The sequence below is a fragment of the Eurytemora carolleeae genome, unplaced genomic scaffold (assembly GCF_000591075.1).
Source record: "Eurytemora carolleeae unplaced genomic scaffold, Eaff_2.0 scaffold170, whole genome shotgun sequence".
In the NCBI taxonomy this organism is placed as follows: Eukaryota; Metazoa; Arthropoda; class Copepoda; order Calanoida; family Temoridae; genus Eurytemora; species Eurytemora carolleeae.
Window position 1 is genome coordinate 801 of NW_019396067.1, and position 72,089 is coordinate 72,889.

General features: G+C 33.9%; 2 protein-coding genes across 6 annotated transcripts in view; both read right to left on the reverse strand.

Annotated features, from left to right (window-relative positions):
• Positions 1–12,164: 12,164 nt before the first annotated feature.
• LOC111710303 (myosin phosphatase Rho-interacting protein) lies at positions 12,165–38,917 on the reverse strand. The gene is made up of 7 exons (XM_023484362.1): positions 38,551–38,917; positions 34,367–34,457; positions 32,534–32,697; positions 27,830–28,217; positions 26,974–27,226; positions 26,170–26,420; positions 12,165–16,786 (listed from the first exon to the last, which is right to left on the reverse strand). The coding sequence occupies exons 1-7, from the start codon at positions 38,736–38,738 to the stop codon at positions 12,650–12,652; spliced, it is 5,472 nt and encodes a 1,823-aa protein (XP_023340130.1). The 5' UTR covers positions 38,739–38,917; the 3' UTR covers positions 12,165–12,649.
• A 25,168-nt stretch (positions 38,918–64,085) lies between these two features.
• The window catches only part of LOC111710282 (uncharacterized), a 26,442-nt gene continuing 18,438 nt past the window's right edge, over positions 64,086–72,089 (reverse strand). Inside the window, exons 5-6 of one of the 5 annotated variants that reach the window (XR_002767026.1) lie at positions 65,334–70,253; positions 64,086–65,125 (exon numbers count right to left, since the gene is read on the reverse strand). Coding sequence is in view for 1 of the 5 variants with exons in the window: in XM_023484337.1 (XP_023340105.1) it covers positions 65,444–70,253 (4,810 nt within the window). In the remaining 4 variants the exon portion in view is untranslated. Of the gene's footprint in view, positions 70,254–72,089 lie in introns of all 5 variants that reach the window. The other 4 variants (XR_002767027.1, XR_002767031.1, XR_002767028.1 and 1 more) reach the window with 4 other exon arrangements.

A 72,089-nucleotide genomic window follows, 5' to 3' on the forward strand; every position in this document is an offset into this window, starting at 1 on the left:
AAACAGTTATTATATTTGAAATTTAGACCTAAAAGAAGACGACATTTGATTTTTGCCATCTTTAGCGAGTTGGGCTTTGAAAAATGCAGAATATGATCAATAATTAAAACTTTCATCGCCCGTGAAATACCTCAACTTGTAAACAAAAAAATCCGTCTATATTAAGATTCATAGAAGTTGCATTATTTCACAAGATTGATTAGATATCATCGTCCAATTCAACAGTTTTATGTAGTTCCAGTAGTATTACCAGTAGTGGGAAAATCAACTTATATTACATGTATTGGATTTGTTTCGACAGCACAAGCTGCAGTCTTTCATGTTTATTGAATCCCACTGTATGGCATAAAACGTAGAGATTTACTTATTTAGGGAATCAGAGCTGAAAACTTAAGATTGTGATATCTTTAATCCCGATTGGTTAATTAATCTTGAGATTAATAATAAAAGGAGAACAAGCATTATTTAATCTTGAGATTAAGAAAAAGAGTGGATCAAGCATTAATCCCGATATCCACTATTCTAAAGTTCCAAGCTCAGGACAGATTTAAAGAATCATGTGTTTCTACTTATATACAGTCTAGTGCGCACAGTTTTCCGAAATAAGACAATTGCAAATTTAAAACACGTGTAGTACTTAAGAACAAAAGAGGAAAGGGGTTGGACTGTGAAATAAGAAAAGGAAGACTTTCAACATTTTATAAATTTCCCCGATGTCGTGCATCAATTCTTTCCAACCCCCCCCCCTCCCCTGAAAATTTCCGTTTATATTTAAATTTACTAACAATGTTAGTTTATGAAGTTATGAACGCAGTTAAAAATAAAAATGAATTAATTCTAGCAATACACTCTGATAATCTAATCCCTTTGTCTTCACACTCCAACGTCGTAAACCTTTGATATTTCAATCTATGAAGTATCAAAAGTACACATTATCAGGTTGCAAAGATTATAAATTTATAATCTGTGGCAAATACTTAATTCCTTTGCATTAAATTATAAAATGTATTATTTGGGTTGGGGGGAGGAACACAACTCGAGGCAATTGATAATTTGTAATGCCGTTTTTTAATTGAAATACAGGGTTAGACACAAAGATAAGGCTTTATTGACGACCCATGAAATGTCAAGAATTCTGTAGATCGGAAGGTTTTTTTTGTCTTTGGTCTTTACTAGCTGCAGCTTAATGAATAGACAAACAATGTAAAAACAGCTGGCAGAATTCCGTACAGTCGTCTACGAAGTCTTATTCTTAATGGATTAACCTGTATACAATCATAACAGTGTGCAGAGAAATGATTAATTCTTGAACAAACATCGTGTTGGGTTGAAAACCGGTTTGGTTCGTTTCTTAAAAACTTATTTTAAAACTTCCAACATCATTTCAAAACTGTATTCTGTTAAACTTTACTTTTTGCAAACTTCGCAATATTTTTATTCTAAAGAAAAAAGAGAAAACAAACCAAAAAACTATAGTTTTTTAATACATGTCAAAATTTGGTAAGGTGTAAGAAAAGCAATTGTTTAAAGTAAACAATTTTGAAATTTGTGAAACTAATTCTCAGATTGTTGTGAAACCTTTTAAAATTCTCAAACCTATTGAAAATAAACTAACTAGTTGCACATCACTTTAGAATATATGTAGATGCACTATAGGCACTCTTGTGAACCATACCCCATAATCTACTCTGTTGTAAGGTCGTCTTTGACAAATTGTACCTCCGCTGGACGGAGCAAACAATAGCCTCATGCAGTTAATAAAACTTAAAGTTCATTGAAAAACAGTTTTAAACATAATTCCAGTGAATCATTTGCAAAAAAAACAGTGAAATTCCTTTAACCAAATGAATATTTATTTCAGAAGATTAAAAAATTGCTTTAGACTTCAATTCAAACAATTATTCCCATGCCATGCAACTCTAGATCGTAAGTTTCATATTTATCAATTCACAACAGTACCTTTTAAACCTTTTATTTATCGATTCACAACAGTAATAAAATATAATCCACAAAACCTGCAAAACCTAGAGTTTCCAATACCTTTTAAGCCTTTATTCAATTCTCAATGGTACATGTTTCTAAACCAATTGTTCGATTCACAACAACGCCCATTTATTGTTAATTACCCTTAACTGTTTAATCTTTATTAACAGTCATTATTTATACACATGTACGTCAATAACAATTTGTATTTTGTTGTAGGAAACCTCGTTACTGAAATATATTTTAAACAAGAAGTTATCGTCTATGCGTGCATGAAGAGTAGAGTGTTTATACCAGGGCCAGACCCTTAATCAATCTACCCATTCGGGGCAACTATACCCCTATTCGCCCATTTCGAGCCATATTCCTTTTGATCGGTTTACAACTATAGGCATAAATATATCAAGCTAGTTGTACATCACTTTAGAATATATACATGTGCATTATAGGCACCATAGGCATAAATATATCAAGCTAGTTGTACATCACTTTAGAATATATGCAGATGCACTATAGGCACCATAGGCATAAATATATCAAGCTAGTTGTCCATCACTTTAGAATATATGCATGTGAACTAAAATGGTTTACTGTATGTAAATACTACCCTATAGGCATAAAGATATCAAGCTAGTTGTACAGTGAAAACCAGATATATCTGTGGAATAGTAACTTATCAAAACAATGAAATAGGTTGGTTTACACAGCACAATTTCTGTGTCTCCTGTTAGCTAGACTCTGGTTGTTTTTAGAAACAATCTCAAGAACTGACAAGGGTAAACCCAGACCGAAATATATTTTCAATAAATGTGGAACTAACATCTACTTTTTTTACTCTACCAGAGGTTTGGTCCATCACCATCACCGAATTTTAAATGTTTGTACCTCTTAACCGATTTGACTTTAATAGAACCACAGGAATGTTCTTAGCTAGGCTTAAAATTTCTTAGTTGAATATGTTGACTCTGTTTGACAAAACTTTTTTTTCCAGACAAAGCTGGGTTCCCAAGCTAGATATTTAACAATATGTTTACTCTTCACAATATCCAAGTCTTATTTTCATAAGACTAGTCATAACTTGAGCCTAAATATCTATATATATGTACTTTGCTTGGGTGGGTGTTTGTTTTGGTGTTTGTTTGTTTGTGTCCAATAAACGTCAAAACGGCTGAACCTATTAGGACCAAAATGTGTATGGGACCTCACATGACCCCAAAGAAGGTTTATAAATGATCAAAATTGCAAAAATTAGTCTCCAACAAAATTCGAATTTTAATAAATTCCTAGATAAATTATCTAGGATTTTTTTTTATAACATCCGCGAACTTTTTTGTTTTGTTTTTGTTTTACAACGTATACAAAGAGAAAATGCTCACAATTGAAATAGAAGATGGGTGCGAAGCGCCCTGAAAGCCTGATGACTGTAGAAAGCAATTGTTCATTCCTTGATTTAATATGGCTCGTTAAATCATTTGACAATATGGCGCAAATTATGAAACTTTGTAATTGAAAAATCTAATTTTAATTACTTTCTCAAAATTCATAAATTAAACTTGTTTTTTTTACTGTACAAACGATACAATACACATTCCAGATAAAACAGCCAAATAAAACGTTGATTTACAGGAACTGTAAGCGTAATTTAAATTGACCCTCCAAAGAAAGATGGCAACATTTGATAAACAACGATTCACAACCTTTATCACATCAATAACGTGAAATATATTGTCGTTTTTCAAGAGTTAAACGTGTTTAATTCTGATAATTCCTTTATGTTTCCCTGAAAATAATTGGATTAGATATCATAATAGAAGTATTAGACATTCATACTTTGTCAGACAAAGTTGTTAAGGATGCAGTTGTAAATCAGGCATTGGCATCTTTGCATTGAAGGTCACTTGAACTAACGCATACAGTTGAAATTCCATGCTTGCTTATAAAATTCAAAACGGTTTGCTCGTGATTTTTAGGATATTTTGGTATAGGAAAACAAATTAAAAATTTTGTAGTTTATTTGTATAAATTCCCCTAGCCCTTGCACTTTCAAAATCTTGGCTATACTTTATTTGTGTGCTTCAATAACTGTAAATGATCATAAATGATTTTGAATAACTAAAATGATCTTAAACGATCATGAATGATCATAAAATATCTTGAATGAACATAAATAATCAAAGATGATCATGAACTATCATAAAAGATCTTGAATAATCTTGAATGATTATAAATGATCATGAATGATCATGAAAGATCTTGAATGAACTTGAATGATCATAATTTCACAAATGATCATGAATTTCTAGGATGATCTAGAATAATCCTGAATATTAATAATTGATCTTAAAAAATCTCAATTGTATCCCTATGTCCTGTTTAATACCATCAAGTACCAAGGCTAGCCTCAACTTTTAAATTAAAAGTTAAACTTTGTTTCTTGACTGAAAACTCCAGCAGAAGATCTTAGATTCAAATTAAACTTTTTATCTTAAAGGATTAAGGGAAAGTTTAAGTATAGTTTAGATTATAGGGGTAGAAGGAGGAGATAGGTTAAATAGATAAAAGAGATCGAGTTGAAAGAAATCAAGAAAAGGAATTAGGGAGTTAAATCTAAACTCCACCATAACATCATCAGATATTTAGCTCTTTTTCTACTTGAAGGGAGAGTCACAAGATTTTTGTTAGCCTATATTTTGTCGAGGGGAGAAAAGGAAGATGGTAGCTGCACCGAGAGTGCGGTATAGTAGAGAAATTTTTCAGCATTTATTTAAGACCTATATAAGACGTTTTTACGGTGTTTAATTGCTGCAGAACGACTGCAAAAATGTAAGAAAATTCTACAGTAAACTAATAACAGGCAAAAGAACATATTTTTCAAAAGAAATTATTGATGAAAGCTATGATATAATCGGTTTGTTAAGTTTATCAATCATTAAATAATTTCTAAATTAAAATCAATTATCAAAATCAACCCTCAAGAATTTCAATCTGATATTATGATTTTCCAGTACGTACCGAAAGTTTTATTAAGTGAGATGTTTTCTCTAATCTAAAAATCCTTGAAAAATCCCTTAAAAGAAGGATATGCCGATAGGAGAGGAAGAAAAAGGGATATCTGATTAAGTTTAAGTAAGAACTAAAAGAATTAAGAAAAGTTAAAAAAGTTATTTATAAGTAAAACAAACAGTTGGAGAGGATTTAGGAGAAAGAGAGGGTGATAGGCAAGATCAATTCCCCCCCCCCTCTGACCTTTCAAAGGGATGCTGCCACCCCGCCCTACCCCATCCCCCAGGATTGGAAAAGTTAAAATTTCAGGTCAAAACACCAACAAATGACAATATTCTACCTTAGAAGAAAAACTCAAAATTACAGAATCTTATTTAAAAGAAAATTTGGCAGATGAAAGGTTAAAGTGGTAAGTATCCTTAGGAGATTTAATTCAAATTATTTACAACCAACTACTTTACAGTGAAGTTAAGGGAACTTCACTTTATTTACTAAGGGTTCCCAATACCAATTTTGTTTACGTAATATCCAGAGCTCAGAGAGCGATGTTTTGTAGAGACAAAATTGATCGAGGGAACCCGTGGTTAAGTAAAATGTTTAATTTCCCGAAAAATTAGTTTTAACAATTTTATCGTCTTTTGAGATATGAAAATGCGCGAATTTTTTCCCGAAAACTTCGCATTACGGGTTATTTTACATAACTGTCCCAAGGTACGTAAAGTAACCTAACCTCTCTCTGTTGGGGGAGTCATAGGTCGGTATTGTTGGTCAAAAAACGGTAAAATCAGTCACACAGCTAATAAACTGACGTTGTGCTATAATTTTTTTTAATTCTATACAAAATACGATAAATTAGAATTTTATCAGAATGGATGAAAAAATAATATTAAGCGTAGCATTGCAGCTCTGTTAACAGAGATCACAAAATGTTAATATCTCAGAAAATAATGATATTTTTAGAAAAAGGGTAGATTTCATTAATGAATTTTCAGATTCTAATATTTGTTTATAATTTCTCACTAAAAAATCTTACCGTCAATTCGGATGGCTCTAAATACACAAAGGTACGTGATAATATACACAAAGGTACGTGATAACATAAACAAGGGTACGTGATAATATACACAAAGGTACGTGATAACATAAACAAGGGTGCGTGATAATATACACAAAGGTACGTAATAACATAAACAAGGGTACGTGATAATATAAACAAGGGTACGTGATAATATAAACAAGGGTGCGTGATAATATAAACAAGGGTGCGTGATAATATAAACAAGGGTACGTGATAATAAAAACAAGGGTGCGTGATAATATAAACAAGGGTACGTAATAATATAAGCAAGGGTACGTGATAATATAAACAAGGGTGTGTGATAATATAAACAAGGGTGCGTGATAATATAAACAAGGGTACGTGATAATATAAACAAAGGTGCGTGATAATATAAACAAGGGTACGTGATAATAAAAACAAGGTACGTGATAATGTAAACAAGGGTGCGTGATAATATAAACAAGGTACGTGATAAACCTTATAATGCTAATGACAAAAAAAAACCTTCTTATTATCTGATAGTCCCTGAATTCTGCGGAAAGAAAGTGTAGAGAAGAGTGTATAAATTTGATACTTTATTTGTCCCAAGGGGGAGGGACCCCCCCCCCCCCGTCTTCTTTCCCCAACCGAACTCAATCAAACTATATGGTTACATACCACAAAACTTTACTCTTACACTGAAACCATTTTGTAAAACTTTTTCCTTTTTCTTAACTTTTCTGCTAACATTATTAATAAAATTACCATATTTAATAAACTTTAATTTTGATAACCATTTTTATGTAAATTTGATTTTTCTATTAAAGAATACATCTTTTCCGTGAACACAGCACAATGAGAACCAGAGAACTGTGGAATAGGAAGACGACATTAAAGCAATAGTTCAGTTTGTATATTGTTGTTTCATAGCAAATAATTTAATTCTACTGATATCAAGTTTCATTTTCAACGGCATGCCCGATTAACAACATTATCCCTTGTACTTTTCTTTTATCAATAATATAGAAGATGTTATCAATGTTTTTTAGCTTCAAAATTGTTAAATTCTGACAATATTCACCTTTGTTTGAAAAAGCAGAAATGCGCGAATCGTTCACATAAAGAAACCGCACTGATAAATTATCAATGATGGACATCTCATGTATTTATTATAAGACACAGTTTTTAAGGTTGTATTAAATTGGACATTTCAAATATATAAATATTATATATATGCCAAAAAATATATATTTAAACATCTAAAATGTATATTTAAACTGAAATAAGTTGAAAATACAATATATTCCAAATATATATTTATGGTTACTGGTTAGTCACTTCAAGTCATATCAAATATATATTTTATGATCTGAGCTAAAAACTTTAGAATAGTGGATATCGAGATCAATGCTTGATCTCCCCTTTTTCTTAATCTCCAGATTAATTAAACGATCGGGATCAAGGATATCCCATTTAAAAGTCCCAGCTCAGATTACATATTGTCCAGGTGTTTGGTTGAGAGTAGAGAGGGATTCTGCGTGAATGAATGAATGAAGGTTTACTATATCCCTGTACTATGGTTATACCTTGAGTAACTGTTAAAACCAGTATTGGAGAAGAGAAGGTGCCAAGATCCTTCCACTGAAGGAAGCAACAAATACGGGATCAGGGGATGTATTCAGATCAATAAAAAATCCATTTCCGAAAATTTGAAAATAAAAAATATTTAATTTTTACAATTTGTTCATTATGTACCCCCCCCCCCTCAACCACCCCTCCACCCTTCCAATATTAGAATTTGTATGATTCATGCCTGTTTTAGGTTGTGGTCTAGCTAGCTATAGGCCTAGCCCATAACCTAGGCCTGACCCCTTCTTTATGTAATACTGGAAGTATTTTGGGGTAAAATCCACCAATATTTAATTAAATCACCTTCAAGCTTGTAAACCTACTCGGATGCAGTGACGGCTTTAGAGATCCATTAAATTTCTTTCTAGATTACTGCAGAAACAGTTGAAATAGGCGTATTTAAGATTTGGGTATTTATAGAATTACCAATAACGTAGTTAGGCTATCTCCACACATGTTTATAAGTTTAATGTACGTATTAAAAAGGGTTTAAGCAAACGATGCTACATATTCAATTGAAACACAGTTAAATGAATAATGGGTTTTATGTAAAAGTTTTCAAACATAGATAGATAATAATGTATGTACAATGTACTGCAAGTTTACAGAATATCATGTAACCCGATATTTATTACAAATACATGTATCAATAAATTTGTTTTATAAAATCTAGAGAAAAATAAATTGTTAAAAACTTCCAAGCTTGCATATTTTTTGGCTTCTTAAACATAGGTTTAGATTAAGGTTATACATTAAATAATAGTTGGTTTATTAAATATGTCGGTATTGCCCCCAGTCTGCTTTATTCTTTTCAGACCAATGCTTTGTCTGTTCATCCTAGTACGGTCCTATTTAACCATCAGATTATCCTAACCTAGCTAACTCTAGAATATATCTAACTTAATGAAATATAGACAAGTCTAAAAGTTAGTCATCAAATTTTTAGACAGCCTCGAATTTATCGCCACGCTTTGGTCTTTAATTTTATCTCTTCGACTCATTTATACTTTTTTGTAGCCCTAGGTATATTCTTTGTAAAAATGCAACGCACATATTTTTGGGTGAAGTTTAGGAGGAGAAGTTGGCAAAATACTGCTTTATTTTTGCGTGAGCGTGTGAACATCTTGGTTTGCAGTGTTAAATATAGATATATCCAAGGTACTAATGCAAGGAAAGTTATTTCAGAGGTGTACGCATTTTTTGTACTGCAGTGTACTGTCTTTGGGCGGAAAAGTAAACACAAGACAGATTCCACAGCCTGACATGGAATACATTTTCACAAAAATAATCTATGAAATATTCTGGTCATAGGAAACTATTATGTGAATTATAAAAACTATCAAAATTGAATGCTTTTATCCTCCTCGGATTCTAAACGAACACTGATGCATCTATTCTTGTTTACATATTCCGCCCAGAGAGAACTGGTTTCAATATGTACGCAGAGTATAAACAAACGCAAATAACTTTCCCTTCAATTAGTACCATGGATATATTTAACTCTAGATATATCTTACTCTAGAAATATCTAACTCTCAATAAACCTAACTCTAAATAAATCTTACTCCAGAAATATCTAACTCTAGATATATCTTACTTTAGATATATATGATTCTAGATATACCTAACTCTAGATATATCTTACTTTAGATATATATAACTCTAGATATACCTAACTCTAGATATATCTTACTCTAGAAATATATACCTAACTCTAGATATACCTAACTCTAGAATATTATTATTCTTTTTTACATGAGATGATGAGAAAACAGTTGCTTTTAATTTTCTGATCCACCGCATCTCATTTTAGATTCCATCTTTTGTAGAGTTAAAATGTACAGGGAATAAAGATGTCATATATCATATCTCTTCGTCTTTTGCAGCCTCTTAAAGTTACTATAAGCGTAATTTCAAGTGACCCTCAATTTAAAGATGGCAATTCTTGAATTAGAAAGTTTTCCTGAACAGCTTTGTCTGATCAAGGATGAATTAATGTTTATAATATTGAAAACTGATTATTTTCCTGAACAGCTTTGTCTGATAAAGGATAAATTAATTTTCATAATATTGAAAACTGATTATTTTCCTGAACAGCTTTGTCTGATCAAGGATGAATTAATTTTCATAATATTGAAAACTGATTATTTTCCTGAACAGCTTTGTCTGATCAAGGATAAATTAATGTTTATAATATTGAAAACTGATTATTTTTAATGATGGTTTCTACAAAAGTGACCTACGCATTTCTACAGAAGGAAAAATTATATGAAATATCAGAATTAAAACATTTTAACTCGAGAAAAACGACGATTTCTTCCACATTAATGATAAGAAAAGGGTTTCACGAGCATCGTTATGAATCAGGCATTTGAGAGTTACTTGAAATTACGCTTACAGTCCCTTTAAAAGTAAAAACCATTGAATATTAAAAACGATGCTCATATCTAAATACATGTCAATATTCCATTTATATTCTTCTACATTCGGAGATATTAATTTCCGGTTTTCATCATATTCCTGCACTTCCTAAACACAATTCCAGGAATTCCAGGGGCAGTTGCAGCTAGGAATTCCAGAGACAGTGGCTAGGAATTTCAGAGGCAGTTTTAGGAATTCCAGGAGCAGTTGCTAGGAATTTCAGGGGCAGTTGTCATGTATTCTAGGAGAAGTTGCTAGGAATTCAAGGGGCAGTTGCTGGGGTAAAGGTAATGTTCATATAGATCCACAGACTGGTTTTAAAAAGTTGCAATACTTTGACTTTGAAGTGTCGCAACGCGTTGGTCTTTCATTGTACTTACTCACATATACTTTCTTGTAGCCCTGGACATGTTCATTTTAAACCTACGAAGAAATCCTTATAAACTTTAGATTTTAAAAAGAAATCGGAAAAATTTTCGTAAATTTTTGCATGAGAGCTTGAAATTCTAGTAATGCAGAGATGTTAACGCCTGATTCACAACGGATCCCTTGAAACCATTATCTGATCATTCAGGGGGAAGATATTGTCGTTTTCCTACAGTCACTTTTGTAGAGAACCCACAATTGAAAAATAAACAGTTTTCAAAATTATAAACATTGATATCTAATTCATTCTTGATTAGACAAAGTTTTTTAGGGTATCGTTGTGAATCGGGCATTGTCATCTTTGCATTAAAGGTGGGCTACTTACGTCGACTTTAAACATATTTATGAATTTATACTTTTCAGATGAAAAAGTTCTCATTTTCTTCTGCATATGGTTTTCTACAGGGTGTCCCAAAAAACATGGGAATTCAGTGATGAATTCGATATCGTCTTTGTTATGAATTAGCATTGTAATACCTAATTTCAAAAGCCATAATATTATTATTTCTGCTAAAGTTTATTTTATGAAAAGGGCAAAAGACTGTAAAGGTGTGTCTATAATGTCTCCGCAAGATGAATAGTAAAGACGGACAAGCTTACTCTGTTTGACTATTGTAATTTTCTTGTTTTATTAACCGTATGCAGTCAAAACATAAACAAACAAAATGTGAACATAGCAGATGAAACTCTTACAGATTACAGCTTTCTCGGTAGGTATCACTATACTAAATCAAAGAATTATTTGAAAAGACGATATCTAATTCGTCACTGAATTCCCATGTTTATTGGGACACCCTGTATATCCTATAAAGTATCTCGAGTTTCCCCAGCTCTAATTCTTTGCTTTCTCTGAATAAAAAGTAACATTTTCTGATTATATTTATATTCAACAAAATAAAATGGTCTAGGACGGATGGAAGACAAGTGTCTCGAACACTAAATATAAATAAATATATAAATATCCGTCTTGAACACACATTACAGGATCTCAGCTACAGGGGGGGCTGAAAAAAAAGTCTGAAAAGGGTATTGAAATAGTTGTAATGTTTTGTTACAATATTTGGGATGATATTTTAAAATTCTAAGTTGCTGACTTAAAAAAAAACTTCAATACATAGAAGAGACTTTGTTCAGAGACACCCTGTATATATTCTTGCTCAAATATTATCTGGATTTGTTCAGAGACACCCTGTATATATTCTTGCTCAAATATTATCTGGATTTTTTATAAATCCTAAATCAATATCAACTCTGCAAGGTTTAAAGAAAAGGTCACGGAAAAAAATATTTTTAAATCCTGTTAAATACTGTAGACGTATTTTAAAGTGACTCTCCAATTAGTTGTGGAGTGGGAATGTCCGATTGGCGTTGGAACCCTGAAAACAACTTTTTCTGATCAAGAAAGAATAAGAGTTTTATGATTTCCATTTAAAAAAATTATTTTTAATTGTAGTTCCTCAATAAAGTGACATGAAGAATTCTTGCTACAGAAACAATGGAGGAAATTGTCAGAATAAAACATGTTAGATAAAGATTTTTATGGTACTGTTGTGAAAGTCCCTTTAATTCCCTGAAGATAAGATACAACTGAACAGTCCCTTTAATTCCCTGAACATAAGATACAACTGAACAATATATTTATCCTTGAATCTAATGAGCAGTCTTTACATCTTTAAAATCTATATTTAAGTTTTCAACCATTAATATATCACATTCCTTAAGTTTTTTTTTGTAAAGGGAGAATTCGCGAAAGTGAAAGAGGGTATGAACAAAAATAAATCATAATTCACTTTACTTTACTTTACCCTTTTTGGAATTTACATGAACGCTCCCCTAAAACCAAATATTATCTTAAACCGAGTGTATTTGGAATTAAAGAGGGAGAAATATTCTACTTTTTGTTAAAAGTAAGTTCTCTCTTTTCAGGTTTCTTCATATAAAATGTATGAAAATGTCACATTCAATGAAAATGAATATTTTCCCGTGGGATTATAGAATAAAATACTCTGTAAATTTCAGGATATTTTACATACATTTACATAATAAATACCTCCCCCCCCCCTCCCACGGTTTTCTTTTTTCGTCTTCATCAATGTTTACATATAAATCTTATTGTTATAGTATCTATTGCACCCTGAGTAGAGTTAATCAATATTCAGTTTCAAAAACTCGTTTTCTGTTCGCCACCATTCCTGTTAGAGGAGATTTTAATGGTTCCTCGCTCTCACAAGGTTTAGGAGTAGAGAAGGATCGGGTTGAGTAGAGTCTGGGACAGCTCGGAGATCTTGTTAATCTTGGTGCTCTGGTCTCCTCGTCCTGCCAACCGTCTCCTCCGGTAACCGAGAGGATCTCACGTTTAATTTCGTCCCGGTCCTCCTGATACTCAGACTGTAGAGCTCCGATACATTCCTTATTTCGGAGCTCGGAGAGAAATTCTTTTTTAAACTTCTCAACCTCTTTCTGTACCTCAGATTCATGAGCTTTACGCATAGCGTCAAGGGCGGAGAGAGTTGCTTTTGTTTCCTCTGCTAGTGCTTGTTCTTTCTCTTTCTTTAACGAATCCTTCTCTTTAAGATGCTGCTGCTGTAAATCACCAAGAAGGTTCTCGTAAGATTTCTCCATGGCCGTCATCGACTTTTCACACCAAACCCTCAAGTCCTGATATTTATCATCCTGACTGGATTCTGTTTTCTTTTCCGAGAGCGCAGCGCTCAACCTTGCCTTCTTGTTTTCGTTTTCTCTCCTGATAGATCTAAGGTTTGACTCGAGTGTGTTTCCAGACTGTCCGGTGAGACTAAGCCTGGGCTTGGCTCCTCTAGGTCTACTCTGAGTCTGACGATATGTGTTGAGAACCAGCATAAACTCGTTACATTCTTTATTCATGCTCATCGGATCAAACAGTGCAAAATCTTCCAAGGACTCCGGTTCCCCGTCTTCAGACATGTCTCCTTCATCCTTCTCCTCCAGTCCTAGGATTGTATTCAGTATTGTTATCTGAGCTTCGGTCACACATTTTTGCGCAATCATGCTTGCAACCTTAAACATGCACGTGTTCAAATCCTCTGCATCACTGGGCACTAGACTGTCAACTCCGGTATCCCCTTCCTCAATCTTATGATGCAGAGCAGCGGAGAAATCCTGTATTTCTTGATCTATGAGTATTCTAGTCACTTCGGTTTGTGACTGCAGTGCCTCTTCTCGGTTAGCCATAAGATTAACCCGCTCCGGGTTGTTATCCGACTCCGTGTCCGAACAGATTAGATAGATATTAACCAAACTAGTTTGAAACTCTCTCATGCGTTCGTCTTCCTCAATCATATTGTACACCTCGCTCCTAATCCCGTCTAGGATAATATCCTTCTCTATAGCCTGGGATGATATTGAATCCAGGAAACTATAAAGGAGCTGGTTGGTGGCTGCACCTATCCTGGAGAACAATACCTGCGCTTCACGTTTTAATCTTCTAAACATGGCAGTCAAAGCGTCGGAACTCAATGAAACGGATGACAGAGCTTTCAGTTTCTTGCACGTGTAGGATGACAATGGAACAAACTGTTTGGATTCCAGGACCTTTAGGAGAAGACTTTTTGTAACATCATTGTAGTCTTTCAGGGTCTGTTCCCTATTGCCTGCAAAAACTCTGGTTTGAATGGTTGATATTTGCTGCTGAAGATCCATAAGAAGATAAGCCTGAAGACTTGTTTCCTGTGTCTTAATAATCTGTGCCACCTCAGCACCATTACTGAACCCTGCTCCGATATCAAAGAACGAAGAAATCTTGGTTCCTGCTATTTCAGTTCCAGAGAACTCTTTTCTCAACTCGTATGCGTCCTCAACACTACGATATAGGAAGGACATCACGGTGTCGAAGTGACTAGAAATAGAATCAGAGTTTGGAAATCCTGGTTCATCTCCGTATATACCCGGGAGCTCAGATCCAGTGATCACGGACTCCAGGGTATTGAGGAGATCCTTGAGCTCAACTGGGAGAGAGTTATCATCCTCCATCTCCTCCCTGGTCCTGGAGATAATGGAGATCATCTGCTTCCTCAGGTTCTCCAGGTATAGATGACTGTTGTCTCCATGCGTGGATAATCTTCTGTTAACTTCTGTCAGAGTCTTTTCAGTTCGTTTTAACCGCTCGACGAACGATATTTCCATATTTTCACAACTTCTCCGTCTTGCTCTGGAAGCTTTTGTAGATGTTTCATAACTTTTCTTCTTATTGTCTCTGATTATCTCTTTGCCTTTCATAAATCCATCTATACAGTTCAAACTTAATTCAATATCGTCCAATAGATATTCAGCTTCACGGTGGACGATCAATTCGTCCGGACGTACCCCGGTAGACGATCGTCGTCTTTCCTTTCCTTCCGGTCCTTTCAGCTTAAGTTTTAGATTTCTTACTTGTCGCTCCGAGGAGAGATATTTTGAGGTTAAATCCTCGATTTTGTTACTTAACATCTTCATTTCTTCGCCATACTGGATTTCTTTATTTTTCAGGTTCTGGCTAATTTGGAGGTTTTTAATTTCCGCGGCATCTGTGTTACTCTGGGCTTGCTTCACACTGGCCTTAAGAGCCTTGATTTCAGATATAGCTTTGTTGAATCTATTTACAACATCATTGTAGCAAATCACGAGTTTATCGTGCTCCATGTTCGAGATCTGGCTCACGTCGCTTAGAGGAGCCATCAGCTCTGTAAGAGAATCCATTCGAACCATCCGCAACTGTTTCTTATTAAGGTTGTCTCTGGAGGAGCACAAACTTCGACTTCGTTCTGCATCTTTCTCAGTCGCTTCGTTGAATCCGATCAGTTTAGTGGTTAGGATCTCAACCTCACCTCTGGTTCTTGCAAGTTCACTTTCAAGTTCAGCCTTTTCCAGTTCAACCTTACTTCTCTCCGATATCTCTTGTCGGAGTCGAACTATTTCAGCATCTTTATTCTTCTCCTCTTTGCACTTGTCTACATCTGTTTTATCAATATATTCCTCAAGTTCCTTTATATTCTCCTTCATTCTGTGGATCTCATTTTCATATTCTTTCGCCAAGGTTTTGTTTTCTCTCATAAGAGTATCATTTTGACATACTAGTTGATTTATCCTGGTTTCACTCTCTTGCAGCTGATGGGACAGGTCAGAGATAAGATGACCCTTCTGCTCAGCCTCACTGTTTGTCTCCACCAGGTTTTGCAGCTCGTGCTCCATCTCCTTCAACTTGTTCCCCCAGAGAACACGCTCCTTCTGGTGCTGAGTTTGAAGGCTGTCATATAAGGTTTTCCAATTTGGTCCGGAGTTAATCCGTTCTATCTTTTCCATCTTCTGTCTTAGGGTTTTATTCTCCGCGACCTGAGCTTTGTATTGACTACTCAGATCACTGAACTCTCGAACCTTCTCGTTTAAACTTGTAATCTCTTTAGATTGTTCTCGAAGAGACTTCTCCGCATTTGTTGACTTGATTTGCAGCAAAGAGTTTTCCTGTTCCAAATCCTGAACCTTCTTTCCTAGCTCCGTGTTCCGAACCTGCTCTGTGTTCAGGTTCTTCAAGGTTGCGTCCATGTCAGCGTTCATATTGTCCAACTTGGTTCGTAAGTTATTGATCTCTATGGTTTGGCGGGCCAGGAGTAGGTTTGTATCCCGCAGGGCTGGTTGAATATTTCTAGATTCAGATTCAGGTTCGACATTGCTCTGATTGGTAGGATCCTTCAAAAAGAAATCTGTCTGGGCAGATTCCAGGTTTTTAGAGATAGAGTTGCCAAGAATGGGAGAGTCCCTCAAACCCTGCAGGTCCTCGGTCGGTTTAATATTTGAAATATCTCGTTCCGGGATCATTTTTAGATCTTCGTCACTTAACATGTTTCTATTTTCCTTATCAGCCGAGCTACTGGAGATAGGGCTCATGGAGTGCATGTTCTTCAAAGACATGGTTCGTCCCGTCCTGCTTTTCTCTTTCTTCAACCTCGAGGTCGGGGTTCGATTTAACGGAGGAGATATCGGAGCACCATGTTCGGGTTTAATCCGTCCCGTCCCCTCGGACGGAGGAGGGGTGGATAAAGAAATACTATCCGCTGTATTTCTCCGAGATATTTTTATATCTGTCTCGAGGATATCACGTCGCAGAACCTTGGGCGTATCCGACTCCGGGAGCGTGTTAAGATTGGACGCAGTCTTGAGGGCGTTTATCCAGTTGTTCCGTATACCATGAGTAACTGCTGAGAGGATGTAATCTCTATCGTCTAGGGTAGAGATAACAAAACCATAGTTTCTCTGCACATCCCGCTCTTCCACCTGGAAAACAAAAGACAACTGAATAGGAGCAGCGTATATAATTCGTGGGAATATTTACTATTATACCGTAAACCCGGAGAAATCTTAAAACAGGTGGTTCACCCNCCATATTTAGAGGGTTACTTAGCTCAGTAAAACATGAAAATATGCTACGCAACTAAAACACGAGAAAATAATGAAAGATTTAATTTTCAAGGTTAATAAAAACCTTTGTGTGTAAATTTTATTTTATTAGCATCTAAAACGTAATTTTATCACCAGAGCATATAACCGATCAAATCCAGAATATAACACTAGGAATTACTCATGTGATTTATTACATCGTGAAATTAAAGGGTCTGTGTTGACATAATTTCATATTCACAACGATACTCTTTAAACCTGCCTCATGGCTAAATTAGGGCAAATAGCCTTGTTTTTCTATTTTAAGATTCAATTCAAGTTCCTAAGAATGTTAGATATCTCTAGATTTTGAGTAAAGTATTTAATTATGGTATAAGTCCCTTTAAGACTAAGAATGTTGGATATCTCTGAATACTGAGTAAAGTATTTAATTATGGTATACGTCCCTTTAAGACTTAGAATGTTGGACATCTCTGAATATTGAGTAAAGGATTTAATTATGGTATAAGTCCCTTTAAGACTAAGAATGGATATCTCTGAATACTGAGTAAAGTATTTAATTATGGTATACGTCCCTTTAAGACTTAGAATGTTGGACATCTCTGAATATTGAGTAAAGGATTTAATTATGGTATAAGTCCCTTTAAGACTAAGAATGTTGGATATCTCAAGATATTAAGTGAAGTATATAATTATGGTATAAGTCCTTTTAAGACTAAGAATTTTGGATATCTCAAGATATTGAGTAAAGTATATAATTATGGTTTCAGTCCCTTTAAAACTAAGAATTTTGGATATTTCTAGATGTTGAGTAAAAAATTCAATTATAAAAAGTCCCTTTAAGACAAAGAATGTTGGATATTTCTAGATTTTGAGTAAAGTGTTTAATTATGGTATAAGTCCCTTTAAGACAAAGAATGTTAGAATCTCTAGATTTTGAGTAAAGTATATAATTATGGTATAAGTCCCTTTAAGACAAAGAATGTTGGATATCTCTAGATATTAAGTAAAGTGTTTAATTATGGTATAAGTCCCTTTAAGACTAAGAATGTTGGATATCTCAAGATATTAAGTAAAGTGTTTAATTATGGTATAAGTCCCTTTAAGACTAAGAATGTTGGATATCTCAAGATATTGAGTAAAGGATTGAATTATAGTATAAGTCCCTTTAAGACTAAGAATTTTGGATATTTCTAGAAATTGAGTAAAGGATTTAATTATGGTATAAGTCCCTTTAAGACTAAGAATGTTGGATATCTCAAGATATTGAGTAAAGGATTGAATTATAGTATAAGTCCCTTTAAGACTAAGAATTTTGGATATTTCTAGATATTAAGTAAAGTGTTTAATTATGGTATAAGTCCCTTTAAGACTAAGAATGTTGGATATTTCTAGATGTTAAGTAAAGATTATAAATAAACAACTTGATATTACACAACTGCACGTAATTACCAGAAGGTATAGGGTATCAATGATACTGAGCTATATATACAGGGTGTCCTAAAAACCTGACATCTTTTGAAAACAAAACAAAAACAACATATTTTCCTAATTCTGGGATTTACAAAATCTTCTATCAGAAAATTAAGCGCGAAATATTTGTAAGGCACAGTTGTAGGTATCCTATATTTTCAGATTTTTTTGGACACCCTGTACTTATATTTTATATAATTTTTTTATATTATTTTATATATATTTTCAGTGTAAGTTATTGCAGAGTGTACTATAACATATATAATATATATAAAATATGTAATATATAATATCTATATAGACGTGTCTTCAGAGCCTATGTTTCTTACTACAAGGAAATCATAATACACAATATATAAATACAGTTTAGAACATTTTCTTCGTCAAACATTATTTTTAAAAACTTCACAGATTTTCACGGTTTAATTTGTTCATTTTCAAATTTTCAAAATCTAGATTTCACGTGTTATTAATTAGGTTTTTAAAAACGCCTGATTAAAATACAGTTTGATTTACTTTAAGGCACTGAGTTGGAAAATTCGATTGTTTACATTTTTTCGTTAAACAACGTGCAATGGACCTTTTATATCTTAAACATTTTTAAAGTCTAAAATAGAAACTACGAAAACTCTAAATTTTATGGAGGGAAATGGGATTGATTGTGAAGGCTTTCTAAACCTAGACATTTGAATCACCGTGAAACATATAAGAGGACAACATTTTTATTCATAAATTTCTCAGTTGAATTCGGAAAAACATATGTTGTTAAAGGGACTATTTTAAGGTAAGGGACCCTCCCTTTATAAAGAGTGTAATATCCGATTCACAATGGTACCCTTTAAAACTACGGAGATATTCTTATTTTTCTAGCTGAAAACGGAAACTTTGTCATTGAGTGTACATCCGTTATAATGTGTTATACTGTACACTCGAGTTTCCTTGCAATCAATTTTAAGCTTGAAAAACAAGGCTTTCTCTGTCGACGATGTTCAGTCAAATGTTTAGAGGGTACTGGGTACTGTTGTGAATCGAACCACTCGTTAAATGGAAAGTCACTTTACCAATAACGTGTACAGTCTCTTTAAGTGTGTATACAATATACCAAAGTTTACCTAAATTACACAAACATTTTCCCGCTCAACAAATATGGCAACATTAATTCACAAAGAACAAACAGACACCATGCATAGGACACCATGCATAGGACAACATTTAATAAGGTTTACAGGAACTTTTACATTAATCTTACAGAACCCGATTCACAACGATATCTTTACGTCTTTGTATAATTTCCAGATTTTATGATTTTAAGTTCTAGATGTTTAAGATTTCTTGCTTGAGATTGGTTTAAATAATATTTAAAGCTGAGAAACCTCGAGTTTAGACGGTTTAAATACTAAAATAATGTCAGCTAGCAAGAAATCTACCAAATAAGTTGATATCTTTCGGAATAAAAGTTGAAAGTTTTAAAATCCACCACATCTTTGTCAAGAAATCCGCAGATTTTATCGTGTTACAGCGAGTCCAGGGTTAATATTATTCATTTATGAGAAGCTCAATTCTCATCTTAAACATTAAGATTTATAACCCTGTCCGATAACTGTTCTTGTCCCCCCCCCCTTCTCCTCTTCCCTCCTCCATACAACCTATTTCATCTGAGCTCCACCCCCTACCCACCCTATGCCCAAATGTAAGTATTATTAGAACCCAGATTTAGAGCTAACACCGTCCAGATGTATTATCACAAATCTAATATTAGTCAGGAGCTTCAAATCTGACAAGGGAGGTTTAAAGTCAGATATATAAACCTGAACCTAATTTACTAAATCTTAACAAGAGTCAGGAGTCTTAAACCTGGCAAGGGAGGTTTAAAGTCAGATATATAAACCTAAACCTGATTTACTCAATCTTGAATAGAGTCAGGAGTCTTAAACCTGGCAAGGGAGGTTTAAAGTCAGATATATAAACCTAAACCTGATTTACTCAATCTTGAATAGAGTCAGGAGTCTTAAACCTGGCAAGGGAGGTTTAAAGTCAGATATATAAACCTGAACCTGATTTACTAAATCTTAACAAGAGTCAGGAGTCTTAAACCTAGCAAGGGAGGTTTAAAATCAGAGATATAAGCCTAAACCTGATTTACTAAATCTTAAACAGAGACAGGAGTCTTAAACCTGGCAAGGGAGGTTTAAAGTCAGAGATATAAACCTAAACCTGATTTACTAAATCTTAAACAGGAGTCAGGAGTCTTAAACAGAGGTTCAAAATCAGACATATAAACCTATTAAACCTAACACGATGATGTAAATAAATCTTAAACTTTATCTAAAGTAATCTTAAACCTAATATTAAACCTATTTCAATGTTTAAAAAGTTAAGCCTGAACCCAAACTGGCCTTATCAAACCTGGCAAACCTCCCTAAATCCTTGATTCTACCATTTGAATTAAGCAAAATCAGAGAACCATGAAAATACCATGAAATGCTTGTTAAAAGTACAAAGCAACAGAAACAATTCATCAAACAAAAGAAAGAGAGTCCGAAAGAGAATTGAAAACAAAAGATTTTAAGTCATCGTCGTATAAATCAATACAATGAAGACGACTTTCTATTCAAATAATAAACATTGAAACAAAAAGAGGCGGTCAATTATCAGCTTCTCTTTGGTTACTTGTAAACTTGTAATTTGGTAAAAGCTTGTTTAGAAGCAAAAATTGAACATAAAAGCCGTCTCGTCTTCATTGTAGTGATATAAACGCCAACCACTGTACAAAATAAGCGAAGGAAAGATGAAAAATAACAAAAGAATTGTACAAGCGGAGTGGAGAATAAAGAAAACATGTTCACCCCCCGGCTCAAACCAAAATTAAATTGTTTTGACCTTTCAAATCTTGGACAGCGTACGGATGGTGCACAAAGGCACTAAAATGTAGAAAATAAATATTTTATCAGACATTTACAGATACTATATAGAAATTGTAACTTTTGGAGTGAAAAATAAGATTCTTCAAATAAATAATCAATATGTATTTGCAACTTGATGATGTAAACCTTTGATATTTGACAATTTAATCTTGCAGAGTCTATAGTTTTATATATAATGGTCTACAGCATTTGATGTAAAAATATGAGGATTAAAAAAGTTCGAGCCAAGTTATCATTTCCTTTGAAATGTTTAAAGCGTATTCAAATTTTCTAAATTTATTTATAAGTTGTTTCTCCTGTATACAATAGCCACCCTCCTAACTCCAAACTGTATAATTAAAACCACCCCTCCCTTTCTTAATGGGGTTGAACACGTAATTTCAAGTGAGTCTCCAAAATCCTAACCCCCCCCCCCATCTCGCCCAAACAAAGTTTTTGTACTTTTATCCGTTACATAAATTAAAAACAATAAAAAAAAACACTTCAAAAATACTTCTGAAAAAAAATTCATTTTCATGAAAGGAATTTGTAAAATGTATGATTTAGAAATAAAAAAAATATTTAATGTAACTTGTCTTTAGTTTGTGTGTATTATGGAAACCTAATCTAGAAAGTTAATAACAAATTTCCATTTCTGGTCAGTTTACAGTTTACACCATTTATACAAATATTATAATATATTTAAATATACATATATTACACATATAAATATACATACATTATTTATGTACATTTCATAGTGAAGAATCTCCTGTATTTAGTATAGAACATTTCCATTTATGGTCACTAACGAGAGAATTATAAATTCGGTTCAATTTTAGCAACATTTGGTGTTAATTACAAGAGCTAACACACACCACGGAGTAAACAGACAATCCAAACCCAACCAACAACAGGCAGGTTTTAGTGCTCTCAGGGTACACATTAGACCAGTATCAGGGTAAACTTTATACCATGGTATCAGGGAACACTTGCTCAGGGTACAGTATCAGGGTAAACCTTAGACCAGTATCAGGGTACACCTTAGACCAGTATCAGAGTACACTTTAGACCAGTATCAGAGTAAACTTCAGACCAGTCTCAGAGTACACATTAGACCAGTCTCAGGAAACATTTTAGACCAGGCTCAGGGTACTCCTTAGACCAGGGTACACCTTTGACCAGTATCAGGGTACACCTTAAAGACCTGTATCAGGTACACCTTAGACCATCACGGTACACTTTAGACCAGTATCAGGGTAAACTTCAGACCAGTATCTGGGTACACTTTAGACCAGTATTAGGTTACACTTTAAACCAGCTTCAGGGTACACTTTAGACCAGTCTCAGAGTACACTTTAAACCAATACCCTGGCACAGGCCTTAGACCAGTATCCTGGTACATCTTAGACCAGTATCCTTGTACATCTTAGACCAGTATCATGGTACAGCTTAGACCAGTCTCAGGAAATACTGTACACCAGGCTCAGGGTAAACTTTAGACCAGGGTTTACTTTTGACCAGGTTCACCTTAGACCAGTATCAGGGTACACCATAGACCAGTGAAGGATGAATAATATCCTAACCTTCAGGAAATTGGTTTGATTGAAGCTGCATTCAAGTGTATGAACTAGGCCAATTTACATTCTATCATTTAGGATTAAAACCTTGATAGTTATTGCAGTTTGGTTTGAATATAAAAAATATATTCTATATATTGCAGATTGGTTTAAATATATCTATATAAAATATATTCTATATATTGCAGTTTGGTTTTAATATATTTAAAATATATACTATACATTGCAGATTGGTTAAAAAATAGCTATATAAAATACATTCTATATGATGCAGTTTGGTTTTAATTTATTTAAAATATATACTATACATTGCTGTCTAGGGAACTATAGAAAGAGTTTTTTTTTACAACAATCACTTTTAATCTTGTTTTTTTGGTCCAACCGATGTAACCCACTATCTCAAGCATGATAAATGTTTTTGATATCAAATCCGATTTTATCTAAGCCTACATGGTTCAGATGTGCATATCCTTTATCCTGTATCCTACTCCTCCTACCCTTTCCTGCAATTCTCAACAATATTTATGACAGGGTTAATATTTTCTACTAAAAAAATAAACATCCCCCCCCCCATATCTCTCTGTATATCTCTCTACAAGAGGGCGCATACAGGATTTTTTTCAGGAGGGACATTCTTGCTTTCAAGGGGAAGGCTGACCTCCCCCCCTCTCCGCATGTATACGCCCCTTTTATCCTTCTAGGAAGAGGAAGAACGCCCTTCATTCAAGAAATATCATTTTAAACCCGTCATTTGTGACATTCAAGCAAGCGGAAAACATATTGATGACTTAAACAGAGACAGGAGTCTTAAACCTGGCAAGGGAGGTTTAAAGTCAGAGATATAAACCTAAACCTGATTTACTAAATCTNGGGGGTTCATACATTTTACATTCGCGTATTTGGAGGACTGCTTAAACCCTGCCTTCCAAGCTTGATCAGGTAATTTCCAACCTTTGTAAAAATTGCGCAGTGTACACACACACTATTCCCACACCCTAAATCTATCAGACCTTGGTCTAATTTACGCGTGTGTAATATATCTGTATCTATTCATTATAAAAAGAAAGATTATATATATTATATATTAACATTTTATATAATATAGATTAACAGTACATTACAGTTATATTAATAATAGATAAATAGATGATTGAAAAACAACGAGATAAAGGTTTATCCATATATGGATTCTAATTGACGAGACCTTATAGGATTGGATTTTGTGACAAAGATAGGGATTTAAAATATTTAAGCTAGGATCAAATATAAAATACAGGGTGAATAAAAATACGTGAATAGATCATTTTCAATAGACACTTTTTTCATCAAGGAATTTAACTTTTTATACCCTTTTCTTTGAAATCTGATGGTTTAAAACTTCCGACTTCCAACTTAGAATATTTGATTAAATATAATTTAAAGTTTAAAATATCAAAAGTCTACTGTATCGGGTCTAAAAAATAAAGGAATTAAAATTTTGAAGATGTGAAGTTTGTGTAAGAACTTCTAAAGTTGGAAATAAGAAATAAGATGTGAGGTTTGAGTAAGATATTCTAAAGTTGGAAATAAAAATGTAAGATGTAGAGTTTGAATAAGATATTCTAAAGTTATAAATAAGATGTAAGATGTGAGGTTTGAGTAAGATATTCTAAAGTTGGAAAATAAGATGTGAGATGTGAAATTTGAGTAAGATATTCTAAAGTTGGAAATAAGATGTAAAATGTGAAGTTTGAGTAAGATATTCTAAAGTTAGAAATAAAATGTATGATGAAAAATTTGAGTAAGATATTCTAAAGTTGGAAAATAAGATGTAAAATGTGAAGTTTGAGTAAGATATTCTAAAGATTTACCGACAAAGGGTCAAACGACCCAGGGTCAAACGACACAGGGTCAAACGACACAGGGTCAAACGACACAGGGTCAAACGACAAGGGGTCAAAAACATGATTCAAATCAAAAAATGTTTTTATCATTTTGACCTTTTGTCGTTTGACCCTTTGTCGCACTTTTGACCCTTTGTCGTTTGACCCAGTGTCGTTTGACCCTGTGTCGTTTGACCCTGTGTCGTTTGACCCTTTGATGTTTGACCCTGGGTCGTTTGACCCTTTGTCGGTGAATCATTCTAAAGTTAGAAATAAAATGTATGATGAAAAATTTGAGTAAGTTATTCTAAAGTTGGAAAGTAAGATGTAAAATGTAAAGTTTGAGTAAGATATTCTAAAGTTAGAAATAAGATGTACGATGTAAAGTTTGAGTAAGATATTCTAAAGTTGGAAATAAGATGTAAGATGTGAAATATATATGATTGATGTCCCTAATGTGCTGTTTACTTTATTCCATCAATAATGTAAACATCAACTTTTTCCACAGGTGTAATTTCAAATTATCTCAGTTTAGCATAATCAGTATTCATTGTATACTAAACAATTTGCAGGGATAAATATATTTCATATCCCTACCCTCTCAATAAAAACATTTTTTATTTTAGTTTTTAATCATTAAATAATATCCCTGAGAATGATAATTAACTTTGAGTTGAAAATAAATAAATGTGTTTTGGGAAAAGCATGTTTGAGTCGATCCCATTTAGACACTTTAAAGCTTCTAAAATCATTTGGTCGCAATTGTTGAAATTAAATAAGATATTCCTGTGGTAGTGTTTTCAAAGCAGGGGGCGGGGTAAGTGGGTGGGGACTGGGGTGGGAGTGGTTAATGGGAACCCCAGAGATAGCTCTAGTTCGAGTTCAGACCTACCCGGAGTTAATTTTAGATCAGACATAAACCCGGAGATAATTCTATTCAGAGTTTAGTCTAGACCATATGAAACCTTAGGTTAGTTTAGACCTAGGCCCGGAGATAATTCTAGTTAGAGTTTAATCTGTGGTTTAGTCCTAGACCCGGAGATAATTCTAGTTATCCAATAAACGGGTTGAAAGGGACCTGGAGTACAACTCTTGGATCTTAACCTTGTATCGAATTCCCGGCCACAACTTTTAGAAACCATTTTTCAAATCAGATTCTGTATAATTTTGTCTTTTACCCCCCACCCTTTTTAAACGTAAATATTTTCAGATCTTCAAAGGTTTAATTTTACTCCCTTCAGGTTGAGAATTTCAGTATAAAGTATAACATATTATAGTATCTTGGGTACCCAGCTTCGCCTGGAAACTAAGTTACACCTATATACGGCAAGGGAGGTGGTCATGGTTTAAAGCAATTCGAACATTACGCCCCGCCCCTCATCCTTCTAAGAAAATTGCAATCTCTCCCTATTTACTTTTCGAAAATATTAACTTTATCTTACCTTCTGAACTAGCCCTAGATCGATAATTCCATCCATAAGTCCATTATTCTCCGACTCCGGGTCCTTAAAATACATGATAGCTGAACCCTGGAGTACAAACCAGTGTTTCTGCCAATCCTTCGTCATTCCCTGCTTCATGAGCCAACCCTTCTTCAGGTTCAACAGCTCATGTGGAGAAGGGATTGGGACTGGAGAGTGGAGAGAGGATATTTCTAATCCACAACCGTCCGGGACCCCTCGAACTGGAAGTTCTGAAATATTTCAGTTTAATTTAAAAACGCCAAAATTGTCGAAATCAAATTTAATTTTTTAGCTCAAATGTACTTCAAAAAGGTCTTCTTTAGGTTTTTAAAATCCTAGCAAAGCATATGTAGAACAGCAAACAATAGCGCGCACGTAGATAAAAATATTTTTTAACTCAATCTCAAGTTTTTTCTATTTTTTTGTGGATTTGCAAAATGTTAAAAAGCTATAATTTTTAAACCCTTATCATGTGCAATAATTTGGGGCTGATTCTTTAACCAACTTTTGACCTTGCTTAACTAAGATCAGACAGACATACAAATATAAAATAATAAGAATTTACGAATTGGATAAAAAAAAAATGATGAGCTCTTTAGATTTTCAAGGACTCTCGCAACACACTTGAGACGCCATCATAAAAACATCCAAAATTAATCAAATATCTCTGAACTATAAACTAGAAAGTGCTTGAGATTGTGTCCCCTGTTTCAAGAAGGGAGGAGAGGGGTTATAAAGGCTGTAGTTAAAATATTTAGAAAGATGATAAAAAGAGTAATATACCAGTTGGTAGAGAGTGTTTTTGCTGCCGGGAACTTGAGATTTCCGACCCCTCAGTTCTTGGCCAGGACGGAGAAACGTCAAGGCTAGGACTTTTTATCTCCAGTTCAATTGGTTCGGGTTTAGTCTCGTCCTGCTCTATCCGTAGGATCGGAGTACTGCACGCGGTTGGTTTCGGGGATTCAGGTTTGATCTCCGGGTTCTCTCGCTCCGGACTCTCGGTCTGGTAGCGGTAGAGCTTGCTCCGCCCATAATCCTGACAAGAAGAGAATGTAAATTTCAACATTTTTCAATTTCAAGCTAAATGGGTGTTAAGTGCTAAGGCTTCTATTTTTCTGCCCACTTGCAGATCCTACACAGCTTTAAATCAGTCCCAAATTAATCTTTCTAATGTTTCACACTCCTTACAAAACTTCTGGACTCCAGATTGACTCAATCTTTTAGAAACATGAGTCCTACAACTTGGTATTTACAGAATATAGGGACGCATAGTTTTCTTTAAATGATCTTACAGTGACTGTAGACGTAATTCAAGCGACTTTCCAGTTACAAAATGGAATGTCCGATTCACAACGGTGCAGTCCCATACAGGCTTAGTCTGATCAGAACGGACGAGACGTCCATGTTTTTCTCTATGAAAATTGATCATTTTTGATTGTGGTTTCTCTATAAACGAGACTCCTGTTTTTTTCTGCTGTAATAATGGAAATTGTCAAAATTAATACAACAATATTTTTAACATTTTTGATCAGATAAAGGTTTAAAGGGTACTATTGAGAATTGGGCATTCCCCTCTGTAAATAGAAGTTTACTTCTAATTTAGCCAACAATCCCTTTAAATAGGGGAAATATATCTAACCTGGGGTATTGCGCTCAGGTTCTCGCAAGTATTACTTCTGAGAGACCTGTACGCCCTGGTTCCCTCACCAGGTTTCGCTTTAATCTTCTTAAACCGTCCTGCGCTGGGTAGGATCGGAGAGGAGGGTTCAAGCAAAGGTAAACTTGTATTTATCCTGCTAGAAGCTGGGGCCACCTGGTCTACAACCAGGATTGGTGGCTCCAGGAGGATTGGTTCCGTTACTCCGGGTCCATCTGTTGTATCCGGGATCTCCTCCGGGTCCTTCTCAGTATCACATTTGACCGGAGGGGTTTGCAGGGTGGAGCCGGAGTACTGGGCTCGGTAGGTGGTTGCTACTCCGCCCGGGAAGGTTGCATTTCTCTTAGCTCTTCCAGTTTTAATGGAAGACCTGAAACAAGATTAATTATATATATAACAATGTTTTGTTTGGATGTTAATCGGACAAATCTTTCTAATAATTTATATAAAACTAGCTTGGTAACCCAGCTTTGCCAACCTACTCAACTTAGAATTTTTATATTAAGAAAAGACCGTTCCGTCCCCTCCCCGTAGTTCTCTCGAGTTCCGTCCCCTCCCCGTAGTTCTCTCGAGTTCCGTCCCCTCCCAGTAGTTCTCTCGAGTTCCGTCCCCTCCCCGTAGTTCTCTCGAGTTCCGTCCCCTCCCCGTAGTTCTCTCGAGTTCTCCAATCAAAGCTTGCGTCAAATTTGTCCTGGGGTTCCGAATTATGACAAACAGACAAACAGCAAATATTACTTAAAATATATGAATACAAATACAATTTCAAAATAATATAAAGCCAATGTTTTCGGATAAAATAACAAATTACACTTTTTGCTCGACCTTCAAATACTGGAAAATATATTTCCAACTTGCTTCTGACCCCAAAAACAATGATTTATTGTGTAAGCAGTGTAATTTGACACCATATTTCCCAATCCTAAATCAATTGCAGATTTTTAGAAAAATTTGACCTTTGGATAATAAATTTCCGGGTTTAATGCAGATAAAAAAGACAGGTCAAGTGATGCAGTTGCTATTTTTGTTCACTTCTTTAGATCTTATCTGGATAGTCTATGGTTGTATCAACTAGGTTTATGTTAAACTATTTGAACTATCTGGAGAAAACGAAACCACAATTGTTATTTTACAATAAGAAATAAGTCAAATATTCGGTTTTATATTTTTCTCATGACGTTTGAAATGCAAAGATGGCATTGCCCGATTGACAAAGGTACCTTAGAAACCATTATCTAATGAATGGTGTTGAAGATATAGTCGTTTTTCTAAGTTTTTCAATCAACATGGATATCAAATTCATGCTTGATTAGACAACGCTTCTAAGCGTACTGTTGTAAATTCGGCATTGCCATATTTGCATGGGGTCACTTGAAGTTACTTGAAATTACGTTTACAGTCCCTTTAAATAACTACATAAACAGTATGCTGTTTCTTGGAACGAGTGGATGATAGATAGATATTCATTAATGAAAAGATAAAACACCTCTCCTGACTGATTGGCGTTCCTGCAACTCATTTTGCTTTAGTGTCCCCCCGTCTAAGTCTATTGTAATGTCCTGTCGCAGTGCCTAGTGTCTATTTTAATGTCCTGTCTAGTCTAATCTTATGTCTTTGGCAATTTCCTTTGTAATTTCCCTGTCCTACATAACATAAAAAGATTGTGATTGCTTTCTAACCTTTTTACGTTTTCATAAACACCAAAAGCGTAAAAATAAGTTTGTTCCTAAACCTATTTACAACGGTGCTCTTTAACCCTGAAACTGAGTAACAAGTAGGAACAATGCGTCGAAATCAATTCTGTCTATTCTTTTCCATGTCTTTGCTGTATGCACATAAATCAGAAATTCACTTTTACAGAAAAACCGTTCTCCATATGTTTTGCTGACCAGGTTTGAAGTTACGAAGTTTTAAATTGGAGGGTCACTGGGAATTAAGTTTACAGTTCATTAAATTATGCAATTTTTCCGTAATCTTCTTTTTTTCTCTTTAACTTCCTTAATCTGGTGAAAGAAAAGAAAATTGTAATCTATTATTTAGTATGTTTACTATATAAGCCTAGTCGGTGTAGTGCTGTATAATAAAATACTCAGTGTTTGTTTTTAATAAAAGTCAGGCTTTGAAATGTGATAAGGAGAAGAGAGAATAGAAAACAAGTAAAATTTCATCAGACAGAATCTTGGATAAAAACACAAGAATCCTTCCTACCAATACAATTTAGAAAACAGCTTTCTCCTACCTTTTCTTAATTTCTCTTTTCCTTATTCCCACCTTCCACTTACTCCTACTCCTACCTTTTCTTAATTTCTCTCTTCCTTACTCCCACCTTCCACTTACTCCTACTCCTACCTTTTCTTAATTTATCTTTTCCTTACCTCCACCTTCCACTTACTCCTACTCCTACATTTTCTTAATCCCTCTTTTCCTTTCTCCCACCTTCCACTTACTCCTACTCTTGCCTTCCACTTACTCCTACTCTTGCCTTCCACTTACTCCTACTCTTGCCTTCCACTTACTCCTACTCCTACCTTTTCTTAATTTATCTTTTCCTTACTCCCACCTTCCACTTACTCCTACTCCTACCTTTTCTTAATCCCTCTTTTCCTTTCTCCCACCTTCCACTTACTCCTACTCCTACTTTTTCTTAATCCCTCTTTTCCTTTCTCCCACCTTCCACTTACTCCTAATCCTACCTTTTCTTAATCCCTCTTTTCCTTACTCCTACCTTCTGCTTAATCCTACTAATACCTTCCACCTACACCTACTACTACCTTCCACTTACCCCACCTTCTCTTTACACCTTCCTTTTTTCTACTTTTCTATTAGTTAATTCATAACATTAAATCTTCGAACATTTTCCCTTACTTCCGATAATCCCCGTCATCTTTACTCCTTTCTTCTCCCATTCTATCTTCTCTTTACTTTTCCCTTTCTCCTTACTTTTACCTCCTTTAACTATTAATCTACAAACTTTCTATACTTTCCCCTAATCCCCATTCTTCTAAATTCCTTCCTTCCTTCCCTCTACTCATATCACTCATACCTTCTCTAAATTCGAAATCCGTCCTTCTTCCCCTGATCCCAACTTCTTCTTATTCAATCTTTTACAATATATAAGGGTGAATAAGGAGATATACATTAAACCTCTATTTTCACATATCATCCCTCACCCTTTCTCAATCAAAGTTAAGTTATCTACAATCGATTGCTATTTATATATCAATATCTTTACATATGTCTATGTTTATCTATTCATATATTTACACTTATCTAAATGATGAAAATGTTGTTAACCTTATATAATTATAATCAGCGTTAACTCTGAGCTGCTGAGATATGCAGTTATATATTAAGTTAAACTTGACAATTTTACCCCCCCCCCCCCCTGTCAATGATTAAGGGGGGAGGGGGATCAAAAAAGACAGGGTTGATTGTCTCCGAATCAAAGAAAGAGAAACTACACAGACAGAAATTTATGATGTTTCTAAATTTTGATTCGACTTGATGAGAAACCATCTGGCCTTTTTCACAATTTCTCTTTGCATGGTTTGGAAAATACAGTCATTTAGGAACAGTTCTTCATGAACAGATATTTAGGAACAGTTCTTCATGAACAGATATTTAGGAACAGTTCTTCAAGAACAGATATTTAGGAACAGATATTTAGGAACAGATATTTAGGAACAGATTTTTAGGAACAGTTCTTCAAGAACAGTTATTCAAGAACAGATATTTAGGAACAGATATTTAGGAACAGTTTTTCAAGAACAGATATTTAGGAACAGTTCTTGAAGAAAAGATATTTAGGAACAGATATTTAGGAAAAGTTATACAAGAACGTGTATTTAAGAACATGAACCCCAAGAGGAATGAAAGTATAGAAGAATTAATGCAGAATGTATTGTGCAGGGTTACCATCTATGAAGAAGACTTAAAAGACAGCTGTATGAAATTTATGCAGACTTGGATCCATGCAATGCAACTAAAAACAAAATCTTCATATTTTTACATGAAATGAGTTTGAGTCCTTAAAGACTTATCCTATGTGGGCCCCCCTGTATATTAGGAGGGGAAAGTGTAAGAGTTTAATGCAATAATTGCCGCAGGTCCGCCCGGGATTCTGCAGCGTTCCACAGGGTTCAGTTCTTTCATGTCATTCTTTCATCATCTGGACAAGGAGGGGGGGGGGGAGTGCATTTATGAAATAAATTAAGTTTAAAGAACTCAAATAGAAGCGTTGGATAAGTGGTATTGGTAAATTACACTGATGCGGATTTTCGGGAAAAAGGTAAGAGTTGAAATAATCTTATGTCAATAAAACGCTGCGTTAATGTTCATATTTGAATTCTATGCACAATTAAAACTTTTTTCATATCTTAAAGAGACTGTAGACGTAATGTCAGGGGACTCTCCATCTAAATAGAGTGACATTTCCGATTGAAAGTGGTACCCTTTGAACCTTCGTCTGATTACAACCTTATTTATCTAGCAGAACGTTGATAACCTTAAATTGTGGTATATTTCTATAAAAGACTAGCGGATGTTCACGGTAGAGAGAAGGAATTATACTGTAATTTAAACACGTTTCAAGATTAAAAAACGACTATTTTTTATCATTGTTACTCGAAAAAGGTCTAAAAGGTACCATTGTGAATCGGAAATGAAGACTCTTTTTGGCAATAACCCTACCTCGGAAATATCTGGAGAACCTCGAGCCACCAATTGGATTCCTCTTTACAGGTTCCCTTCACAAAATGAACTCGCTCCGGGGCCGTGATGGCAACACTGAAGGGGTTTCCGGTTATCTCATCTGCCCTCGCCACCTCCATCACCTTGTTCATATCGATGCACGCCTAAAATGGAGAATAGGAAAAGTGCTGTTAACGTAAAATGTCTGTTATAAGGGACTGTAAGCGTAATTTCAAGTGACCCTCCATACAAAGATACAAAGCCCGGTTTGCAACTTAAAATCTTTGTCTGATCAAGTATGAAATAGATAACAATGTTTATATTAGTCAGAAAAACGTTTCATGGGTACCGTTGCGAATCAGGCCTTGCAATTGATGCATAAAGGGTCACTTGAAATCACATTTGCAGTCCCATTAATGAAAGAAAGAAAGCACGCCTTTGGCCGTAAAAAAACAGTGTGGAACATTTATCTAGATGTGGAAATTTCGAAATTCACATTTAAAAACCTTTTAGCAATTTCTTTCAATATTTGCTTGATTCTAAAATAATGTTAGTTATTTCTAAAGTTTTCTGAGATTCTATCTTATAGATTTAGAGATTCTATACAGCGCAACTCACTTTAACCAGTTATAAGGGATCTGTCAATGGTCATTATCGAATTCGATTTTTAATTTGAACTCTCTGTAATTTTCTTTAAAAATATTGTAAACGTTGAGAGTGAAAATTTTAGATATTTCCATCATTGTTTCTAACACAAAGGTTTAAAGAGAGAGGTGCTGTTTATTGCTTGCGTAATATCAGCGCGCATTTTCATCTAATTATAAGATTATGCAAACGTGCAGTACGCAGATTACTGTCTCGCAAAAGAAACACACAGAAAAGGAAATTATTAGATCCTTGACATTTTGATAAAGGCTTTTGAATCTTTTTTGAAAATTGGAAGATATGTAACTTATTCTTGATTTTTTTTTTCTGAAAGCATTTTGTTACTTTTTATATAATTATCTCTTTTTATTTCATCTTACATTGAAAAATAAACGATTTCAAGATTTTAAAGATTCAAAATATTTTAAAAGCTTTGACTTTCATCCTTGTAAGGTTAGTTATTCATATCTCTAGAAAATTTAAATATTTTTTCAAAGGAGAATGTTAAATCTAACTCTGCTTTTAACGTTTTAGCAAAATACTCGGCTAATTGAAAAATATCTTTAAGCAATTTGTATATATACGTAAAATGGAGTTCTAACTCCAACTCAGGAAATTCATTTTTGATATATGTGTTCATCTTTTATTAGATTGGTTAAGATATATTGATATTTAATATGCTGGTCATATAATCATTAAACATTTTAACAGAACTAATTAGAAATTTTGAACAATTTTAATTTTGAAAGAAATTGTAGTCAAAAATTGTAAAAACTGTAATGTCTTCATAAATTTGGAAGTTTTGTAATTTTCAAAACATTGCTGTCTGTCTATTTCGTACCTAAAAAGGACCTGAGTTTTTGCCACAAACTCAAATTTTCTAATCCCTATATCTTAACAACTCAATGTCGTATATCTTGGATATTTTGAAATATAAATTGCATTAAATGAAATAATTAAAGTTTAAAACTTTAAAGATATACACTATTTAGATAAAAGATAAAAATATAGAGTTTTTGGCAAAAATTCATTTTCTTTACCAAGATAATAAATTTTATTCCTGGTGACCAAAAAAGTAAAATCTACGATAAATTCGTCATTTTTAACATTTAAAATGGTGGACCACATTTTAGAGAGAATCTAATTCGTCTTTTACTTCCCAGGTAAATGAGGAAACCCTATTTCTACCTGTGGAATCGTCTCTGGATGATCGTCCACACTGTAGGTCAACTCCCCGTCGTCGTAGAGGACAAACCATCGTCTCTGCCATCTCTTCGTCCTGTAATAAACAGAACTTTTTAAACGCCCTTTAAACACAAATTATATTAATCTATTATTGTAATTTTTTGATCAACCCCTTTAAATACCAGATTATATATTTCTATTATTGTAATTTGTTGATCAACCCCTTTAAATACCAGATTATATATTTCTATTATTGTAATTTGTAGATCAACCCCTTTAAATACCAGATTGTATATATCTATTATTGTAATTTGTAGATCAACCCCTTTAAACACCAGATTATATATTTCTATTATTGTAATTTGTTGATCAACCCCTTTAAATACCAGATTATATATTTCTATTATTGTAATTTGTTGATCAACCCCTTTAAACACCAGATTATATATACCTATTATTGTAATTTGTTGATCAACTCCTTTAAACACCAGATTATATGTTTAAATACATCAAATTCAGTAAATGCTCCACTTGAAACAAATCAGCTGATCTTGTTTATATTATTAATATTCAAACATTTAATAGATGCTACTGAAATATGGAAATCATTTTTATGTAAATAAAATGTAATCTAAACATTTAAAACATGAAACTGCGGCGTAAAAACTTCAATCAAATTATGTTTTAAGAAAGCATAACAATAATGTTTAAATATTATTACGTTCTAAATTTCAATGAATGTACAAAAATGTTGCTTTTTTAGATTTAAAAAATAGTCTCACGCAATCCTAACCTTAACCTATCATTATCCAATTAAACTCAGAAATTCTAGCGGCATTTTAAAAGAAAAAGATTTAAGAGTTTGTTTAAAGTTAAATTTCAGGGGATAAGTAAAATACCACTTCATGTTTTTAGGGATTTAAAATAAACAAAAAACTAGAGTTTAAGGAGTTAAACCTAACAAATAATATAACTAAGTAGTTCTTTTTTAGTTTTGTTTTCATAGATAGATTTTAGTGAAATATTTTACCAAAATGAATGTCTCAGACATTTTAATTTCAATCAAATGTTTTTTAAGAAAACTAAAATACGAGCGACTAAAAACCTAATCAACCTATCCAGAATTCAGATGTCGACAGTTAAGTTGATTAAGGTGTCTAGTTTTTGTTCCAGTTCTTTGTTTTTTGTTCCTTGTATTTCAGTGGATGTAGAAAGATTATGAATATTTCGGAAAAGGGTCAAATGACTAATTTCGGGGATTTTCCTGTTGCACACGCCGGCCCGGCCGGTCGAACTAGAGCATGCAGTTGCAATTCCCGCATTTATTGCCGCGGGGGGGGGGGGGGGGGGGGGGTGAGGTTCCCATAATTAGGGTTGGGCCGGGCCAAGGTTTGGTTTAGTTAAAATGGAACCCAACGCCCCAGGCCTTATGTTTTGAAGCATTCAGCTGAACTTGAAATATTTGATAAAATCTAAATTTTGAGTTTGACGCTAAATGGTGAGCTTGAGGACTCAAGAGGAATATCTTACGCACTTCGGATATTTGAATAGAGTTGGATATCTGTATAGAGTTGGATATCAGTATATAGTTGGATATTAGTTTAGAGTTGGATATCAGTATAGAGTTGGATATCTGTATAGAGTTGGATATCTGTATATTGTAGGATATCTGTATAGAGTTTGATATCAGTATATCTGTATAGAGTTGGATATCAGTATATAGTTGGATATTAGTTTAGAGTTGGATATCAGTATAGAGTTGGATATCTGTATAGAGTTGGATATCTGTATATTGTAGGATATCTGTATAGAGTTTGATATCAGTATATAGTTGGATATTAGTTTAGAGTTGGATGTCAATATAGTTGGATATCAGTATAGAGTTGGATATCAGTATAGAGTTGGATATCAGTATAGAGTTGGATATCAGATAGGGTTGGATATCAGCATTGAGTTGGAAATCAGTATAGTGTTGGATATCAGTATAGAGCAGGATATTAGTATTAGGTTATATTCAGGATAAGGTTGGATATCAGTATATAAAGTTGGATATCAGTATAGTTGGAAATCAGTATAAAGCTGGATATCAGTATATGGTTGGATATCAGTATTAAGTTGGATATCAGTATATGGTTGGATATCAGTATTGAGTTGGATATCAGTATAGTTGGAAATCAGTATAGAGTTGGATATCAGTATAGAGTTGGATATCAGTACATAGTTGAATATCAGTATAGAGTTGGATATTTGTATGTAGTCGGATATCAGTATAGAGTTGGAAATCAGTAAAGGTTTGGATATTTGTATGTAGTCGGATATCAGTATAGAGTTGGATATCAGTAAAGGGTTGGATATCTGTATAAAGTTGGATATCAGTATAGGGTTTGATATCAGTATAGTATACATTTTTTAAACTTTGCACAAGAAAAATATTATCCCTTTCATTAGTTTTTGCTAAAGAAATCCTCAAATCACTTTCTGAGAAAATATCTCAAAAAAAGTATTTAACGAAAGTATTTATCAAATAAACAATTCGCTGTAAAAAATCGGGTTAAGAACATTTATCGGAAATTCAATAAATTTGTTTATTTACGGGGCAAACAGACATTTTAAAACCATTAAACAGCTTTTACAATAAATTTGTTAAAAATTTGAAAATACGAAGATATCTTTATTAACAAACCCAAAATTAAAGTAAAATTACTCAATAAACAATAGGAATGATTCTAGTAACTTGTTAACTTGTAGTTGTTAATTATATTAAACTAAGAATATCAAAATACAAGAACACTGATGGGCATCAGTTTGAGATACGTTTCCAGTCATTTAAGTTTTGACGTTAAAAGTGATTCACAAAAGTGGGAGTTATTAATCACATTGCAAAATTGTATTTTCGATAAGTTTGCTTTTATTACAATATGCGAATTTTATCCTCTGATCAAAGATATCAACCAAGACGAGAAATAGAACACTAAAAACGGTTTTCTTATCGTTTTGAAAAATCATTTTGGTTTATACCTTTAGTCAGAGTAAATATTTTGCATAATGTAATCAACGCAATTTACATCTAAGATTCTTGTGGAGTCTCTTAAAAGGAACTGTAAAGGAAAAATTAAAGTGGGTAGAGGCATAAACCTGAGAATCTCAGGAGTTGATCGAAACCTATAAGACATCTATCTGATGTTCCTGGCTCGACAAACTTTAATATTTAAAAACGGAGTTCAAACGATGCCATCAGAACCCACCAGCAATGTAAAGTGTTCTTGCAAGTGTATCCAGGATGGTAACTCAGAGTTAAAATCTGAACAGAAGGAAAATTGCAAATAGCTGTTTTTATGACTTTTTATACTAAAATAGAATTTTAACATGGTGGAATACAGTTTTTGACTCAACTGTTTCTTTATTTCTTTCATGAACAAATTTTAATTTAAAATTTTGTTTCTTGTTTACTTTAATTATAAACAAACAATAAAAAAGTATTGTGAATATATCACTGCAAACTAGACGTTACTGTTATGACGTTGTGACCTCGTATCTCCTCGTTTTCGCAAGTATCAGAAAAGCAAAGTTATCCGGCCATACATATAAGAAATTCAAAACATTTTCGTCTTCTCAATTTAACACTTCATTAAGAGAAGTTTAAATTGAAAACATGTAAGATTTCTTACATATAAGCATTTTACATTAGTTTGACGTGGAATAAACGAATATGAAAATGTGATTATTAAATAAAGAATAATGAATAAATACTAAGAATTCATATAGTGTTCATAAATAGGGCTGATAAGGTGGTGTAAAAATAAGAGTTAAGGAAAACATGTTTCGAAGATTTTCAAGCTTAAAGCATATTTTTAAAAACCATTCGGAAAAAGAGCATGACATAAAATGTCAACAAAAATAAAGTTACGTCTGATGAACCATTCTCAAAATTAAGTCCTGGGAGGAAAATATTGTCAGTAATTATATGAACCGATGGTTTATTAATTCTATGTAAACTTTATCTTTTTGTCAACAGTGACTTAAATTGATAAAACAATGAATATCTGAAAATAAAACTGTAGATGAAATCTAACTGTGTTTTTCAAACCCTGGAGTAAGATCAGACTGAAATATAACCCTGGGGCTAGTTTACCAGTTGACCGAGGGACCTGGAGAAATGGATAATAACTCCGAACCCTCCTCCTCACCTGTTGATAGGGTTAGAGAAATCCCAGTCAGGAGCAACAAACAAATATCCACACTTGGATATCTTCCGGCTCGCCTTGTTCAGCTCTATGGCGGAGGCGGAGTGATCCTCCTTGAGGCGGAAACAGTTTGAGCACTTGCTCTTGTTGAAGATGTTCGGCGCGAACTTTCTGCACTCCGTGCTCGACATTGTCACACTCACGTACTATTCCCTGTTTATCAATAGTTATTTATAAATAATAATAATTTAACTGAGGTGGCTTGAACTGGTTTTGGCTGGGTTTGAACCCAGCCTGTAAAAATCAATCATGTTAGCCGGGTTGTGTTTACTCCGGGTGTATCTGCATTACTGAGTGTCAGTGAGTGAAGTGAACTGATTCTGAACCTATTTCTCTAGTCTCCTCCTGCGTCTCTACATAGGCTCCAGGTCCTGTACCAGACCCTGCCTATACACACACGGACGCACACTTTGTATACGTACGGACACAAACATACACATACACACACGCATACTTTCATTAGAAGAGAGGTAGAGAAAGTGGTAGCGCTGGACATCCGTATGTGTGAGGATCCAGGACACATCCTTGGTCCAGGATAAATCATTTATCCAGTACAAATCCTTGGTCCAGGATACATCATTTATCCAGGACACATCCTTGGTCCAGAATACATCATTTATCCAGAACACATCCTTGATCCAGGAAAAATCATTTATCCAGGACAACTCCTTGGTCCAGGAAACATCATTTATCCAGGACACATCCTTGGTCCAGGATGCATCATTTATCCAGGATACATCCTTGGTCCAGAATACATCATTTATCCAGGATACATCCTTGGTCCAGGACACATCCTTAGTCCAGGATACATCATTTATCCAGGACACATCCTTGATTCAGGATACATCATTTATCCAGGATACATCCTTAGTCCAGGATACATCATTTATCCAGGACACATCCTTGGTTCAGGATACATCCTAGGGCCAGGATACATCATTTATCCAGGACACATCCTTGGTCCAGGATACATCATTTATCCAGGACACATCCTTGGTCCAGGATACATCATTGGACAGGACACATCCTTGGTCCAGGATACATCATTTATCCAGGATACATAATTTATCCTGGATACATCCTTGGTCCAGGATACATCATTTATTCAGGATACATTCTTGGTCCAGGATACATCATTTATCCAGGACACATCCTTGGTCCAGGATACATCATTTATCCAGGACACATCCTTGGTCCAGGATACATCCTGGGTCCAGGATACATCCTTGGGCCAGGATACATCATTGGTCCAATGTACATCCTGGCTTGGTCCAGGATACATCCTTGGGCCATGATAATCCTTACTCCAGGAATCCTTACTCCAGGGTATATTCTTACTCTAAGATACATCCTTACTTCAGGTTTCATCCTTACTCCAGGATATATCCTTACTCCAGGATATATCCTTACTCCAGGATATATCCATACTCCAGGATATATCCTTACTCCAGGATACATCCTTACTATAGAATTCATCCTTACTCCAGGATACATTAAGATACGTACTACAGGATTCATCCTTTCTACAGAATACATCCATAGGATACTTAATACAGGATACATCCGGCCAAGTCCATACACCCTATACAGTATACACCTATGTAACCTTACACCCATCCCTCCTCTCTCCTCCCTCCTCCGTTCTCCATCCTCCCTATTCCCTTGATTATCTGATATTCTGAAACTAACACATTACAGATATGATAAGAAGTATCTCCAATCCCCCAGCCGGCCCTAGATTTTACCACCCCAAGCACTCCACCCAATACTCTCCAGCCTTTAGTTCTACACCCTTTCTCTATTTATATGTACCATGGGTGTCTCAAGAAAAAAAGATTATTAGGGTTTTTGAAACCTTTTTATCTATTAAGAAGTCTCAATTTTTAGGCTTTTAAAAAAACTTTTAATTCTGAGGGGGGTCCTTTTCATAGTTTCCGATTCGAAGCCTGTTTATATGGTAAAGAGGGTCAGAATATCAAAATCATGTCGGGTCTCAGTTTTGCGTAACAAATCTGAGACATTAGGTTACATATAAAGGCTCCACCCTATTTTCTGGGACACCCTGTATATGTGCTCATTAATACATATTCCCCCTTTTAAGCGGATTTCTATTTTCAGTCTATTATATACATTTAACCCTTCCTTAACTAAATATTCTGAAGATAACTTGGTCCAGGATACATCATTTATCCAGGACACAAATTGCATCACTTCTTGAATAGACCTTAAATATAAACACCCCTCCGCCCTCTCCTTATTATTAAGAATTCAAATATTTTAAATCCCAAACCTCTATATTTTAATTCCCAACCCTGTACTTATTCCACCCAAATTATTTCTTCTCTAAATTTTTATTTTATTGACTCCCAACATTTTACATTTAAAATCCCAATCCATCACTTTTTTACTCCCAAAACGCTGTTTCTATAAAATTAAAGCTATAACTCTCAATTCTTAACATGTTAAGGGGTCTGTAAGCGTAATTCCAAGTGAACCTCCATGTAAAGATGGCAGTGCCTGATTTACAAAGGAACCCTTGAAATCTTAATCTGATAATACATGTTAAGATACCAAGTTTTTTTTAACTTGAAAAGTGTTTAATTCTGATAGATTCTCCATTTCCATAAGCAAGAATTCGCAAGTCAATTTTGCAGAGAAACCGCAAATGAAAAAAGAAAAGTTTAAAGAAACAAAAACATGGATATCTAAATCATACTTTATCAGACAAAGCTTTTAGAACCCTTGTAAATCGGGCATTGCCATCTTTGCATGGATGGTCACTTAAAATTACGCTTACAGTCCCTTTAATTTCCAATTCCGAAGATGTTAACCCCAAACCCCGTGCCTCATTTCACTCCCAACATTCTGAACCCTATATTATAGCTTGTCAACTCCCAACTTTTAGTATTAAGTCCCCCATTGATCACCCCCCTCTCCCCCCCTCTATTTTGTTTTCCTCCGAAACATAAACATATTAAAATAATCCACCCCNTTCTCTAAAACAATTGTGTTTCTTGCATATTTAAGGAATTCCAAATTAATTTAATTTAAGCTTTTGGAGAATTCTGGAGAATATTGTTTCATTATATTTTACTAAACTATTTAAGATTTTTGTTACAAAAAATCTAAAACTTTGCGGAAAGCTGAGATTTAAAATCATATCTGTGGAATTTTTTTATCTTAACTCATTTTAACTAAAAAAAGATCCCCCAAAATAATCTAAACTATTTTTTTCAAAGTTTAACAACTTATTTTCTACAATACAACTTACAAGTAAGATCGAAAAAAATGTTAAAAAATGCTGATTTTCCATTTATAAAAAAATTGGATACTCATGAAATCATTCGAATTATAAACCTGCATCTCTCCTTCATAAAAAAATATCCTGTTTTGCCGATCCCATTGTTTAAGATCATTAAATCCTGCCACTCCTTCTCCTTCTAACTTATAATTTTTTCTTGTTCTCACTTAAAGGGACTAATAGCGACTCTCTATGGAAAGATAGCAATGCCCAATTCACAATGGTACCATTGAAACCTTTATCTTATCAACATGACAACAATGTGGAAGATATTATCTTTTTTTTTAAGTTTAAAAGTATTGGATTCTGATAATTTATATGTTTAATATCTATGATAAGGAATCGAGTCTTTGTAACAAAATCAAATATTTAAATCCCAATATCTTTAGAACCCGGTGGTGTAAACCTTTGATATTTCAAACTCAGATTAACTGATTTAACAGAATTCATAGCATGAAATATCTAAGGTATGCAACATTTGGTTCAAAAGATATAGTGATTAGAAAATCAGAGTTTGTGGCAAAGACTCAATTCCTTTATCAACATTGATATATATTTCATACTTGATCAGACAAAGCTTTTTTCCTAATAAATATATATAAAATTTACGCAACTAGAAATTTTTTCTTAGTAAATGCGTCTTATACTTGTAATTTAAGTAAAGCTTGTTAATTCTCTTCATAACTATCTATCTTTTTATCTATAATCTATCTGTGTATCTAGCAATCTCTATATCTATAATCTATCTGTGTATCTAGCAATCTATATATCTATAATCTATCTATGTATCTAGCAATCTATATATCTAAGTATCTATCAAGTTTCTGTGTATCTATCCATCCTTAACAAGAACAAAAGAAAAAAAGGGAAAAAATTATGTTTAATTTGTCACATTTTGATCAAAAGTCATAGCTCTTGTTGGGATAAGAACCGAACTCACGCTGATCTGGTCAAACAAGATTTTACTGTCGATAACAATTTGGCCGATCGAACATCAATATTTCGTTTTTTCTCTGGCATACTTTTTCGGTGGATGCGTTTTGAATGAGAAATTAGGAATAGCAAACACTGTACAAGTTTAAAGATTTATGAATTATAAACCAAACCGCCATTGAATTCAAATGGAAGAAATCGAACACATCTAGCCGTGGTTAGTACAGGCCCCGGGTGAACTGTCAAATCAGCGTGACCTAGATATTTATTTGATATTAGTCATTTTTTATCTATAGCTGTTTTTGTTTGTTAAAATCATTAAAAACGGAATGCCAAAAATGATTATTTGTTAATTTGTTAAATATCGTTAATTTGTTGAATATTGTGAAATAAAAAATGAATGACTCTAATGAATCTATTGAGGTAATACAAGCTTTTCCGCTTTCCATGAATTCTATGAAATATACTGTAAATACGACACGATTTCCTCAAAATTAAAAAAATGCATTTTAAATCATTCCATTGCAACCAGATTTAATGGTTTGATTTTCTTTAAATTCCGCGCGCAAATCAGACTTGCACAATTTTGGCGGAAAAGTTTACGAAATTATGAAACCAGATGTTATCTAAAATTAAAGCATATTCTCCTGCAAAATTCTTTTAAGAATGTGCAAATTCCTAACCTAGAAAGGAATTGAGTCTTTGCCACAAACTATGATTTTCTAATATAATTGCAAGCCAAAGCCGTAGACCTTAAATATTTCAAACTCTCACTTATGTTAGACCAAATAATCTAAGTTTGAAATATCAAAGGTTTTAATTAAAAGACTCCAAAGTTATTGGGTTTAGAAAATTTGGGTTTGTTGCAAAGACTCAATTCCTTTTCGATTTTTCGAGATAAATCGGCATTTTCTAATTTGCGACGATTAAAAACTACAAATCCTTGGCGACATTTCTCAAGTGAAAACGAAACTTATATTCCAAAGTTTTCGGGTTCTCACTGCATACATTATAAGTCAAGAATTTTTTTTACAAAAAGTTAGGAATACCTGGATTAAAATATATATTTAATAGAGGGTTATTCACAAAGAATCAGACTTTAATGACCATATGGAAACCTTTAAATATGACGATTTGAGGCTGGAATTATGGACTTTTGTACTTAATTACTTTTTAAAAGGTGTATCAAATGATTTAGCAATAATAGAATCAAGTTTATAACTGCAGGGTACCAGGAAATAAACAAAGCTTGAATTCCGTACGGTCGTCTCTGAAGTCTCAGAGTGTAACCCTGTATATGTGTCGGAATTCTAAAGTTATAAAATTAGAAGTGATAAGGAAGGAAGATAATGTGACCACTATGGGATAGAAAAGATTTGCCCTGAATTTGTAACATATGCCACAAGGATTGCAATAGAATTCTAATTTACCTTGAGTTTTTCTGGTTCCGGTTAATTTAAAATCCGCGAAACATTTACACATTCGCAAGGATAAAGGGCAAATAAAAAAAATCAATAAAAATATTATAACTAGACACTTTCAAAAAAGCTTCTTCCTCGGTTTTTAAGAGCCATTCTTGGGGATAAAAAGAAATTTTGGCTAAAATTTATAATTAAACATTTAAAAAATTTTCTTATTCGTTTTTTAAAAGCCCTTCCTGGTGATAAAAAGGAATTGGGGTTAGAATTTGTTCTTAAAACAATAACTATTTTGACTTAAAAATTTGCGAACATGATATACAGATTACATGGTGTCCCACATCATTGGATCGTAAATGACTCTAAATTACGATTTTGGGACTAATCAGAAAATAAAAAAATGAATCATTTTGAAAAATTGTACAAGGCCAATGTAAAATTTGCTTGCAGAGAATACTAGGTTTTTCGATTATTAAAGATTGGAGATAATCCATTATGATATGGGAGGCTCGATCTATAGATTCAATTTTTTCCTGAATTCCTAAATCAGCTTTAATTTAATTCTTACATAAAATTAGTTAGTTAATTTTGAGGTTTACAGGAACCGTAAGTGTAATTTCAATTGACTCTTCATATAAGATGACAATGTCCAATTCACATCAGTATCCTTGAAACCTTAATCTTATCAATGATGTGAAAGATAACACCGGATTTCTAACTTAAAAGTGTTTAATTCTTATAATTCCCACGGTTTTCCTGCAGAAAGAAAACAATTAGCTTTCAAAATTATAAACATGGCAGGATATCTAATTCATACTTGATCAGACAATGATCTTAAAGGTACCGTTGTAAATCGGGCTAACCACTCTATACATAAAGGTTCACTTAAATATTGCGCGCTTACATTGATAAGTGAAAACATACAGTCCTCCCTAGCCATAATTTACTTCATAGAAATGATCAGGGTTCAAGACATAGTATTTTGGAATTTTCCAGACTTTAGCTTTAACATAGACTAGATGTGCAAATCGAAAAAAACTCGTCCCTGCAAAATATGTGCAAAATGCTGCACAAGGTGACTACAAGGATAGGTTATTTTGATCATTTCAAGACCAAACCCCCATATTACAGCCGCCTCTTTGTGCCCTATTGCATGAAATCGAATTTTAAGATTTTTCGATTTTTATGCCTCCTTTTTGTGATAGAAGGGTTTAATTATTAAAATTGAAAATGGTTGATCTTTTATTTATATCGATCCAACTAAACATTTCGTATGTAACGTTTAACTAATTAATTCAGTTTATTCCATTAATCTGTCCATTCTTAGTTTCTCCTCTTAAAGGGACAGTAAAGGAAAAATAAAAGGGGGTATAGGCTGAAAGCTAATCACTTTAGCTCTTGATCGCGACCCATGAAAGTTTTATCTGATGTTCCTGTCTCGAGAAATTGATATAAAACTGTGTTATAATTATACGAAAATTCATATATGTAAAATTTTGAAAATCTGAAACTTAAATCACGTGACCAGAACTATCACCAATGGCAGAGCAGTATACTGGTCACGTGTCTCCGCCTGTATCACGTGACCACTTTACTGCACTGCCANATTCATACTAGCTTACTGCTTAGTTTCTCCTCTCAATTCATACTAGCTTACTGCTTAGTTTCTCCTCTCAATTCATACTAGCTTACTGCTTAGTTTCTCCTCTCAATTCATACTAGCTTACTGCTTAGTTTCTCCTCTCAATTCATACTAGCTTACTGCTTAGTTTCTCCTCTCAATTCATACTAGCTTACTGCTTAGTTTCTCCTCTCAATTCATACTAGCTTACTGCTCAGTTTCTCCTCTCAATTCGTACTAGCTTACTGCTCAGTTTCTCCTCTCAATTCATACTAGCATACTGCTTAGTTTCTCCTCTCAATCCCTCCTTCCAAAGTTTCTCCTCCAATCCTTCCTAACTCATTTTCTCTTCTTAATCCCTCCTAAATCAATTTCTCCTTTATTTATTTATCTATGGTTTCTCCTCTTAATCTCTTCTAACTTAGTTTCTCCTCTTAATCCATCCTTGCCAAGAGAAGAAACTGAGCAAAGATGGATTGAGAGGAGAAACTGAGCAAGAATTGATTGACAGGAGAAACTGAGCAAGAATGGATTGAGAGGAGAAACTGAGCAAGTGAGAGGAGAAACTGAGCAAGGATGGATTGACAGGAGAAACTGAGCAAGAATGGATTGAGAGGAGAAACTGAGCAAGGATGGATTGAGAGGAGAAACTGAGCAAGGATGGATTGAGAGGAGAAACTAAGCAATGATTGATTGAGAGGAGAAACTGAGCAATGATTGACTGAGAAGAGAAACTTATCTTTGATCATGTTTGTTCACATCGAATTCATGGACTTTTAAAGAAGGCGACATTTTCCGTATATTTTGTAATTCAAACAGCATCAGATGAGCGAGATGAGCAAGATCGTTAGAATCTTTTTTATTCTTTACTTTATTTAATTAAATTATTTTAACTCTGAGAACCTTTTAAAATGTCGTCATAGTTGCGTCCAAAAATGGACAATCGAGATCTTGGTGGGAAATTTCTTTATTTACTCTCTCAACCCACAAAAGAAAACTTTCAATTATAAAATACAAAAAAATATTAATTTTCCCTCCCTCCTACCTTCCCCCCTTCACCTCTACCTCTTCACATCCTCCCTCCGTAACCCTCGCTCCTTCTTTCCCTCCCTTACCTCTCATCTCTCTCTTTCTTCCCTCTCCCCACTCTCTTCCCGTACCTCCCCTCTCCCCTCTCTTCCGTCCCTCCCTCCCCTGTTTTCCTACCTCCCATCCTTCCCTCTAATTCCATTCCTTCCTTCCCCTAGATCCCCTATCTCCCCTCCCTCTTTAGCCTTTTCATTAACTTTTCTTTCTGTAAGTCTAGCATCAATTAAATAATTAGACATTTTCCATTCTTTCTTTGTACACTTCAGAGTTCAGGTTTCTCATAAAATGGGAATAAAACCAAGGGCACGTAGCCAGAATTTAATGAAGAGGGCAGAATGAGGTTCCAATATAGGATTGTCAATCGTTGGTTTATTTTTTTTGGTATGTTTTTTTAAAGTTTCAACAAAACTGTATTCTGTTAAAGCTTGCCGTTATTAAACTGTGCAATAAAAAAAAACGGAAAAACGAACCAAAACACGTTCATTTTAGTTCTGGTTTATTGGTTTGTTTTATTTGCATACAGTGAAACCCTTAATAACGAATACATCGAAAGAATTCATCAAATGTCGTATTCTTCACTTTCTGATAATGGAATGTTGCAGATATTTAGTTTTTTAATAAAATGATTATATGGAACTCTTTAAAACTGTTCCTGCATATTCATGGCTATTTATCTATTTTCGCAAATACTGAAATTTATGTCATATAGTATAAAACTCATTGAAAAATTGTAAAGACGACATTTGATAAATTCTTCCGATGTATTCGTTATTAAGGGTTTCACTGTATATTTTCTCTCAGGGTCAAAATTTGTTAAAGTGTAAGAAAAGCAAATGTTTAGAATGAAAAAATTTTCAAACAATTGTTTTATTAAATTTTGACCCTGTGAGAAAAAAGTTGCAAAAAAGGAACCATCAACTCTATCTTAAGCTTTAGTATATTGGAACACCCTGTACATCTTGAGATCTGGTATTCTGGAACACCCTGTACATCTGGTATTCTGGAACATCCTTTATAACTTTATATCTGGTATTCTGGAACACTCTTCATAACTTTATATCTGGTATTCTGGAACACCCTTTACATCTTAAGATCTGGTATTCTGGAACGCCCTTTATAACTTTATATCTGGTATTCTGGAACGCCCTTTATAACTTTATATCTGGTATTCTGGAACACCCAGTCTATATTGATATCTGCACCACGTTGAAGAATTGGTGCAGAGGAGATCTTTAACAGAGTTTTATCCCAGGATAATTGTATTGTCTTGAGTACTGTGTAAGAGAAAGGGGGGTGTTGAAGTGCCGCCATGTCCACGCGAAATGACCTCCGAGCCTCCTAATTCCCAGAATGACCTTAAAGCCCCAAGAGACACAGAGATTGTTTCGCGGAGCTAGGAGGTCATTCTGAAAATCAGGAGGCTCGGAGGTCATTTAGAGGGGATCATGGCGGCTCTGCACGCCCTCTCACGTAGAACAGGATGAAAACCAGGGATATAAAAGTATTATGGAGTATTCATGAATGGAGAAATATCGAGTAATCATAAATGGAGAAGGAATCAGTCTATAGTCTAATTGAACCATACTCAAAGGGACAGTTTCCTCCATGCAAAGATAAAAAGATCAGTTTTCAAAATATTAAACATTGATATATATTTCATACTTTATCACACAAAGCTTTTATTTGGTACCGTTGTGAATCGGGCATTGCCATATTTGCTTGGTCACTCGAAATTACGCTCACAGTCCCTTTAATCATTAGATCTTAGTATATACATGTAATTAGATTTAAAATAATCAGTTTTCAAAATTTTAAACATTGAAATTAAATTAAACATACATACTGTCCCTTTAACAGTGAAAAGACAAATTTTTCTGTCAAATCTGTATTTAAAATAAGGTCTGTAAAGATCTGATTTTTTAACAATTCCCCTGGAGGAAGACAACATTTCAAGTTTCTTTTTAAATTCAAAAACTTTGTAGGCTAACATACTTTAAATACATACCAAGCAAAACCTATGTTGATCTCTGCTCCATATTCCTACTCCAAGAGCAAGGTTAGGGATGGAGAATTATCCGAACCATTTCTCCCGTCCCACAGATTGACAGAGAGAAATAGGCAGGGTACGGTTGATGGAACCTGAGATTCTCCGAGTTTATCATTATATATCATTTCAAATCCAAAACTATAAATTATTTGTGTAGAGAATATGTTTTATACCTTTATCTCAGTGATTAAATAAACATAAAAATTATATCAAATTTTAGAATTTTAGCTTAGTTAACTATAAAGAAAGAAATTGAGGCTTTGTCACAAACTCTGTTTTTCTAATCCCAATTTCTTTGCAACCCAATGTTGCAGACCTTTGATATTTCAAACTATGTATTCTGTTAGATCAAATTATCTAAGTTTGAATTTCCAAATGTTTACACCCTCATGTTGCAATGATATAGGGCTTAAAAAATTTGACTGTGTAACAAAGACTCAATTCCATTATAAATATACTAGCTGAAGGGCCCAGCGTTGACCGTAGAAAAAGAAATTTTAAAAAAATATTTGTAAAAGTTTGAAAAAAATCTGAATTTTATTAGCCTATAATACCCGCCGGCCACCTGTGAGTGTCCACAAAAAATTTCAGCCCAATCGGTCCAGCCGTTTGGCCGGCTATACGCAACATATACATATACGAATGTCTTGTTTTATTATATAGATTTATTTTAACTAGTTGGTCCATTGTTGTTGTACTGTACCCACTATTTTATTGTATACAGCAAATAGATTATCAAGTACAATAGGTGGCAACAGAGAAATGGATCAATTATACACGACGGCACAAGTGTCAAATATAACAAAGAAAACGAAATTTTCTCACATTATTTGACATGTTTTTCAAGATTAAATATAAAAGTGTAAAAACAAAAAATAAATAAGACATATGATATTGCACCTTTTTCACTGTAAGATAATTTTCTCGGACACAATACTGAGATGACACTTATGACGTAAGAATACAGCTGTACTGGGAGTGTACAAATATTACGTTGGCATCTATTGTACTTAACAATCTATTTGGTATACAGTATCTTAGAATTTATTCTGAAAGTTTGTGCATTATTAATTCTTATTGCTGTACTGTAGACAAAGATGTTTTCAAACTTATTTCATATATATCTGTTCAAACATTTCACCTTTAAAGGGCTCTGTAAACTCCGGTTTATTTCAAGTACCTGGCCGACTTTCAAGGAGCTAAAGCAGGCTGCACAGTACACACACAGGCTATATATGGCAAAATGGGACAGTACGCCAAATAAACCATCCCATTCTTGGCAAATTTATGTACTGGAGTTAAATAACAATACAATAAGTATATACAATAACATAAATATACAAAAAACCTAAACTGGTTTCATTACTTTCCCTTTAGGCATTTAACCTAATGTTAGAAGTACAGGGCGTCCCAAAAAAACTGTGCAGTAGGGTTTTAGTTACTGAGGAAACAATTTTCGTTTAATTTTTACAATCAAGGTGTCATTAGAAAGCTCTATATTTCAGTTATTTCATGATGTAATTTTTTTTCTTCTATAGGCCTTATACTGTTTTTTTTTTCAACCAATTCTTTGAGCGTGAGTCGAAAATCGATTTCCCGGATTTTTTAAAATTTTTGATCTTTTACGTCTCATTTTCATTCGTTTTAAAGTATGAAAAAATTAAAAGATTTTCGATTTTTTTTTCATTATAAGCTGTCACACAGGAACATTAACTTTTTTGAAAAAGTCCCAAAAAACGTATTTTGCCATTTTTTTTCGTCTGGTTCTCTTGTTCTAAAATATAAAAATAAAAAAGTCTGTTGGGGATTTTTAAAGGGACCGTTCATTTATTTGGGTAATTTCAGGGTAAACTAAACAGCATATTCGCTCTTGATTGGTAAATAGTCTTACTTTTCAAAGACAACTGTGGCCGGAGAAAAAGTCGATTTTTCGTTCAGAATTTGAGCGGAAAGGGACGGTCCCTTTCTATGGACACTCTTTGATGTTTTTTTCAGCATGTTGTGAATCAAAATAAATTTCGAATACAAAATTAAACTGTAGTATCTAATCGTTAATTGTAAATGTCATAATTATTTTTTTTTTTTTAAACTTTCTATTTCTAAAATAACACTATTTTATCGCATTCAAAATTGTGTATTGTGCCTGTGTAAAAAGCTGAATTGAACGCGGCATGACAAATGAAAAGTTGTGCACATACGGGAAAAAAATATACAAAATCTACGAACCAAAATACGAGTAATGATTAATTGATTGTCGCAGAGACGTCGTCTTTGTAAACACATTTTACATGTTTTAATACGAAAAACGTAAATTTCTTGCTAACTCAAATATCAAAAGTTTTCAGATTTTAGTACATAATAACGAACACATAATGACATTAAAATATAATAAATTTAAATGTTATTGGGCTGCTGTTACTGAAAAAACAGAAAATAGTGTCTATAGAGAGGGACCGTCCCTTTCCGCTCAAATTCTGAACGAAAAATCGGCTTTTTCTCCGTCCACAGTTGTCTTTGAAAAGTAAGACTATTACCAATCAAGAGCGAATAGGCTGTTTAGTTTACCCTGAAATTACCTAAATAAGTGATCGGTCCCTTTAAACATAATTTTAAAATAGGTTATGAAAATCTGTCAAAATCAAGGGTTCGACTAAAATTTGCTACTTCTGTTTTGTTTGTAAATACGTCAAAAATTAAATTACAAGCAAAAGAGAACTAACAAGTTTGAGTCGAACCCTTGATTTTGGCAGATTTTCATGACCTATATCAAAATGAGGATTGTTTTCTGCAATTTTATAAAAGATAGATACATATTTGACTAATAATGTTTATTAGAACATAAAAATGTTAACAACTTTTGCCAAAACGTTTTGTATGTAACTATAAACATTATAAATTAAATTACAAGCAAAAGAGAAATAACAAGTTTTAGTCGAACCCTTGATTTTGGCAGATTCTTATGATCATCCTGTTTTTCCGCAAGTATATAAAGATAGATAAATTTTATAAAAAATGTTTTTTAGAACACGAAATTATATAAAACTTTTGAAAAAAAGTCTTGTTTGCAAATACATTTTAAATTATATTACAAGCACAAGAGAAGTAACAAGTTTTAGTCGAACCCTTGATTTTGGCAGATTTTCATGACCTTTTTTAAAATAAGGATTGTTTAAAAACCCCCAAACGATTTTTTTATATTTTTGAGAAATATGGCAAAATATGTTTTTGGAACTTTTTCAAACATGTTAATTTTCCTCCAGGGACACAGTGCAGGTTAGTCTAAGGTTTCATTTTTAACTAAAATTTTGGATCAGCAATCATTACTTCTGGAGCTTAAGCAATCTGAAAATATAATATGCATTAAAAAAAAAGCAAAGAAAGCCGCGGGTGCCTTCGTACGAACCTTGCCCAGACCATAAAAATAATTGTTTTTAAATTTTCTTTATTAAATCAGTTGGTACAATCCACAGTTAGGCATTTTTAACAATTTTTTTTATCTAACCCTCCATGGCACAAAAATGAAACATTTTATGTGAATCTAAAATTACAAAAAAAACTATTTCAAAAATCATCACTTTAATTAAGAATATGTTTACGCCTGCATTTGTTATTAGTCCAATTTTATGATAGGTTCAAGGTATTAGGTAGTTAAATAAGCCAAACATGATGTAAGTTTTGTTTTACGGGGCCTTCTAAGAGACTATTAACGCATAAAAAGTACACATTCTCAGATGTAAACTTAAGTCTTAGAGAGCACAAGCCGTCCAAGGTATCGTTTTATATGTAAAAGCATATGCATGTTTCAGTAATGATATTGCTTTTAAAAAAAAATTGACCGCTGAGGTCATTATCCGCCAATTTTATGAGGTCAAATTATATTAATAGTACACAAACATCGTCATGAGTGTCTAAATATGGGTAAACGCCCATAACGAATCCATTTTCAATCTTATTTTTTCGAAAATTTGACCCCTTAGGTCACAACTGCCCTTTTTGACCACCAAGTGGTCATTTTGGAGGTAATATTATATCAATGGAGCACTCATACCGTCATGGGTACCGAAATAAGGGTAAATCCACATGGCGAATCCATTCTTAATATTTTGATGTCACTTACATAAGTGTCGACGGCACTTTTGACTTTTTAACCTCCAAGTGGTCATTTTGAAAATGAGACGTACGTAAAAAATCCAAAATTTGAAAAATCCGGAAAATCAATTTTCGACTTACACTCAAAAAATTGGTTGTAACAAAAACAGTATGAGACCAAGAAGAAAAAATTTACATCATGAAATAACTGAATTATAGAGCTTTCTAATGACACACATACCTCTTCTGCACAGTTTTTTTGGAACACCCTGTACATAATCTAGATATGCAAACATCCCTTTTAAAAGGTACTTTTCATGAAATAAAGCCAATTATTGGAGGATATAATCCCAGTAAAGTAAATGAAAAGGGTCAGACCGATACAAATTTAGTAGAGCTTTAAAATACCGTGACATTCTGAGATGATATTGATTTGGAACAACGTTGTGTCAACCCAAGTCTAACATCGTGATCTGGTTTACCTGGTTTACTTGGTTTACCTGGTTTATCTGGCTTACTTGGTTTACCTGGTCTACCTGGTTTACCTGGTTTACCTGGTTTACCTGGTTTACCTGGTTTACCTGGTCTACCTGGTTTACCTGGTTTACCTGGTTTACCTGGTTTACCTGGTTTACCTGGTTTACCTGGTTTACCTGGTTTACCTGGTTTACCTGGTTTACCTGGTTTACCTGGTTTACTGAATTAGGAAAATATTGAATGCCCGATATTAAACAACCAAGTATAAAAACAAAAATTTATCTAAATCTCTGTGTGGACAATCTTATCTTAAAGGGACTGTAAACGTAATTTCAAGTGACCTTCCATGCATAAAACCTTCATATGATCAATAATGTGGAAGAAATTGTCGTTTTTATAGATTTAAAAGTGTTTAATTCTGAAAATTTCTGTATATTTCCTACAGTAGAAATGCACTTTTGTAGAGAAACCACAATTAAAGATAATCAGCTTCCAAAATTATAAACATTGAAGTATAATTCATGCTTGATCAGACAAAGTTTTTCAGGGTACCGTTGTGAATCGGACAGTGCCATCTCTGCTTGGAGGATCACTTGAACTTTCGCTTTCAGTTCCTTTAATGATTACTAAATCACATCGACACATGATACAGCGATACACACTCACCGGAATTCAGGTAGGGTTTACTATAGAAAAGGGTGGAAAAATGTGTAAATTATATGTTTTTAAATAGGATCATAAAACTTTTCTCGACGTTTTCCAAGTTTTTCTATTTGAAATTTATGTATTCTCCTGGGACTGAAGAGACCTGCGAAGAAAAGTTTGGATCTATTTAGACTTGAAAGTCATTTCCACCCTTTCCGGAAAATAACAGAGTACACCGAAGACTATAAATTATACATAGTGTACACCAAAGACTATAAAATTATATAAAGTGTTAACCAAAGACTAAATTATATATAGTGTACACCAAAGACTAAATTATATATAGTGTACACCAAAGACTATAAATTATACATAGTGTACACCAAAGACTATAAATTATACGTAGTGTACAATCAAAACTATAAATTATGCATAGTGTACATCAATGACTACAACTATGAAGAAGGATTGTAGTATTTCGTAGTTTATACCAAAGACTATATATAGACGGCTTTCACCATCACCGAATTTTACATCAAAGATTATCAAAGAAAGACGGCTTGTAGCATTTGATAAAGTACATCAAAGACAATAATAACAACGGCTTGTAGTATTTGATGAAGTACATCAAAGACTATAAAATAAAGACGGCTTGTAGTCAGGACTGTATTCGTACTTTCAAGTTACTCTCCATTTCAGATTCTCAACGCTACACTTTAAGGGTTTGACTGGTCAAGAATGAATGAGATAAACAACGAGTTCTCTTTTAAAAATAGGTTATTTTTAGATGTTGTTATCCGTGAAAGGGTCTATAGCTGATTTTTTTTCTAAAATTGTGAATTAGACCCTTTTTAGATAAAGCGCGCATAAAATTACATTACTTTTTATCTCTAATAAAAAATGGGATCCGCTTCCTTTACTCGCATGTTAGAATAGTCTGAAGCATTTATTCAATTAAATTCTAGATTTCAAAGAAGAAATGAAACCTTCAGAAAGTATTTCAAAGCGTTCTTTATATTAACTTTTCTATTCTCAACTCTGTTTATTAAAAGTAAAAATAGGTTTTCCTGGATAATTTGTTGGGACATGGCATCAGACAATTCAGGGGTCATTTAAAACTACTAGTCCACTTTAAGAACAAAAGAATTAAGTAATAAATAATTATTGCAGAATTTTTGAAAAATTTATCTCTTTATTTCGAAACAGCCAAGCACTTGGCTTCAATCCAGCCTGTACAAGGATTTACCGGTCTAGTATATATGCATACACTCGTACCGACCAGTCTGAGTACCTATTGTAGATTTTATGCCACAAATGTAGATTGTAGGCTGGCAAGGTCTATGTACAGGATGTAAGTTCTGCAAATGCCAAAACCATACCTTAACAGACAAAAAGTGAACGGTTTCTTAAAAAATTAACCTATACAATACATTGTAAAACTACAACACCCTACTAGATGAAATACAAATCCCCCCCTACTCAACAGATGGGGATACAACAAATCCCTCCCCCCCCTTGGGGAAATCCAGAAATTCTAAATATATAAATCCACAAATATTCTTTTTATAAAATACAAAAGTGCCGGAAATTCAATTTAAATATTAAATTCGTTTCAACAGCAGTAATTTTTTTTAAAGACCAATTTTGAACTGATTTGAATTAGGTTTTTTAGCATAAATAGAGAAAACGTTATCTGCTGGGGAAATCTGTCTCTATTAATTTGTTATCACAAAAAAAAATCCGATTATGGGGGAAAAAATTAAGTCCATAGTTTTTATTGTATGATTTATTGAAAGAACATGAAGCCTAACCAACCAGAGCAAAGCAAGTTCTAAATACATCAAATCTGAGTTGTATCATTTTATCTCCAGGTTTGTTTTCAATAACATGCTAATAGGGGAAAAAACATAATGCAGAACAGGCAAAATATCGGACTTAATAAACTATATAATGTGTGTTAAGTTAAAAATCTAGTTTTAAAGGTTTGAGTCAATAAAACCCCTCAAAAATGTTTAGCTACGGCCTAAAACCAAGTTATTGGCACAATATGATAAAATTCTATCATGCCAATCGTAACCGTGTAAGAATATGAGACGTTTAGAGTGCAATAAAAATAAATTTTAAAATTATAAAACACTCTCTTCAAGACAATTTTAAAGAGTAGAATGTTGAAATGTAGAATGTAGAATGTTTGTTTTAAGAAAAAGTATGTTTGTTATAAAGAAAAGTATGTTTTTAACTAAGAGAAGTATGCTTGTTATAAAGAAAAGAATTTTTGTTAAGAAAAGTGTGTTTGTGAGATAAGAAAAATTTGTTTGTCAAGAATAAAATTATGTTTGTTATTAAAAAAAGTATGTTTGTTACAAAGAAAAGTATGTTTTTTACAAAGAAAAGTATGTTTGTTACAAAGAAAAGTGTGTTTGTTACAAAGAAAAGTATGTTTGTTACAAAGAAAAGTATGTTTGTTACAAAGGAAAGTATGTTTGTTACAAAGAGAAGTATGTTTGTTACAAAGAAAAGTATGTTTGTTACAAAGAAAAGTATGTTTGTTACAAAGAAACGTATGTTTGTTACAAAGGAAAGTATGTTTGTTACAAAGAGAAGTATGTTTGTTACAAATAAAAGTATGTTTATTACAAATAAAAGTATGCTTGTTACAAAGGAAAGTATGTTTGTTACAAAGAAAAGTCTGTCTGTTACAAATTAAAGTATGTTTATTACAAATAAAAGTATGCTTGTTACAAAGAAAAGTATGTTTGTTACAAAGAAAAGTATGTTTGTTATCAAGAAAAGTATAAAAGAAATGGTGAATTAATATTTCAAGCTACAGTTGTATATTTGCTCTCACAGCTCCTGGAGGTTAATTAATCTACACAAATCCCTAAAGGAACATTTTAATACAACTTTGTTCTTCTCAGTTCATAAAATGTTCCATGTACATACACTGGGAACTATAAAATGTTCCATGTACATACACTAGGAACTCTAAAATGTTCCATGTACATACACTGGGAACCATAAAATGTTCCATGTACATACACTGGAAACCCTAAAATGTTCCATGTACATACACTGGGAACCATAAACCTGTGAAGTATGAAGACGAAATTTAATCAATCTATTCATGTGTATAAAAAGAAAAAATCAATTCAATTGAACATATATTAGTTTAAAAGGTCTGTAGTCCTTTTGAACGTTAGTCCAAATGAGCATTTACAGCTGTCCATGCAATCATTAGTATAATTGATGTAACACCGTTTTACCAGTAAAAATTGAAAAAAACTTATAAATTGAAATGGGGTTGCTTAATTGTACAATTGCTGGATTTAATGTTCAATGGGCCATTTCTAATCATAATTAAGTTTTAATCATGATCCAACTTTTTTTTTAGTGTCACTGTAAACTTTTACACAAAAAAACACGGAACCTCTCCTTTCGTAATTTCAAGTGACGCTCCGTACTCCATTTATTGTTGTTTCAGCTTTACAACATGTACAATGTGCATCATAAAAAAGCTTTGTATTTTCAAAAACGAATGAGATTTCCATGTTTTTAACTCGGAAAAATTAAGTATTTTGTGGTTTCATTTAGAAAATTACTTGCGTTTTTCGGGGATTTTTTTTCAACGTTACAAAAATGTTTAAATTTTTTTAAATACATTATATTCTTTTTATGCCTAAAATTCTAACAAAACTAAAATTTTGAAAATTTTATCCAAAACATCGATAATCTCCTTTTTTACTTAACCCTGTAGCTGAAACTTTTGCTGGGAGCAAGGAATTCCACAATTCTTGAGCTAAAAAATTACCAAGAAAGACTCAATTTTGCAGTTGCGGGGAATTATTTAATCAGCCATTTCAAGTCTTTATCCAACCCAGAAGACTACTACTCAACCTTGGGATCGTCATATATTTAAAGTTTTAAGTCGTCTTTACAGTCTCATCCTTTGATGAACCCTGTAGCTCAATTCAAATTAGTCTAATTTCCATTAGTAATTTCCTTAACCCTATTTATCCTGCGTCTGGTTTTATGACTGGTTCCCTGGGGGGGGGGGGGGTCAAATTCACCCTCCCATCCTCTTATTTCTTTTTGTGATACAAATCTATAACATTTGATACGTTTTAGGAAAACCTTCAAAACTCTACAAAAAAAATGAAAAATTTGCAAAAATCTAAATATTTATTGCGAAATCTAGTTATTAAGCAAAAAATGTGCCAAAAAAAATGCCCAAGTTGCAACAAATTATACATTTTTAAAAAGCCCTAGGCCCAGCAAATTCAAATCTGCAAAAACATTTTTAAAAATTTTAAAACCTAAATGTGTATTGTAGAAAAACTGAAATTGTGCAAATTCCCATTATAGGCGTCTGTTCAAAAATCTGCGCAAACTTTCTTTGCAAAAATTTTGCAATCTGCAAGTTGCTTTTATTATAGGCTTTCCAAAGAGCTATACAACGTTGAAATCCAATGAATGAAGGTAGGTCTAAATATATAATAAGTCTGGTATAGGTAAAATAAGGCATTTAGGCAGTATGCCTGAGGAGTCAGGCATGTATAAAAGCCCAGCTTTTATCCTTAAAGGGACAGTAAAGGAAAAATGAAAGGGGGTATAGGCTAAAAGCTAATCACTTTAGCTTTTCATCGAGACCCTTGAGACGCCTATCTGAAGTTCCTAACTCGAGAGTTGATATAAAGCTGTTTCAAACTTGTACGAAAATGCATATATATACAATTTCGTATAGAAATAGTTGGTTTAAACAGACCATGCTCAGAAAAACAGCAACCAATCTGAAAAAGATGATATCCCAGAGAAAGCTAATTGTAATTTAGGTTTACTTTTATATTTGTTGTTTCTATTTTCAATAGATTTCATTCATAATATTATTTTTACGTCCGTATTACTTGACCAGAAATTCCACCAATGGCAGTGCAGTAAAGTGGTCACGTGATACAGGCGGAGACACGTGACCAGTATACTGTTCTGCCATTGGTGATAGTTCTGGTCACGTGATTTAAGTTTCAGATTTTCAAAGTTTTACATATATGAATTTTCGTATAATTATAACACAGTTTTATATCAATTTCTCGAGACAGGAACATCAGATAAAACTTTCATGGGTCGCGATCAAGAGCTAAAGTGATCAGCTTTCAGCCTATACCCCCTTTTATTTTTCCTTTACTGTCCCTTTAAGTGATGGGCATAATTAGAAAAGTTAGAAATTTGAGCTTTCTAGCTCAAACACTTTTTGAGCTATAGCAAAATAACTATAGGGGTGAATAAATAGAGTTAAAGATACACAGACAACGCTGGGTACCCAGGCTTTTTAAATGATAAACCTCCCTCTGTAGCTTGAATATATATTTATATATTTTACAATCTTTTATTGTGAAGTAAATAATGTAACAATAAATCTTTTTATAATAGAAAATACGAAATATCAAGATTTAAAAGAGTCTACAAGAAAGTTAAAACTGCGCTGATTTAAGACGATCGCAAATGATCCCTGATATTTATTGAGACTTCTGTTCCGTGTTAAACCATTCGTATAGTCAGATATACGATCCATTAGGTTTCACGGTAAATTGATTATATTTAATATTACTGCAGTTTAGAGATTTATAGTCGGAACTATACTGGGTTAAAGGGACTGTAAGCGTAATTACAAATGACCCTTTACACAAAGATGACAATGCCCAATTCGCAACGTACCCTTTAAACCTTTATCTAATCAATAATGTGGAAGATATATTGTTGTATTTCAGGGTTTGAAAGTGCAGTTCAAATCTTATAATTTCTAAATGTTTACATCTAGCAAGTCACTTTTATAGAGAAACCACAACTGAAATCAATCAGTTTTCAAAATTATTCACATTGATATACATAATTCATACTTGATCAGACAAAGCTTTTAAGGATACCGTTGTAAATCAGACCTTGTCATCTTTGAATGGATCGGGTCACTTGAAATTAAGCTTACAGTCTTTTCTTTTTAAGTATTACTGCAGATTTAAAGTCTGAACCTTTAACTGGGTTAAACGTTACAATTTGGAAAACATCTTAGCTGGTACAGGGTTGCCCACAAAGAATGAGACGATTTTACGAAATTCATCGTCATTCTACCTGGAAATATCGTCCTTCTAGCTGGAAATATCGTCCTTCTAGCTGGAAATATCGTCCTTCTAGCTGGAAATATCGTCCTTCTAGCTGGAAATATGGTCCTTCTAGCTAGAACACTGATAATTTTATCCGTATTGTTTGTAACGCATGAAATGTCACTTACTAGAGAATCACAATTATGATTGATCAACTTTTGAAGAGAAAAGCATTTTTCTCTCTAAATAAGTGTTAAAATTCCGTTTATTTTATTCTTTGTTTCGGAGACAGAAATTCTGCAAGCTTGACTATATGGAACCCCACGATTGTAAATAATAAAATTTTCAAAGAGCATATTAAGGACTAGCTTAAGTTCTCGTCCTCGCCAGTGCATTTTAAAAATAAATCGTATTAAAAAGATCTGTTTAAAAAATTCTAATATAAAAAAATTCTTATTTAAAATTAGCGTACAGTTAAACCCTAAATATTAAATACATCGAAAGAATTTATGAAATGTCGTCTTGACAATATTTCAATGGGTTTTATACTACAGGGTGTCCCAATAAACATGGGAATTCAATGACGAATTCGATATCGTCTTTTCAAATAATTCTTTGATTTAGTGTAGTGATACTGAGAAAGCTATCATCTGTAAGAGTTTCGTCTGCTATGTTCACATTTTGTTTGTTTATGTTTTGACTGCATACGGTTGTACTCGTTGTACTTTGAAAAACAAGAAAATTGCAGTATACAAACAGTTAGTAAACTTGTCCGTCTTCACTGTTCATCTTGCAGAGACATTATAGACACATCTTTACAGCCGTTCACCGTTTTCATAAATAAACTCTAGCAGACATAAAAATATTATCGCTTTTGAAATTATGTATTACAATGCTAATTCATAACAAAGACGATATCGAATTCGTCACTGAATTCCCATGTTTTTTGGGACACCCTGTATTTAACGTAAATCTTAGTTTTTGCAAAAATAGATAAATAGCCATGAATATGCGGGAGCAGTTTTAAAGAGCTCCATATAATCATTAAATTAAAAAAATAAATAAATGGAACATTCCATTATCAGAAAGTGAAGAATACATCATTTGATGAATTCTTTCGATGTATTTAATATTTAGGGTTTAACTGAGTGTTACCCCGAAATTTAAGAGTATCGTTGGACAAAACTCCCGAGTTTCCTTTTTGGGGTCTTAACATTTTTGTAGATTTTGATTTAAGAGTTTCGAAAAAAAATTGAGAATATAAACAAACTGAATAAACTAATATTTCATAACAAAAAATATTTATATTCACAAAACTACCTAGTCCCATTCGTGAAGCCCGGGTTTGAAAGCTGGTTTTCAGAACGATACCCATAGAGAATAGAATATATAGAGAGGAATTAAAAGAATCTCTCGGTATGAATTTTTTCAGTCCCTTTCAGCCTGAAAGGGAGTTCAAAGTGTACAAATCATGTAAATGTTCACAAATTATATGCAGTAGAGTAAATTAACAAAGTATGTTCCCTAGACTATCCATTTCAATTTCGAATTTTTTAAACTGTTAATTAAACTTTATAATGAATTAGGTGAATAAAAACATCATTTGATTTATAGTTATAACGGAAAATCATCGTTTGTAAAGTGGAAGGCATAGAGTCTATGTGAAATGATCATTGGTCAATTATGAAACCAGCCTATTTCATAATTTGGTTTTCTTTTAACAATAATTTGAGATTTTCTATAAAATGATATTCCAGGGCCCAACAGGTTATATAGCATAAATATGCGAAGTACACCTGCAGTATGGAAACAGTACAACAAAATGGCCGTTTTACACTTTTTTCTAGTAAATTCCTCTCTATATATTCTATTCTCTATGACGATACCCTGTCTTAAGTTTTGGGCTCTGGGGTACTGAAGGGTTCCCTAAGAAAATGTCCGCCCAGTCCAGCCGTTTAGCCAGCTAGCTGACAGATAAATATACATGTCAGATAAATATCTCCTGCAATCTTAACTCATTTAAGATTATTAAATGAGTTAAATTGTGAATTGGACATGCCTCGTTTTTTTATTTTATTAAAACTTGTTTACACTGCCCAATTTTAGATAGACAAATCCTCCAAAATAAGGGTAAAATCAAATCTAAAGTACACCCCTATAATTTTCTCTTCATAAATTCAAAATATGTTGTTTTGAATTTTCTTCTTTTGTGTTGAAATTCCCCCGGTATTGAACTTTTTGTTTTTCATATTTTCCTTTTTTCCTAGTTATTGATTTGTGGATTCCTTTTACCATGGTTTTTATCTGAAAAATAATGATGAAATAGTTTTACAGAGACAGTCGTTGAAATTCCAAGTAACCCTCCATTTAAGGGGACTGTAAAGCAAAAATGAAAGGGGGTATTGGCTGAAAGCTAATCACTTTAGCTCTTGATCGCGACCCATGAAAGTTATATCTATGTTCCTATCTTGAGAAATTGATATAAAATTGTGTTAAAATTATACGAAAGTTCATGTATGTAAAATTTTGAAAATCTTAAACTTGAATCACGTGACCAGAACTATCATTTCACCAATGGCAGAGTAGTATACTGGTCACGTGTCACCGCCTGTATCACGTGACCACTTTACTGCACTGCCATTGGTGAAATTTCTGATCAAGTATAAATACGGACGTATAAATAATATTATGAATTAAATCTACTAAAAATAGAAATAACAAATATAAAATTAGAATTGGAGTAAACCTAAGTTACAATTAGCTTTCTCTGGGATATCATCGTTTTCAGATTGGTTGCTTATTTGCTGAATTTGATCTATTTAAACCCACTACTTTTATACAAAATTGTGTATATATTAATTTTCGTATAAATTTGATACGGTTGTATATCAATTTCTCGAGATAGGAACATCAGATATAACTTTCATGGGTCGCGATCGAGAACTAAAGTGATTAGCTTTCAGCCTATACCCCCTTTCATTTTTCCTTTACTGTCCCTTTAAAGAGGGTATCACCTTAATCTGATCAATATTGTAGAAGATAACATCGTTTTTCTATTATTATTATAAGTATTTAATTCTGTTAAATTATCAAACAAGCTTCAAAGGGTACTGATGTCCTCTTTTATTCGAGGATCACTTAAAAATTACTTTAACAGTCCCGGAATCGGATTGTCGACATACTGCATGCTGAGACTCATGAAAGGGACTCGTTAATGCCTGCAAAATTTGAATTCGAAAAAAGCTTGTTAATAATCAAAACATAATTAAAACAGTCGTCTTCATTGTATTGATATAATCGCCTACCACTGTTAATTAATGCAAAACATAAATTACATCTATTTATTTGTATTTAATTGTATTTAATTGTACATCAGTTTTATTTTAGGCGTTAAATTTATGGTTTCACAAAAAATTTACAAAAATATTGAAAATATATAAATGCAAGGTTTTCGAAACCTAATCTAGAACAAGAATATACTACTGAATATATACATATTGCTTAAAACTTTCTATTGTTTTGTACGAGTATATATATGAGGACTATGAATAATTATGCTGGATAAATATAAAAAATCTTTAAATAATATCATTAGTAAAAATTATTAGAAATACACAATTTGAATTGTTATCGTCAAATAAAGTTTAGGCCACAAGTAAACTATATTACACCGACATTTGTCGCATATCAGTTTGCAGTTAAGATAATTTTTATTGCCACCCTTCTAAAGAGATAAAAAAAATTTTTGAAATATTAAAATTTATGATTTTTTTTTACATTTTTTCACTATCACAGAGACTTCTAGAATAAGGAACAAAAAATAGATCTGGAAAATGTTATGAAAAGCGAAATAATAACACAATAAAAGGTATAAATTACGGTTTAAGAAACAATGAAATTTTTCGCAGTTTTTTATCTAAAAATCAGTAAATTGTGTGATAAGTAAAAAACATACGTACCCCAAATGAACTGATTACTCGTCTCAAAATCTTATTTTCTAATGTTTACATCTTTGCAAAAGACCCTGTAGACTTTAAAACATGAATATTAGCCTATTGTTAACACCATCATGTTGGAAAAATATAGGAACTAAATAATCAGAGTTTGACGCGAGTAATCACTTGGTTCCTGAGGTTTATCTCTATATATTCTAAACATGATGAACTAGATTGAGTTAAATACAGCGCTCAACTTATTCAAATTTATCCTCGTGCCTGGTTTAAACTAATTAGATCTCATTAATATTCATTTTACCAGGTCTACAGAGTGTCAAAATAAACATGGAAATATATTCATTTTAGCAGGTCTACAGGGTGTCAATATAAACATGGAATTATATTCATTTTACCAGGTCTTATAAAGGGTGACCCAATAAACATGGAATTATTTTCATTTTACTAGGCATACAGGGTGTCAAAATAAACATTGAATTATATTCATTTTACCAGGTCTATAGTGTGTCCAAATAAACATGGAATTTTATTCATTTTACTAGGTCTACAGGTAGTACCAATATTCAGGAAATCTTATTTATTTAACCTTCAGGATTAAGCTGGCATATGGGATTTCAAAAGACCTTCTGAATCCCCAAAATCTGTAGTTCAATATCCTGTTTCTTGAGACACCCTGTACGGTGTGATTGAGTCTAATTATTGCTCAATAATGTCAAATCAATTATTCCGAATTTACTAAGCACTAGAAAATGTTATCACAAGTTTGAAAGAATTTAGCACTAATATAATTTTCAGATTTTGTCTCCTCTTTTATCACATAGAACGCTACAACTAAGACTAAAACTTAGATTTTCTAAGAAATAATGGCGGGCATCATTTCGAGGTCCTTTTTTAAGTATGAAAGTTTATAGACTTTTAAGAGGGGTCTACAAGAATCTGAGATGTAAATCCTTTTTCAAAATTGCATGCTAGACAAGTTATGTTATGCAAAAATATTAATCGAAAGATTTTTTTATAACGATTAGTAAAATCGTTTCGAAAAAGCGAACTTATTAAAAGACCTCAAAACGTTGCCCATTCATAATAAGTAATAAATATCTCTGTGTACACTGTACATTCTTACACCAAGTTCAGAAATTGTTTTCAGATCGAAAAGTTTCATTTGTAAGACTTAGAATACCGTCATGTAGAGTAGATCGGAGATGACGACGTTGCAAAGGAAAACCTGCGCCATGGTTCCGAACCAGACGGTCGGGGACTGGATCAGGTTCCGGAGAATCTCCAGGAACTGATCTAACTGGAAGGAGTAGAGGAGGAGCGCCATCACCAGGCCGACATACACACAGTTGTACATGTAGTAGACGAAGAGAAGAATACTGTACTTTTGGTAGGTCCTGGAGTAATGTAAACCTATGTACAGGGTGAGAGGAGGCAGGGTCCAGTATAAGATGATGAGAACTGTAACTACAATATCTTGTTGGTGCTGGTTCACAATACACATACTCACAAATGTAATTGGAAAGCTTAATAATGAAGAGACAACAATTACTTTCTGTAAAATCGACATCCTGAGAACGGTCGTCTTATCCTGACCCCTGAGTCCAGGATGGATTAGAATCAGGACGGATGCTCTCACCAATGCCGGAGCAATCGTCATTAAAACAGGAAGGAGTTGAAAAGTAAAGAGACAGGCGAAGAAGAGTCCGATAGAAAACTCCGCAACATATTTGACTGTTCTGTTAAAATCCTTCCCACAGTAGGGACAGATCTCATCAAGATGGCTTGCCTCCAGGTAGTCTGGTAAACCTACTAGGATAACAGAGGCAAACACCAGTAAGGAGCCCAGGAAGTTAACAACCCTGCTAGACACTACACAGATATCCTTCAGGTTCTTCTTCGAGGTCCAGTAGCTGATCGTATCCAGGACTAAACTACTCCAGAATAGGAAGGAGGCAGCGATCATGACATAGCTCTTCCTTTGTTGGGTTTGATTGTAGAGCTTGAAAACATCGTCTAGTGCACTACCTTCGTCAGGCCAGGTTAGGTTGGTTCCAACAAAATCTAATATCTTCTGAATCTCTTGCTTTGAAGAATAGTTCTCTGTGGATGCTACCGTCTGAAAGGTTGTATAGCTGAACCCCAGTACTCCCAGATGAAGGAATATTCTTCGAAATTTTATTCTCCAACCATGGGTTTCGGGAAATGCATATTCCTGTCGTTCTAATATATAGTTAAGGATCTTGGAACAACGATTAGGATTCTCTACTTGATAATCCGCTTCTTGGATTTCCATAGGTTCCAACATTTTCTCCGCGGACAGAACACATTTAGTGCTTTCCGTTCTATCCACGTCAATGTTGGTGTCATTGAACTCTTTTATTTTTATAACTTTTTCTTCAGAATTATTGGTTTCTCTGGATTTCATTTTCACTGGGGGTAGACTTTTAGATTTCCACTGGGTTCGTTTAAACTCCGGTTTCGGAGGAGGAGGTGGAGGAGGGACTTTAGGTCTGGTTACTACACGGGCCGTTACTCCGACCGTATTACGCTTATCCATCCCTGCCAGTCGACGTTTCAGGGAGGAGTGCAATTCTTCTCTAGCTCTCGATACCTTATCCTTGAACACCAAGGGGGTGGAGTCCTTGGTGGCGTTCATGGTGAGGTCCAGTAGGTAGTAGGAGATACTCATCATCCAGAAGAACACTGATATAATAGCAGGGAGGACGAAACTTTTCAGGTTGGATTTTTGTGAGTCTAGCTCCGTGTTGATGATGTAATGGGTGATAAAGGAGAAAGCGGAGAGGAAAAGAAGAAGTTGTGTTATCTGCATCCCAACATCAACAGCAGTTATAACCTTACTAGAAACCTTGCTGTTGGTCGTAGAGACAGTTCCTTCTTTTCTATTAGCTGGAACTGATTTACTTGACTTAAGTTCAGCTTTCTTCCCTGGTGGTCTCACATTTAAAGGTGTCAACTCAGCCGGGCTGTGTTGGGTGGGACTAGGAGATCTTTGTATGTACCGATTATTTATCTGATTTAGTATAGCTTTGATAAAAAGATGAACTCCAAGGGGGAGAAACCAAACAAAGATTGTTAGAATAAGATACTTGGCGTTATGATTTGAGTCTTGGGACCAGATTATGACTGGGTGGAGGCAGATAAATGGTTGGATTATTGTAAGAATAACCAGGAGAGTTGTAAGAATCTCAAGATTCTCCTTCTTAGAATATAAATGAAGGATTCTAAAGAGAACGGTCCCGGAGAACAACCCTCCGCCAACCCCGTGGAAGAGGAACACGATGGTGAAACTGATAACGGTCAGGGAGAGACCGTTGAGCGTGACCTGAATTATAGCCTGGGTGATCTTCCTCATCTTGATGTTGTCCGTGATGAAGTATCCACTGTTGGACTTCAGCGTCACGAGGTCATCAAAGTAGGTTGTGAAGATGAGACAAGCAATGGTTAGAAGGATGCTTGTTAGCATCATTGTTGAGGAGAGGAGGCGAATCTTCGTCCATCTTTCTCTTGTTCCACATTTTGTTATACACCAGACGACAATGATAAAGAAAGCAATGGCTCCGTTTACCATGTTGCACACATAGGTCCAGAAGTTGAGACGAGTTGCAAAGTGGAGAACATCCGACATTTCCAGAACCTGGGATCCAATCCCAACATTAGAACTCAATTTTGTTGTGAACAGAAATAAAGGATTATTTGGAGAGTTCCATTCGAAAGCAAACATCACTGCACAAGTACCATTAATAAGCAGAAGAGCATTTTGAACCATATCTTCAAATATATTCTTTCTCTCCTCATCTCTCCACTCTAGAAACCTTACTCCAATATGCTGACTGCAGAATGAAAGGACAGTTTTTCTCCACCAACCAGAGAACCTGAGAATATTATCCTTTATCTTAGTTTTATATTTGTTTATCCTCATTTCTCCGCTTTTACTGGTCTTACAACACCAGATTGTTGCCACTACTCCCAGGATAGTGAATACTAAAGCTAGGGAGAGACTAGCTGCTAAAACCACGGTGAAAACCATCTCCTCTTCCTCCTGCTTCTCCAGGATATAGCTGGGAATCAGGATCTCCGACTTGGTGAGGAGAACCCTGCTGGATTTACGAAATATTTGACACTCTCCGAATTGTATTCCTAGAATATCTAAACCACAATAATTACAGTCCGCGTTACATTCTAGTTTAACCCGACTTACAGAGCTGTTGGATCCTAGTCTCTCCAGTAGCAGATTACCACCGGATGCCATTCCGATACACCCTCTGTTCTCAAACCCGAGCTCAAACGTGGAGGAAACCATCCTCGCCTCAGACGTTTCCTTCTCCATAGTGACACCTTCAAACTCGCAGGGTTTCTCCACGTCAAAGAAAATGGTGACCGAAGCAGTTCCGTTATTTTCCGAGAACGAGTTTTGAACGCTTGCTGGGTTATCCGAGACTATAAAGGATTGTCCATGGTTCGGCAAGGATATGCAGGCGTCCTTTATCCTGATGTCCACGTCAAATGTACATGTCTTACAGAACTTGTCAAAACATCCGAAGAGAACCCTTGAACCATCAGGTTTAAACACATAGAATTGATTAGACTCCGAGTCGGTATGTCCAACTGTTATAGGAGAACAGTAAGGTTTCGGAGTAAGTTTGTAGGTTTTGGCATTGTCTCCCGGTCTATGCATTGAGCAGTTAAAACTAGTTTCATACTGAACAAAGTAAACAGGTTTTGTATCGATCAGAACCGGATTGTTTCTTGATATTATCATCCCTGCCTGCTCCTCCTCCTTAGTTTTGTTGGCAAAAAAATGGTTCTCAATGAAGTTGTTTGCAACATCTATTACTTTATGAAATGTTGAGCTTTTATTAAGAAAAGTTGCAAACTCTGGAAGCTTCTCGCTTGTATCTGTTGAGTTCAATATTGAAGTTCCGTCTTTGAAGTTTAAATTTTGGTTTGAAACCCCGCCGGGCTGGATTGAGTCTCTTTTCCTCCGGTTATATACTTTAGGTTTGCATAATCCGGATCTTTCATCACACTTGGAGAATGCACCCGGAGCTTGGAAATCTGAACAGGTACAATAGGATAGGATCTGAGCGTATCCTAGTCCTCCTGAGGTTTGGTTTAAAAACACCTCTGGGTAGGCTACAAGAGGGGATATCTGTGCCGGGAGATATATCGGTTTATCTTGAAGATACTGGTTAATAATAGGTCTCAATTGGGCTATTCCCGTCTTCATGAGCTCACTCTCAAATGTATCCGGGAGAGGCAATTTTGGTTCAAATGGTTTGGTTTTCATATTGGAGAGATCGAGTTGTTGAATCTCAATTATAATTCCTGTCTTGTTTCCCGCCGCAAGTTTTACACTCCCACTTCCCGCTAAATCAGTGAACTCCGCTTTAAATAGAACTACAGTAGTCGCATTCAGCTCAGATACTGGTCTACACACAGCCAGGAGTTTACCCTGGGGGATTGTTATATTAAGAACCCCCGCCTCACCCACACGTAGAATGGGAGGGGTATAGCTGATAGTTCCGTTGATCATGGAATCCAGGACGGTTGTGTTTCCATTGTACTCCGTGACGTTGGTTATACTGGCGTACCACATGATGGAGTTTAGGAAGTACCCGGAGAGCCTGACCCCTTGCAGAAGATGGGATTGATGATCCGACATAGAGCTCTGGGGCCATTGTCCTATAGGTATAGAACTCCGACCATTATAGGTTTGGTTCTGATGCTCCGGAATAAATGTGATATTCTTGCTCCCAACCAGCGCCTTGAAGGTGGAGGTGGCCTCGAATGCCACGAAGTCCTCGGACCAGATCAAGTTGGTCACCTTGTACGAAATGAACATGTTCTTGTGAACTGTCATCTCGGTGGGGATGGTGAGACTGTGGGAGTAACTGTCAGCGAAATCCTGAAAGGCCGTCTGTACCCCTGTATTCAACATCTCTTGCCACGCTTTAAACCACCTAAACAATCAAATAATATTATAATTGATTAAACACTAAAAATTACTTTGTAAAAAGAATAATTGTATACATCTCATACAAATATACACATTAGGTTGTTGGGGGTAGTTTTACTCGATAATTAGATGGAAACTTAATGATAAATGGGTATAAAAAACAATAAGCTTGTTTCTTCTAAATCTTCTAAAAACCTCGATATATTTTTATCATTTTTACAAATTCCCCAGTGCAGGGAGTACGGGTGATGATTGCCCCCCCTCCCTCCCCACCTTAATACACCCCTTAAAGGCTTCAAAAAATCTAAAAGAAACACAAAATGATTTTCATAAATTATTGATTTTATTCAGAAATAATACGGTGCTTAACTAGTCAATATATGTAGTCATCTCTTATTAGGACCAAATTTTAATCTTGGTACATTTTTGATCACGTTGTGAAAATCCGACATCTCAGAAAATTCGATAAGATATCTGCAACAGCCCAAAACCCTTCTTTGATGTCGGATCAAAGAGGGGCTAACGGGAACCTTTTTAGAATAAAGTAAATAGTTTCAATCTTTAAAGGACTGTGAACGAGATTTCAATTTTTAGTGCGGCATGACCGAATCACAGATGTCGTCGCTTTTCTAGCTTGTAAGTGTTTGATTCGGACAATTTCCTTAAACGTTCTGTAGAATAAATCTGCAAAACACTTTAAAGAGAAACACAAGTGAAAACATTGATGTCTACATAATTCATTCCGGATGAGAAAAATAGTTTAAACTAACTGTGAATCGGACAAATATCTTCAGTTCCTTTAAGGAAAATAAATTGTAAGATGTTTCTTATTCTGTCCAGTATTCAACATGATTGTAGAGTTTATATCTATAAACATCGAATTTAATAACTTCATACTGAAGGCACACTTTTAACTGACCCTCCATTAAAAGAGTGGGGTTGGTCCAATTCACAATGATATATCTCAAAGCTTTGAAAGATAAGAATAAATTTGTTATTTTTAACTGTGGGTTCTTCCATAAAAACTACTTGCGGATTTACTGTCACAAAACCAATGGAGGAAGTCACGTTTTAGTGCCGTTTTAATTCAGGCATGCCATTTTTAAATAGGGGTTACTTCAAATTTTTACCCTTTAATAAATCTGCAAAAATATAAAAAGTTTCTCTAAAATGACAATAGTTTCTTCGCAGATTAAATATTTGCAGTTCCAGGATTTTTCAACAGTTTCACAGAAATAATTTCAGCTTATCATTGGAAGTATTTATTCAGGCTCAGGAAGTATAATAGAGAAAAGAATTCTTAGAAGAATTTATAAATCCAACGTTTAATGTCCAGAACATTCATTTTTATCAGTGCATGGACACAAATAATGGCCAAGCTATAACTGATAAAAGTTTTAGCTAGGGTATGATATTTTTCGAAAATTCCGTATACTCTCTTTTCCCACCTTGTATCCATATACTAGTCAAAAATAAACAAAAATATTTGGTTTTATGTTAAAGTTGAACAAAATAACAATAATTCTCATATTCTACAATAAGAAAGCTAACTTTACCGAACAGAAGCTCTTTTTGAAAACTTATAAATTTTATAATGATTTAAATTTAAGCCGATATAAGAAGATTTATCTCTGATTTATACGAAGAGGGTTTAGGAACGGAAGAAAATCTTATTTGGTAATCTTCTGCTTAAAGCCAGGAAACAAATAGGTTCAGTTACAACATTTAATACTCACAACAGCAGTGGTCGGCGTTTATATCAAATAAAATGAAGACGACTTTTCTATCTTAGTTTTAATTTAATACAAGCGTTTTTTAAATTACAAGTTTACAAGTACTC

Bases quoted from the DNA above. Each gene is read 5' to 3' on its own strand.
- LOC111710303 (XM_023484362.1), bottom strand. From the start codon at position 38,738: ATGTCGAGCACGGAGTGCAGAAAGTTCGCGCCGAACATCTTCAACAAG. The intron at 32,698-34,366 runs GTAGAAATAGGG...TCTCCATTTTAG, and splicing joins ATCCAGAGACGATTCCACAG to GCGTGCATCGATATGAACAA. The intron at 16,787-26,169 runs GTAAGATAAAGT...TTTGTTTTCCAG, and splicing joins ATCTAGGGCTAGTTCAGAAG to GTGGAAGAGCGGGATGTGCA.